This window comes from Lepidochelys kempii, chromosome 7 (assembly GCF_965140285.1).
Source record: "Lepidochelys kempii isolate rLepKem1 chromosome 7, rLepKem1.hap1, whole genome shotgun sequence".
Classification (NCBI taxonomy): Eukaryota; Metazoa; Chordata; order Testudines; family Cheloniidae; genus Lepidochelys; species Lepidochelys kempii.
The window spans coordinates 22,977,259-23,036,800 of NC_136386.1; the positions used below are offsets into that span (position 1 = coordinate 22,977,259).

General features: G+C 44.8%; 1 protein-coding gene across 8 annotated transcripts; it reads left to right on the forward strand.

Moving 5' to 3' along the window:
• The first annotated feature begins 2,715 nt into the window (after positions 1 to 2,715).
• ABTB1 (ankyrin repeat and BTB domain containing 1) lies at positions 2,716 to 45,500 on the forward strand. 8 transcript variants are annotated; one of them, XM_073351364.2, is made up of 12 exons: positions 2,735 to 2,946; positions 8,514 to 8,576; positions 10,364 to 10,419; positions 14,285 to 14,429; positions 16,796 to 16,955; positions 18,070 to 18,115; positions 19,346 to 19,462; positions 26,437 to 26,552; positions 34,987 to 35,085; positions 35,681 to 35,848; positions 39,224 to 39,424; positions 41,309 to 45,500. In XM_073351364.2, exons 1-12 carry the CDS (start codon positions 2,891 to 2,893, stop codon positions 41,513 to 41,515), a joined length of 1,434 nt encoding a protein of 477 aa, XP_073207465.1. In that variant the 5' UTR covers positions 2,735 to 2,890; the 3' UTR covers positions 41,516 to 45,500. The 8 variants fall into 8 exon arrangements, with proteins under 8 accessions (XP_078709710.1, XP_078709708.1, XP_078709706.1 ...); XM_078853583.1 differs by lacking the exons at positions 34,987 to 35,085; positions 35,681 to 35,848; positions 39,224 to 39,424; positions 41,309 to 45,500 and adding exons at positions 8,713 to 9,011; positions 29,717 to 30,320; positions 30,908 to 32,132 and having other exon boundaries at positions 2,922 to 2,946; XM_078853584.1 differs by lacking the exons at positions 34,987 to 35,085; positions 35,681 to 35,848; positions 39,224 to 39,424; positions 41,309 to 45,500 and adding exons at positions 29,717 to 30,320; positions 30,908 to 31,906 and having other exon boundaries at positions 2,716 to 2,946.
• Positions 45,501 to 59,542: the final 14,042 nt, after the last annotated feature.

Below are 59,542 nucleotides of genomic sequence, written 5' to 3' on the forward strand. Positions count from 1 at the left end.
CAGCATTTTACAGGGGAAGTGGTGGATGATCCATCAAAATGGGACAGGACAAAGCACTAGAAAGTATACAGTAGAGAATGATCCTGTACTGGCCAGGGGATGGATAAACTGATCAACCTATCTACAGGTTTATATGGCTCCCACACTGTTGTATCTAATTACCTTGATCTTATCTGTCTCTAATTTTTATGATTCTATAATTGCCTTCTCTATGAGTGTATGTTCATTAAGGAAATTTACTAAAAGACTTTAATTAAAATGTAGGGAGACTGGCCAGCCTATAAATGCTCTGAGGTGGGAAAGCTAAGCTGGAGACTAAGACCTGGTCTAGGCACATATTTTATGCCACTATAGCTTCCAACTAGGGGTGTGATTTTTTTAACCAATATAGTTTACTCATGGGGGAATTCTGTGCAAAAAAATTAAAAATTCTGCACACAATATTTTCAAATTCTGCATATTTTATTTGTCAAAATAACACAATATAGTCACACCAGTTGAAATTATTTTTGGTCATTTATTTCAAAATACCTGTCAGCAAGTATGTCTGTAACAATACAGACAACAAAAAAGATTCAGGAAATGTTTTTTGACAAATAGATTTCTTTCTAGTCATATTAATACAGAACTCTGAGTAATAATGTATTTAAACTACAATACAGAACTGTATTTCCTGTGCCCCTCAGAAGCAGTGCAAATGCTTGGGGGAGTCAGGGATAATGGAGGAGCTGAGGTAGAAGGAAGTAATTTCTGGGAAGGAGCCTGGGTGTGAATTTGGAGGGTTTTTGGGTATGGGTGGGAAAAGTATGGAACATGTTTTTTTGGAGGGCGGGGTGGATCTTTTAGGGAGCTTCCCCCATGCAGACCCCGGCTGACCCCAGCCTCTCCCATTCAGTCAGGCACATCTGTCCCTGTCCCCATCCCCATGTGTCCCAGCGCTCCCATGTGTCCTTTACCCCCTGTCCATGTGTCCCTCCAACCCCACTCAGACACCCAGTTCCCCCATCCCCATGTAGCCCTGCACCCCCCCGTCCCCATGTGTCTCTCTGCCCCCACTCAGCCACCCCCCTGTCCCTATGTGGCCCTGCACTCCATCCCCCATCACCATGTGGCCCTGCACCTCCCTCCCCCTGTGGCCCTGTGCCTCCATGCCCATTCAGCCCCTGCCCCAGTCTCTCTTCCCCCACTAGCCCTTAGGAGCCCCTGTCTGACCCCGCAGCAGACCCACACTCTCTGTCTTCCCATAGCCCCTGTCTCCTGACCTGGCCTGACAGGCACTGTAAAGAAGGTACTACAGGCTCTTTCTCTTCCCTAGCTGGCCCAGAGCTGCTGCTCTGTTCTATCACCACAGCACCCTCTGTTGGGCAAAAGGCAGCATTGCAGCAACTTTCCAGCCAAAGTTATTTTCTGCTGGAGCTGATGGGGGGAGGCTGCTCTGTTCTAGCACCACAGCTCCTGCTGGTGGGCATAAGGTAGAACATCAGCAACCTTCCACCAGAAGCTTTTTTCTGGGGAAAAAAATTAAAAATATGTGCGGCTCATTAATTATGTGCACATGCAGTGGCGCAGAATTCCAACAGGAGTAATAGTTGCACCAGCACAACCTCTAGCATGGACACAGTTACACCAATATAAATGTGCTTATACTGGGGCCTAGTCTACACTTACAAGTTAGGTTGACATAGCAATGCCAGTAAGGGGTGTGAAAAATACGCACACCCCTAGTGCTGAAGCTATGTTGATCTAACCCCCAGTGTAGATATAGCTATGTTGATGGAAGAATGCTTCCGTTGATGTAGTTACAGTAGTTCGGGGAGATAGTGTTCCTACACTTAAGGAAAAACCCACCCCTTCTGTCTTCGTAGGCTGCGTCTACACTACAGGATTATTCTGGCATAGCTCTGGGAAGCTAGCTATGCCAGTGTATTCTCTGTAGTGTAGGCAGACTCCTGGGTTAATTTATTCCCCTTCCCATACTGGAATAAGTAAAACCCACATAAGCACTTTTACACTGACATAACTTTGTCCACACTAGGGGGAGTTGTACTGCTTTAACTATACTGGTACAGTTAAAGAGAGCACAAGCAAAGTCAGATCTCGAGTACTGAAAGATCAACTTCGAATGAAGCAGGATAGCTGTGGTTTATATAGACGGCAGCTATATGCCTTGTAGGAGCACAGCACATGAGAAAACTGTATTGAGCCTTTTGGGAACATCATGTTCCTGACCATTTACACAGAACCCCTATCTAGAATGGTGCCTGGCGTGCCTGTGTGGCATATTCCAGACCACTGAGCAGACAACTGTGTGGAGGTCGAGTAGAGCCCAGATGCTCAGTGTTCTAATCTAGAGCATGTTCTAGACACCACGTCATGGACTAGAGCAGACCCACCCAAGCCCCCATTTTCCAGAACATCTGTGGTTCTTTACAGCGGCAGCGGCCTGAAGCCACGCAGGCTATGGTGTGTTAGATCCAGTACCACATAAAACGTTCCAGAGCAATGCCCTCTCCCATGGGGCACTAGATGGAGCAGAACGCCCCCACCCCATTCTAGAGCTCGCTGCAGCCCCCGCACGGTCTAGAACAAACGGGAGGGGGGCCCCCGCGGCTATGTTCTAGAGCAGCTCCGGTGCCCCCCCCGCCGCCTTCGTTCTGGAACCGCCCGCCTCGGGACGAGGGGTTGGTCCTCGGGCTCCTCGCTCCTCCCGAGCGCCGGGGCGGGACGGGGGCGGGGAGCGGGGCCGGGCTTCGCGGTGTCAGCGCGCCTCCGCCCGCCGCAGTGTTTACATCCGCCGCCGCTCGCCTGCCCCGGCCCGTCCAGTCCCCGGCCCCGGCCCGGCCGCGCAGGCAGAGCCAATGCGGCGCCGCCGCCGCCCCTCGCCCCGGACATGGACACCAGCGACCTGTTCACCAGCTGCAAGAAGGGGGACGTGAGCCGAGTGCGGTGAGGCTGGGCAGGGCCCGGGCGATCGGGGGAAGGGCCCGGGGGCGTAGGCTGGGAAAAGGGGGTGCAGGAAGCGGGGGGCTGGGACTAGGACACAGGCCAGGCCATGGGGGCCCAGGGCGAGGGGCCGGGCCAGGCCGTGGGGGCCCAGGGAGAGGGACCCAGGGCATACGGGCCTGGTTTTGGGGCACAAGGAGAGGGGTATGGGGCATATAGGCCAGGTTGTGGGGGCACAGGGAGAGGGGCCCATGGGATGGAGGCTAGGGCACGGGGTCATAGGGAGAGAGTTATGGGTCAGGGCACAGGGACACAGGGAGAGGAGTATGGGCCAGGGCATGGGGGATACAGGCTAGGCCTTGGGGGCACAGGGAGAGGGGCAGAAGTTGGAGCTGAAGGTGAATGGGGGGAGAGGATACTGGGTGGCCAGGCTGGAGGGGGGGGTGTCATAGAGAAAGAAGTGGGGAGGGGTAGCAGAAAATGGAAGGTAGGGGTTGCAAAGAGCAATAGGGAGCTGGGATCATTGGCGGCAAAGACGGCTGGAAAGGGGCCAGGAGAGAGCAGTCCCTCTTGCCACACCCAGTAAGTTCTCCTGGTCTGTGGGATACCTGTGGGCACCTCCCCCACCTATAGAGTCGAGAGGGGGTGGGTGTGTGGCACACTCTTGTTCTGTGACCTTTCACCATTCTGTAACACCAGAATCCGCTCCCTGTGCCTCTGGGAATAGGCTGGGGTTCAGAGAGGTGGGAGCATTGCACAGGGCGTAGGAGGTGGCTGAGCTGAGGCAGTGGTATATTAGTAGGCATTTCTATAATGCTTTATCCTTTCAAAATGCTTTGTGTGCATTAACTTCAACACATCCTGGGCAGGAGTCAGCATCAACACTTTCCTTTCACAGCTCAGGAACTGAGGCGCAGAAAGGTTGAATACCTTGCCCAGGGTCACCTAGTGATTCAGTTGTACAGCTGGGGTTAGTATCCAAGAATCCTGGCTCCTAGTCCCACACCGTCTCTGAGGTACGATGGGTAGGTAGAGGGACTTGTGAACACTTATCCCAGGTCTGATACTGACTCACTGTATGATCTTGGACAAGACACCTAATCCCTTTGGATATGTCTCCACTAGGGTGACCAGATGTCCCTATTTTATAGGGACAGTCCCGATTTTGGAGGCTTTTTCTTATATAGGCACCTATTACCGCCCACCCACTGTCCCGATTTTTTATATTTGCTATCTGGTCACCCTAGTCTCCACTGCAATAAAAGACCAGTAGCAGGGTTGCAGCTGGCCCGGGTCAGCCGAGTCAGGCTCACAGGGTTTGGGCTGCTGGGCTGTAAATTGCAATGTACATGTTTGGGGTCAGGCTGGAGCCCAGGCTGAGAGACCCCATGAGAGGGTGGGTCTCTCAGCCTGGGCTCCAGCCTGAGACTTAATGTCTATACTGCTATTTTTAGCCCCACAGCTGGAGCCCCCTGAACCTGAGTCAGCTGACCCAGGCTCTCAGAGTATGTCTACACTGCAATTAAAAACCCTGCGGCTGGCCTGTGCTAGCTGGCTTGGGCTGTGGGGCTATTTAATTGTAGTGCAGATGTTCGGGCTCAGACTGGGCTGCAGCCCCTGCAATGGGACCCTCCCACCTTGCAGAGTCCTAGCACCCCATCTGCAGCCCGAGCCTGAACATCTGGATCACAATTAAACAATCCTACAGCCAGAGCCTTGTGATCCCGCACGGGCCAGCCATGTGTTTTTAATTGTAATGTAGACCTGAGACTCCATGCTGCAGGTTTTTCATCTCAGTATAGATGTACACTCTGTGTCTGTCTTACCTATCTGTATGGGCTAATAACTTGCTTAGTTTCCACTGGTTTTGAGGAATTAACTGTTTGAAATATGATGAGAGGTGCTAAAGAAGATTCTAATTAAATAGATCTGTCACAAAATATTAATCCAGAAATATTCACATGCACAACAAGGAAGCATGGATGTGTAAATAGAACAACTCCTTCTTGTGATTATGTTCTCTTTTCTAAGGAGTTCCTTGCATCTGTAACAGTGTTATCCCTGCTAGCTAGAACCAGAGTTGTGCTTCCTTTACAAAATGTGCCCTGGGATAGTTTCCATGTGACAGTAAAGTTTGTTACCACGAGCATGTGTGAATTTCTCTCTACACCTCTCTATTTTAATAGACAGTTTTGCTTTAATTAAATAACTCTAAAATGAACCCGGAATTTTGTAAGAGGATACTAAGAAATGTGTTCTTTCTCTTATTACATAGCAGGCCATTTTTCCTTTATTACTGAATGCTCATTTAATTGGGCTGCTTAAATTTAATAATCTGACTTTGTAATATACCAATACCTTGTTGCTTCCTGACTGGGTCTGTGGTCAGGAGAGTATGGGAACTGGTATTTATGAGAATTCTTAGTTTGTCTAGCCCTGGATATCAGATAGACCTTATGGCCTGAAACAGCTGATGACTTTAGATAGCAGTCAGAACACCAAGAGAGAGATGGATACAAAGGGGAAAGTCACTTTTTAAAATTATAAACATGTTTTTCCCAAGTTGTTGGGTGTACTGCATTTTTCTACCCTAATGTATTTGGCTTTGCTTTAGTTTGATATATTTCTTTAAAGATCAAGCATCTGCTCACATCAACCGGACCTTGTGTGCATCATTCACAAGCAACCAATCTATATGGCAGTTGTTTCTAGTGGCCCTCTTTTTCTCTCCAGCTGGTCCCTTTCTAGAATAATTTCATACCAGTGCAAATTTAATTCACTGCAATGTTGGAAAATGATTATTAGGATATCTCCGTGATGATCAATAACACAGTCCCATTATCTAAAGAAAAGGCTGAATATTTACTTTGCTGATGGTACGAGTAACTCTGTGAAGCATTGGAATGTTAAATTCAAAATTATGGACTTTAGGGTCAGAAGGGACCATCATGATCATTTAGTCTGACCTCCTGCACATTGCAGGCCACAGACCCTCACCCACCCACTCCTGTAATAGACCTAGAACCTCTGGCTGAGTTACTGAAATCCTCAAATCACGATTTAAAGATTTCAAGTTACAGAGAATCCACCATTTACTCTAGTTCAAATCTGCAAGTGACCCATGCCCTATGCTTCAGAGGAAGGCAAGTCACCTCTCCAGAGTCTCTGCCAATCTGACCCGGGGGAAAATTGCTTGAGTCTGTTCTCCTATAGTGAAACAGCATGATCTAGGCAGGGGACCCAGAACTAGTTAGCAGACCAATATTCTTTTCCTGGCTCTGCTGCTGACCAGCTGGGAGACCTTGGGCCAGGCACTATATTACTCTGTGCCTCAGTTTCCCCTTCAGTTTCCCCTTGTCTCGTGTATTTTGATTGTAAGCTCTTTGGGGCAGGCATTGTCTCCCACTTTGTGTATGTATAGTGCAGTGGTTCCCAAACTTGTTCTGCTGCTTGTGCAGGGAAAGCCCCTAGTGGGCCGGGCCAGTTTGTTTACCTGCAGCGTCTGCAGGTTCGGCCGATCGCGGCTCCCAGTGGCCGCGGTTTGCTGCACCGGGCCAATGGGGGCCACTGGAAGTGGCAGCCAGTACGTCCCTCAGCCCGCGCCACTTCCAGCATCTCCCAGTGGCCTGGAGTAGTGAACTGCTGCCAGTGGGAGCCACGACCGGCTGAACCTGCGGACGCGGCGGGTAAACAAACTGGCCCGGCCTGGCAGGGGCTTTCTCCGCACAAGCGGCGGAACAAGTTTGGGAACCAGTGGTATAGTGCTTAACACAATGGAGTGCTGGTCTCAGTTGGGGCCTCTAGGTGCTGCTGTAATATAAATAATGGATAATTTATTAATCTCGTGAGAAGAACCATGTTGTTGTTAAATCAGGCGTTACGCTTGTAAAAGAAAGAACAGGCCTTTTAATCCCCAACAGAAACATTTGGGGTGGAGAAGAGTCTGTGATATCTATAGCAAGCAGTATAAAGTCAGTTAATTTAGTTCTGAAAGTAAATCTGCTCCCTTGTACATGAAACACAGTTACATTTGCAGTAAATGTAAGCACAGTACAGTACCCTGTGCTAACTGTTTTAATCAGTTCACCCTACTGTTCAGCCTTAGACAAGACTAGAAGAGGATACATTAATTTAAGAGCCAGGCTCAGTTGGAGAGCAAAAGAAGCGTTCTGTACTGTTATCAGCTCTTGCGACGCTTTGCCTTCCTTGCTCGCTCTAATGATAAATCAGATACTATATTCCATAGGTCCACACTTTGTTATAGATTGTAACAGCACTGATTATGAGTTGAGTCCATAATTTTGTTTCATGTCTTTCAGTCCAACTTTATTGTTTATCTATGAGAGTACCCATGATGTGGTAGGTACTTTCCAAATGCTCCAGAAGGGTGACCTCTGCTCTGAGGAGCACACAATCTAAGGACAAACAGGCAAATAGACAGAGGTTAGGGGAACAAGAATAGGCTGTTCGTATACAAGTTAGGATAGTTTACTGTGAGCAGCGCAGCAGAAGTGGATCTTTGAGAGACTTAATTGTGGACAGTGGTGGGGTCTTACAGATGAGCTCTTGGAAATTGTACCAGGCTCAGGGACTGCATGAAAGAAGGCCTGGAGGCAATTGTGGGAGAAGTGGACCAGGCTGGTAATGCTGGCAGAGTGGAGAGGGTGAGGAGGTAATGTAAAGCTTTACAACAGTGGCTAAGTAGTGAAGGGCAGAGTTATGTAGAGGTTTGAAGGTGGTTAGAGGAATCAACATTTTGGTGCAGTAGCAGATGGAAGGAATCAAAGAGAGGAGTGATTTGGTCAAAGTGATGGACCAGGAAAATGACCTGAATGTTTTGTATAGACTGAAGGTGGCCGGTGTGTGCTCAGAAGGTCAGAGAGGAAGATGTTGAAGTAGCCGGGGCAGGCTATAATGAGACATTGAATAGGAGATGTGTCTGTGGGGATAGAAAGAAAAGGACAGCTCTTGGAGATGCCGAGGAGCAAGAAGTGGTGGGATTTGGCTATGGCCTGGATGTGTGGGGCAAGAGAGAGAGGAGTCAATTATAATCCTTAGTGATGGGGAGGATGGTATTGTTGTCAACTGTAGTAGAGAAGTCTGGAATTGGGCAGGAAGAAAATAAATTCTGTTTTGGCTATGTTATGTTTTAAGATATTTGTGTGTGTGTGTGGTCAGTTATAAGTAATTGCTCAGCAACAACTGTTGCAGAAGAACTTGGAGGTGGTTTTTTGAATGATCTGGCTTGGCCAGTGATTTGTCACCTTAGGCTCAGAAGGTTGTGGATTTAAGTCCATCACCAGAACTTCAAGTCAGAGCCGGCATTGACACCACAATGCAGTGTCATTGGGACAGACTGCATTGGTACAGCTGCTGTCCCTCAAGTGGGTTGTTGAAATCCTTTCTCACCATCTCTGGTGGTTGCCCAGTTGGAAGTTAAAGAATCCAGGGAACCTTTTGATATTTATTACTGTACAAATCCAAAGCTACATCTTCTAGAGGGTAAAATGTGACATAAGAAGTGTCTAGAAGAAGTTATAACTTATGACTTTTTCTTTCTTCTCTTTCAGATATCTTCTTGAACAGAGAGATGTGGAAATAAATGTTCGGGATAAATGGGACAGTACCCCTTTGTAAGTGTTACAAAGCTCCAGTGTGAGGTATTTGGATGGGGAAGGTGGGAGATTAGATATATGAAATCTCTAGGAATCATGCCTGGTTGGATGCTCTGCTGAATATTTTATTCTCCCTTTTGTGCATTTTGTGCAGCCAGGTGCCCCCTTGTCTAGCCACTGAGGTAGTGGATATAATAATCTGAATGGGACGTGCTATGGAAATGCCAGAAGAATCCCAAGGCAGACAATGGATCACTGCCTCCCCCTCTGGAGTGTGGTGTGGTGACTGATTTAGAGGTGTACAGGAACTCTGCATAACAGTGTGGGACAGGCAGTGAAGAATCCCATGTTCACTATTGAAGTCTGGTGGGAGCTCTGTGCACATAATATGCTGATTCCAAAGTGCCTTGAAACATCTGCAATGTGTTCTGAAGACTGAATATCTTCCAGAAGGCTTGTACAAAAATTAAGCAGTAAAGATTGAGGAGGTGGTGGTGTTTGAGTGCCAAAAGTGTGTGAGGCTCATGATCTCAGTTGGTCCCCAGGCACTCCCCTAATAAACATGAGTCCCTGAAAGTTTACAATCCAAATAGGCAACATATAGACAAAGGAAGGGAGATGGGATGCAATAAGAATGAAGGCGAGTTGAGGCTAAGCATCTGTCTTGTTCCATGACTGTTTAGGACTATTTTTGGATGCTTTTCTGAAAGCAGGATGAAGGTTTACAGGCCTCCTGGCAGAAGTGTGTTTGCAGAGGGATTCCAAGGAGAAGAGCAGAGGCATGGTAGACAGGGCATAGAAGATGATGTAGAGATAAGCATGGGTGAAATAGTGGGAGTGCGAAGTCTAGTGATTATTGGGAATTAGGAGTCAGGACTTAGGAGTTTAATTTCTAGCTCTGTTACTGACTTGCTGTGTGACCTTGGGTAAGTCATTTCCTGTCTCTCTTGCTTTCCTGATGAAAAAGTCCTCTAGAATTCAATAGGGACCAAACCACCAATAGGGTTCTAAAATGACTGTAAGATCTGTAGAATTGAATAAAGACGGAGATCTCTTCAATAGCTTTTTGGATAGTTCAAAACACCTATATAAAGGTTCTCATGTATTTCAGTCTATAGGCCAGTTTTATCTGCCTGTAAAAGAGGGATAATACCTACTACATTGAGGGGTTATAGTCTTAATTGATATTTATAGTGCAGTTTGAGATCTTCAACTGAAAGGTGCAAGAGAAGCATAAAATACTTGGATTGTGGAAAGATGCCAAAAGGAAAATAAATCCATCCTAAAAGGGAATTGGGGACACTGGTTTACTGTACATCTGACATATGGGGTTGAGCCTACAGCATTCTAAGTGTGCAACAATGAATGTGTCTGCTGAAGAAGCAGGAGTGTGCTTGGGGCAGCAGGGCATGGAATTGCTGGGTGCACATGAAATAAACTAATGAATCAAGTTTGGCAACCTAGAGGCATTACGAGGGGCTGAGTCAGGGTTTGGACCCTGTGGTCCCCTGGCAGGCCAAGAGGACCTGAGTGTGCTGTGAACAGAAGGCAGAACCTGCCCATCCTCTTTATATGGAGGGGGCACCTTGGGTCATTCCTGAGCAATCTCCTTAAACTCCAGGAGAGGACCATTGTTTAGCCCCAGAAGGAGCCATAAGCACCCCACCACTGATGGAAGGACAGGTTAGTGCAGTGTGGGGTCTGCTGGGGAAAACAGGAGCCTCTTGAGGCATTGTGATACATTCTCAAAGCAACAAAGGTTTCACTTGTTGTAATTCTGACTTCCTTTTTGTGTTAATTAACAGATACTATGCTTGTCTCTGTGGACACGAGGAGCTTGTATCCTATCTTCTAGCCAGCGGTAAGAGAGAGTGTTGAGATTATGCTGTTCTTTTTGAGTATCTGTCCTATTTCTAGCCTTCCATTTATCATTTGCTGCTGATGTGTGTAGAAGTCTGTATCCCTTTAACTGTTGCCTGCAGAGCCATATCATAATATAATCAAACCTATGATTAAAAAACCTTGACTGTTGTGGGACTGCACAGTCAGGCTGAACTTACTAATGTCCCCTTTACAGGCCACTTACCTCTTGGGCTTCCTACAGGGAAGGTGTTTTTTGTTTTGTGTTTTGTTTTCTTTCCCTGGTGGCAGTAAGTTCACCACATGAAGTTGGTGAGTGAGAGGCTCTAATGAGGGCTGCCTACAGATACAACAGACTTTTGCAGGAGTGTAGTGCTGTTACAATATCAGAACTGCACCTTAGTCAATGAATCACCTGGGTGAGCTTTTTTCTTCTCTTCCTTTGTGGCCTACTACTCATTTTTTTTGAAGTCTTGCTCCATACACAGTATGTAAAGGCAGAAGCTATCTGAAGCCTGCATCCCAAGCAAGGGGGAAAAAATTCATAGGGAAGGGTTGCAGACCAAGCTGAATGAGCAAGCATCTCAAACAGGTGATTTAAGAGAAAGCAGAAAGCCTACAAGGAATGGAAGATGAGAGGGATCAGCAAGGAAAGCTACCTCTTAGAGGTCAGAAAGTGTAGGGATAAAATGAGACCTGCCAAAAGCCAAGCAGAGTTTGACCTTGCAAAGGGAATTAAAACCAATAGTAAAAGGCTCTATAAATAAGCAGAACATGAGAAAAGAAGAAGTGGGACCACTAAATACTGAGGATGGGGTGGAGATTAAAGATTATCTACGTTTGACCCAACACCTAAACAAATAATTTGCCTTAGTTTTTAATGAGGCTAATGAAGAGCTTAAGGGTAGTGGCAGGGTGGCTAATGGCAAAGAAGATATGGAGGTAGAAATTACCGCATCCGAGGTGGAAGTCAAACTCAAACAATTTAATGAGACTAAATCAAGGGGCCCAGATAATCTCCATCCAAGAATATTAAAGGAACTGGCACATGAAGTTGCAAGCCCAGTCGCTAGGATTTTTAATGAATCTGTAAATTCGGGGGTTGTACCCTATGACTGGAGAATTACTAATATAGTTCCTATTTTTAAGAAAGGGGAAAAAAGCGATTCAAGAAACTACAGGCCTGGTAGTTTGAGCTCAATTGTATGCCAAGTCTTAGAACAAATTTTGAAAGAGAAAGTAATTAAGGACATAGAGGTGAATGGTAATTGGGATAAAATACAACATGCTTTTACAAAAGGTAGATTGTGCCAGACCCACCTGATCTCCTTCTCTGAGAAGATAACGGATTTTTTTTAGACAAAGGAAATGCAGTAGATTTAATCTACCTGGATGTCAGTAAGGCAAATGATACAGTTCTACGTGGGAAATTATTAGTTAAATTGGAGATGGTGGAGATTAATATGAGAATTAAAAGGTGGATAAGGAACTAGTTAAAGAGGAGAGTTCATACTGAAAGGTGAACTGTCAGGCTGGAGGGAGGTTACTAGTGGAGTTCCTCAGGGATTTGTCTTGGGACTAATTTTATTTAACATTTTGATGAATGACTTTGGCACAAAAAGTGAGTGTGTGCTTATAAAATGTGCGGATGACACAAAGTTGGGATGTATTGCCAATACAGAGGAGGACTAGGATATCATACAAGAAGATCTGGATGACCACGTAAACTGGAATGATAGAAATGGGGTGAAAATTAATAGTGCAAAGTGCAAGGTCATGCATTTAGGGATTAACAACAAGAATTTTTGCTATAAGCTGGGGACTGATCAGTTGGAAATGTCATAGGAGGAGAAAGACCTGGATGTATTGGTTGATCACAGGATAACTATGAGCCATCCATCTGGTGCAGCCATGAAAAAGGCTAATGCAGTCCTAGGATTCATCAAGTGAGGTATTTCCAGTAGAGACAGGGAAGTGTTAGTTCCATTATACAAGGCACTGGTGAGACCTCATCTGGAATACTGTGTGCAATTCTGGTCTCTCCTGTTTAAGAAAGATGAATTTAAACTGGAACTGGTGCAGAGAAGGATGATCAGAAGAATGGAAAACCTACTTTATGAGAGGAAACTCGGAGAGCTTGGCTCGTTTAACCTAACGAAAAGAAGGCTGAGGGGAGATATGATTACTCTTTATAAACACATCAGAGGGATAAATACTAGGGAGGGAGAGGAGTTACTTAAGTTAAGCGCCAGTGTGGCCACAAGAACAAATGGCTGTAAACTGTCCATCATCAAGTTTAGGCTCGAAATTAAATGAAGGTTTCTAATCATCAGAGGTGTGAAGTTCTGGAACAGCCTTCCAACGGGAGCAGTGGGAGGCAAAAAACCTAACCGGCTTTAAGACTGAGCTTGATAAGTTTATGGAGGGGTGGTATGATGGGACTGGCTATGATGGCATGTGGCCCATCAGTGACTGCCAGTAGCAAAAATCCCCAACTGCTGGAGATGGGACACTAGATGGCAAGGGCTCTGAGTAACTACAGAGAATTCTTTCCCAGGTATCTGCCTGGTGGGTCTTGGCCACATGCTCAGAGTCTAACTGATTGCCATAGTTGGGTTTGGGAAGGAATTTTTCCCCAGGTCAGATTGGCAGAGACCCTGAGGTTTGTTTGTTTCTTTTTTTTGCCTTCCTCTGCAGCATGGGGCACGGGTCACTTGCAGGTTTAAACTAGTGTAAATGGTGAATTCTCTGTAACTTGAAGTCTTTAAATCGTGATTTGAGGATTTCAGCCGGAGGTTAGGGGTCTATTTCAGGAATGGGTGAAGTTCTGTGGCCTGCAATGTGCAGGAAGTCAGAATAAATGATCAAGGTGGTCCCTTCTGACCTTAAAGTCTGTGAGTCTGTGGGCTTGTCTACACTACCGCGCGGGGTCGATCTAAGATGCGCAACTTCAGCTACGTGAATAGTGTAGCTGAAGTCGACGTACTTAGATCTACTTACCACAGTGTCTTCGCTGCGGTAAGTCGACAGCTGACGCTCTCCCATCAACTCCGCTTGCGCTCCTTGTTCTGGTGGAGTACTGGAGTCGACAGGAGAGCACTCAGCAGTCGATTTATCGTTATCGTGTCTATACTCAACGCAATAAATCGACCCCTGCTGGATCGATCGCTGCCTGCCGATCCGGCGGGTAGTATGGACAAGCCCAAAGTCCAACCACAAAAGCTTTTCTTCAAAACACCCTTCAAACTTCCTGCTTTCTGTGCCAGAGTGAGTGACTGTCCATTCAGTTCTAAGGCACCCGTGACATCCCTCATTCTGGCAGACAAACCAGGGCACTTGCAGTTCAAGATCTCAGGGAGATGATTTGTCATTAATGCTGCATTTAATGCACTTAAACAGCTTATTAATTTCTCTTGAAATCTAATAAATTTCCTTCTAATTCTCTTTTTTTAGCAAAACTTTTGCGGTTCACCTTTAAAAAGGGTCCCTTGCTTTCTGTGTAAAGCAGAAAATTGGTCTTTAAGTATCCTGTGGCTAATAGCACCATTCACACAGTGAGTTTCTTCCTCCTTGAATGACGGAGTTATGCCAGGGCTAAGGCCCAGATCCTTCTGTCACAGAAGATACATGAAACATCTCCTGGCTCATTCATGAAGGAGTGGTAGTGGTGGGAGGTCAAATTTGGAGTGTGGATGGGTGGGGAGCCTAATTTTGGCTATTGAATTCCAGTACTGTATGGGATGATGATTCTCGTAAATCATATAGTCAGCCATAGGACAATTTCCTCTATTTAGCGAGGGAGCCATCTTTTAGAGGTGTGTTTGCTGTGTCTGTCGTGCAGTGTTACACCTGTTGCCATTTTGCAGGTGCAAAATGTGAAGCAAACACTTTTGATGGGGAGCGTTGTTTGTACGGGGCTTTGAGTGATGCCATCCGACGTGTGTTGAAGGAATACAAGCAGATCACAGCGAAGTGCATGAAGAGAGATTATTACGATGTCTTCTTGCAGCGGTAAGGTGATTGGACAGCTATTCAGCACATTTCAGAATCCCAGCCTGGATGTCAGCTAGGCCACTTGAATCTGTCATTCTGGCTTAAACCATTTGCAGGTTGATCAGAGCCCTGCCTCATTCTATACATGCTTTTACATATCTTGTCAAATTAGGCAAAGGTTCAAACATACACTAACGGATCATTTACCGCATACATCTGGGTGTTGAATGAAACTTCCATCACCTTACGTACACAACACAGGCAGGGCCAGTGGAATGTTGAGAGAGCATAGTAAAAGCATGACATTTGCAACGTACACTTTTGAACCCTTGACTGCCAAATCAAAACACATTTTCATCAGGTTGCCAAGAAACACATATGTGAATTGGAACGACATGTCAGACAAGTTTAAGTTTCACCCCGAACCTGCTGCGGCAATAAGGCCAATATTTTCACTAGTGAGCAGTGATTATAAGTGCTTTATTTTGGGGGTGCCCAACTTATGGCCTCTTAAAGAAGCCTGATTTTCAGAGAGAAGGCGCTAAGCACTTCCTGAAATTCTGGCTCCTTTAAGGTGTCTCCAGTTGGGCTGCCAAAGTCAGGAGTCATTTTTTGAAAATATTGGCCTAAATTTTCAAACAAACAAATTATAGATTGTTTTAGAATGGCAAATGTGTGGGATTTTCCCCACTCTCTTTTGTATTAAAAAATGATAGAATTGTCCTTGCTCAGTCTTCCAAAAATATAGCTCTTGGGCTGAGAGGAAACATGGGGAAAACTTCAGCTTCAAAGATAAGAGAAGGTTCTAAGCACCTGAAAAAGGCCCATTAGAATGGAAATGCTTAAGGCTTGTCTGTACAAACACTTAGTTCATGACAAGCTGGGGTGTACATTTTTCCCACTGTAGCATGCTGTGCGCTAAGGCTATATCCCCACCGTGGAGCTAGGGGGTGTGGTTCCCAGCTCCCATAGACATACCCATGCTAGCTCTCATCAAGCTCTGGTGTGCTAAAAATAGTAGCATAGCTGGAGAAGCATGGGGAGCAGTTTCACAGGCTAGCTGTGCTGAGTACGTACCCATGGGGTTCAGAAGGGTGAGTACTCGGAGTGCCACTGCTCACCGCTGTCTGTGCTACTGCAGCTGTACACCTTTTTTTAGTGTTGCTGGCTCACAGTAGAGCGAGCCCAAGTATGTCTACGCACGCTGGGAATCACTCCCCCAGCTCATAGTGTAGATGTAGCCTGAGTGTATGTGTGGGCGCTGCTGCTACACCCTTAAAGTCCCCTAGTGCACCTTGTGTGCTCCCATTTCTCTACATACAAAAAGCTTAGGGAATGCATTATAATGAAGTGTTGAATACAGGCTTTGTCAGCATGAGCTTGGGGTGGTCACATTCATGGGGGAATGGGCAATCCACAAGTGAGCCGCGCATCCCAAACAGCTGGTAAGACATTCAGACTGCACTGCCATGTGTTCACTGTATGCCATTTACTTTACAGAACATAAAAAGAATGTACAAGAATCTTAAAATCTTTTAATGAGTCTGTATATATTATGTTACTTTAGTTACCATGAATCCAATTACACGGGGCTCAAAGGAGCCATGAGTCTGTCTAAAACTGATCTAAAATAGATTTTTAATAGACTTTTTTTAAAAAAATCATGATTTTAAAGTCTGTACCTTCCAAATCTGGAAGCAAATGAGACCCACTGGGAGCTTGGAATTTCCCCTTAGTTTCCATTTTTAACCCTGCAGGGAAACCAGAAAAAATAGCTTGCTTGTTTTTGCAAAAAATTACTCTCCCCAGGTAAGTACAATTTTGAAAAGTTGATTTAAACATCTCAGATGTTGCATTGTTGAGCTAATTCACCAGAACCAGGGTGAAACTGGCTACGTTCTACGTTCATTTTTCAAATGGAGCTAAAGTTAAAATTGTAACACATGGCAGTAATGCTGAAAAGTAAATTAATTCATCATTTCTAAAATCTTTCATTTGTACTTAGGTGAGATATCAGTAGGAAAGACAGTACCATGGTTGGAGTCCTGTGTGGCCTTTGCAAGCCTCTTTGCCTCTCTGTGTCTGTGCCTCTCTGGAAATCTCTGTAATGGGGATAATGCCTTCCTCATGGGGATGTTGTATGGATAATGCATTCTAGATTGTGAGGCACTTAGATTCTATGATAATGAGGGCTATATAAGTACTGAAGAAAAACTGCAACACTCTTTATCTTGACAGTGTCTCCTTAAGGAGCAAGATGTTCACAAATTGCCGTTTTCCCCAGTGTGTGAAAGCTTCTTTCTTCTCCTTCACTTTTCTCTGTATTCTCCTTCCTCATTCTGTGCAGCCGATTTTATCTTCCCCTCTTTCTTTTTTTCTTCCAGGCTTCTGGAACAGGGTTACCAAAGCGACATTGTCTTCATTGTCCATGGGAAATCCTTCTGTGCCCACCGCTGCATCCTTAGTGCCCGCAGCGTATACTTTGCAGAAATGTTTGAGACCAAGTGGAAAGGGAAGAACATGATCGCATTAAAGCACCCACTGGTGAGGAGAACCACGCTTCAGGTTTTTCCCCCCCACGTCTTAGATATTTTCTCTCTAAGGAAAGTGAGGCTGAAAAGGCAGTTTCAGGGGTAATGTCCATAGTTGACACCTTCCATAACACAGAACAGTTCCAGAACTCAGAGGAAGATGGAACACTTTATGCACTAAAATGGCTTCTTACTCTGATACATGGAAAGCTGTGGGCTGTATGCTGTCAGATTCCTCTCATTTGACCTCTGGCATTGGTTCAAATTCAGCTCAGGTCAGTAGTAAAAGAGCTGTTACCAGCTGTTTGGTGACCCTTACGTGAAACGAGTTGAGCCTTTGTCTAATTCCCAGTAGACAGGTGGTCCACACCACAGAAATCACCACTGTAATTGGCACTAATTGGCTCCCACTTGTTGCCTCAGCAGAGAGGCTAAGAACTAAATAGGCCATAAGTGGATTTTGCTTGTCCGTTACCAGCACTCTCCAGCATATGTTTCTGTGGTTTGGCTGTCTGTCGGAAACCTCAGATTCTCTCCTGTTGCAAACATCCTTCCTGTTTCTCAAGACAACCCTAGTTTTCATCACCTTCCATCTGTGTTGCTCTTTAGGCTGTAACTTGGGTTCCTCTTTAACTAGGAGGGTTGGAAGTGGTGGGGACCCGTGGATGACCTGTTTTGATAGTGCTTCTACTGCAGTTGCCTTCTTAGATGTGAACTGCAATGTCTCTGTTACCTGCCAACTCCTCAGGCACAGATTCTGTGCCTTTCCCTGGAACAAACCTCATTCTCTGATGTGTAACACGAGGTGGGGGGGTGTAAATCAAAAAGTTAATAGATTTACAGATCTCTGTAAGCTGGATAGAGTGGGAATACTAGTTATGTGAGGGAGCAGGGGAATGGTGTGTGTAATCAAAATGCTATTATTGTACTAGTTCCACAGAGGAGGCATCCTCACTTACCTCCCTTGCATTCTAGAGTCCTTTCCTTGAACATAACCCCCCGACCTTTACCTTAGTGTGTAATGTGCTATCACTATAGTTAGGTCATGTATATCCACATTGACATTTCAAGCTCCTTGGATAAATGTGTGTGCTTTATATAGGTGACCTTTTCATGTCTTATTTTAGATCAACCCAGCGGCCTTTGGCTCCCTCCTGCAGTATCTTTACACAGGTATGTTGCTGCTGCTTGACATGTGCATGCATGTTGGAATGCAGTAGTCAGCACCTCTTTGCCATGGCACTGTTTGGGTGGCAGAGACTTCTCGACAAGCTTGTTTGGGTGGGTGGGTAATCATGGCTTAAACACAATCTCTCTGTCATCTGGCAGATATGAGGAGTATGAGCAATTCCATGTTGTTGTTGAAAGCTGGTTGTAAATGCATATTTGTGGTTCTGCCAGTAACTGGGGAGTCAATAAAAATCAACTTTGGTTGAGTGGACAGATGTGGGAAATGTACCTTCTCTAGGATAATAAAAATATGTGTTTCAGAGTAGCAGCCGTGTTAGTCTGTATCCGTAAAAAGAAAAGGAGTACTTGCCACAAGTACTCCTTTTCTTTTCAAAAATATGTGCGCCATCTAAGCAAATGATCTCCTAAACTGAGCAGTGACCATATTCCCTGTGTACACTGACTTGTGAGCATTTTGAAATGGGCAGCCCTGATTGCTGAATGGTTTGACTACAACTTGTTATGTCATTCCAGCAGAAGTTGTTCTTAAACCTTCAGCCAGTATTAACCAAGTATTTTGTATTCTAGGAGGGAATGCAACTGCAATATTCCCTCAGACCATAGGGTGGTGCCCTAAGTTAAACTTCCAACGTGTACTGTAAGGGAAACGTTACTAAGGCATCTGAGTTTCTTCACCAGAAAACAATAACTGCTTATCTCTTTAGGGTTATCTTTCCCCAGTGCACTCTTTAAAATGCTCTTTAGTAAATTTGGTGCTTCTGAAAGATTGAGATCGAAGTCCTTTCTCACGTCAAAACATGATGGCAGCAGCAATGTAAGCTTCCACCGCCCTGCCCCTCATCTCTGTTCTTCCAGAGAAAATGAAATTTTGTCTGCAAGAGCCAATCAGTCTTTGGCCTCTTTGCTGAGACTGCCAAGTGGGGGTCCAGTTGCAGTGTGGGCAACGGAGAAACTGAGCTGATATTCACCAAATTTGGTTCAGCCACTCAGCAGTCAACAGATAGTAATTTGCACTGCTGTAATGCTACTTGCTTACCTGAGCTAGATTTATACCAGTGATCCAGAAGTGAGACTGCATAGCCCATTAGCAATCCTTCAGTCCATCCAGTCCCTTGTCTATAGATCAGCCATTTTTACGCTTAAGTAAGTAAATGGTGACTGGTGCGAGGTCAAGGAACTGTCAGATAGAATTTTGGTGTTTCTCTTTGGCAGGTCGTCTAGACATTGATGTAGAATATGTGAATGATTGCAAGAGACTAGCCAAGCAGTGTCGGCTTCAGGATCTCATAGAGGATTTGGAGATCAAGTGTAAAAAGGTCTATGAATTTGGTGAGCTCCCCTTTAATGGCTGCTTCTCTTCATTACGTTTGTTTTTCTTTTGGAGTGGGAGGGGAGATCATGACAATGGACGTTCCACCAATGGGACACCTGTGGCACTCAGAAACTAATTGTGGGGGGGGAACCCTGAGTGGTTCTATGCACAGCTGTTAGCTGAATAGGTCTTTCACATGGAGGATCCCTGTGGGGCAACTTCTGTAGTACTCCATGTCTGAACAGTGAACAAGTGTACATTATAGTAGTGGGAATCCTGGCAGCAAGGCTTTATTGAGTGACAGCAACAATAGCAGAGCACTGAGGAGCATGTTTCAAAGTCCCTGTAATCAGAGAGCTAGTGGGTTACAGTGGTGGCTCATGCGTTCTCTGCATGTTAGAAACGCCTGACTTAAAGTGAAACAGTCAGATAATTTAGACTTGGTGTGTTCTGTGTGTGAACAGACAGACACACACAAAGTTAATATAAAAATGTTTTATGTGTGTTTTTAAAAATACAAACAGTTGCATGTTTTTTGAACATTCTTCTGGAGTGTTCGTGATCCAAAGACAACAGCATTGGGCCATTGAATGAGAACCAGCAGGTGGGATGTTAGATGGGGTGGGATCTGAGTTACTACAGAGAATTCTTTCCTGGATATCTGGCTGGTGAATCTTGCCCACATGCTCAGGGTTTAGCTGATGGCCATATTTGGGGTCAGGAAGGAATTTTCCTCCAGGGAAGATTGGAAGAGGCCCTGGGGGTTTTTCGCATTCCTCTGTAGTATGGGGCACAGGTCACTTGGTGGAGGATTCTCTGCACCTTGAAGTCTTTAAACCACGATTTGAGGACTTCAATAGCTCAGACATAGGTGAGAGGTTTTTTGCAGGAGTGGGTGTGTGAGATTCTGTGGCCTGCATTGTGCAGGAGGTCGGACTAGATGATCATAATGGTCCCTTCTGACCTTAATATCTATGAATACTAGTCTTCTAACAGCCTAAATATTGCAAAGTAAAATACATTTAGAAAATGAACTGCTTTCAGATGTAACAGTTGAATGGTTTAACTGGTAAGGAAACATGTAGTTTGAAATCACACAGGGTCTGCATCTCCCCTCATTTACACTCTAGTGTAAATAACTCCTTTGACTTAGTCGAGTTACTTCTGATGTGAAAGCAGAATCTGGCTCATTCTTTTTAACCTGATTGTGGCCTTTCTCTGATCTAAGAGGTAAGGTTGTTGTAGCTGCTCAGGTTTTTACTTTAAATATTAATTGTCGATTCGGATTTTGCAGATTTGCATGATTACATATGTAGCCTGGAGTGACAGTCCTCCCATATCAGAGGGGTAGCCGTGTTAGTCTGGATCTGTAAAAGCGGCAAAGAGTCCTGTGGCACCTTATAGACTAACAGACGTATTGGAGCATAAGGTTTCATGGGTGAATGCCCACTTCGTCGGATGCATGTAGTGGAAATTTCCAGAGGCAGGTATAAATATGCAAGCAAGAATCAGGCTAGGGATAATGAGGTTAGTTCAATCAGGGAAGATGAGGCCCTCTTCTAGCAGTTGAGGTGTGAACACCATGGGAATCCTCCCATAGTGCAATGTTAGCTCTACAGCGGCATCACAGATCTTGCATTTTTTTCCCCTGTTATATGCGCATGTATACAAAAATATTTAAACACATAAAGAAAGAATTGTTCTGCTGCTTTTAATGAGTGGCAGAAGATTCCGCTTTACGTACCAACTGTATGCTGGAAAAGAAAAGGCTGCGGTCAACACCCTTAAGAAAAAATAAGTTAGTAAATCAGACAGTCAGATAACAAAAATGATGTTATGATTTACAGTATCTTGTAATACCAAAATGTTTCAGTGAGTCACTGGATGGCAGCTTTATGGTGTTGTAGTTGATTGGTGTGGTGACCATTCTTCTCCAAAAGCCCACATTATAATCCCTTATTAGGCTGCAAATTAAATAAAGTTAAGGTGGTCTGTTACTGTAATGGTTTGTAAATATTCTGAAACCATCGTGCAGTTTGGCGTGATTGGCAGCTTCTACTCATGAGGTCCAGGACAGAAATAAAAAAATGACTGCAAGTAGGATGGAGGCATTGGGCCCCAGGATTAGAGGAACAAGAGAAGCATTACCTCATAGCAGCAGCAATTGGAGTGGGAGTCGGATATAGCTTCTAATCCCACCCTGGTGTTAGCTTCCTGTATGGCACTGGGCAAATCACTTTAACTTCTGTGTTCCCCTCTGTAGAATGGGGATGATGATGGTTTTATTTCACACGGGTGTTGTGGGGCTTAATCAATGTTTGCAAAGCACTGATATAAGTGATAGGGGTTGTGTGTTTGTGGCAGAGCAGGACTATAGTGAATTGGCAGCATTGTAGCTAGTAACATTAAATGTTTGCCTGTCAAATCATACATGTTATAGGTGAACCAGGGGAACTAGTGTTGAATCCCCAGGAGAAAATTAATATGAAAGAATCAGAGAAGTTAAGGGATTGGAAAGACCTGTTGGGTCACCTGGTTTCCTTTACTTGCCAAAACATTATTGTTCCCTATTGTATATTAGAAGTTCCTGCTCAGAATATTTTCTAGGAGATAGGCATTTGGTTCAGACCTGGGTCTCTGGCCTAATTGCACTGATCAGGGTCCACAAAAACCTGTTACGCTATTTGGAAGAATTCAGACAGGATTTGTCCAGATTACGTTATAATCCTTGCTATGGAACTGGAGGCATTTAAAAAAAAACTGTTCAGGAGCATTTTCTGTTTGCTGCAAAGCATAAGAATTCAGGACAGGATTTGTGAACACCTATTTTCACAGGGCTCTGGACTTCAGCTCCAGGCAAAAACCTGCAGCTCCACTGTTCCGGAGCTGCTCCACGCTCCAGCTCCGGGCTCCGCTCCAAAGCTCCATTTTCAGACCTCAGGCCTTGGATCTAAAGGGCCAGTGGCGGTGGTTGTGCACAGCATTGCACAAGTGCATGTGTAATGCAGATGTCCAGGTATTGCATGATCTTGGAAAGGTTTCTTTCAACCCAGCTAAACCAGTGGTGTATTAGTAAAGACTACAAAGAAGTATTAAGCAAGTCAAGAACAAAGACAGATTATGAAGTAGTCAGTGATGTACTGCGCTGTGCAGCTGTACCGGAAGGGAGTTTAATGACTAAACAGTATATTCCCTCCTGGCACTGCAGGACTGTTCCCTACAGTGTACTTGCCAGTGCTTTGGCCTACCTTTTTTTAAAGACTTGAGTGTCTTCTCTTGGCACCATTCTACTACTCTAAAGGAGCCTCCCAAATACTCAATCTACATCCTTTTGCTTCGTTTCATACCTATTACAACTCCTTAGCTTGCCTTAAATGGTTATTGTCCCTCCTCAGTGCTTATACTTGCCAGACATTTGAAGGAGGTTAGTGTGCTTTCCTGTTCTTATTTAGCTAAGCTGCACGTGGCTATGCTTCATTTAATCTTCCTTCCTAGCTAGATAAGTCACTCCAGCTCCTTTTATTATTTGTATTGCTCTTTTCTGAATTCCCTGCATTTCTTGCATTTCACAAACATCAGATGATGGACCTTTCTGCCTGCGGCTACCAACAATCTATTTTTTTTGTCTCTTTCATCTGGTCTTTCATCCTTTTAGAAGCAAAAAAAAATTGTAACAGTGGAATGTTGTGCCCATGCATTTGAAATATGCAGTGTCTGAATTGGTTTATACACTATCATCCAAAACCCACTGTTTCTGGTGTGAGCATCATAGGAAATTCTTTCAAGTTACTATGGAAGTGCCTAGATATGTTGGAGAACCTAGGGTGTGGATACTTACCATTGAGTCTGCCATATTTCTTGGCTGATAACTCGGAGTAGGCACATAGGATGTGGCATGAGTCTTGTGTGTGTGAGGGAAGGATTTCTTGTTCTCAAGTTTTTGTAGTGTCACCATGGTATCTGAGTTCTTCAGTTACAAGGGAGCTTCAGATAGTTTCTCTGTTTGACCCTTTTAATCTCTCTTGCTGTTCCCAGATGTCTCTTGGGTGGGAAAGGTAGGTTGACTCCCACAAAATATGGTTTTAAAGCAATTACATACACAGCCTCTGCTTTAAACTAGTACAAAGCTCTTTCCAGCCTTATCTACAGTAGGGTAAAAAGTGTGAACATGCTCTAACAAACTTTTTTATTCTAGTCTAGACAAGACCTCTGTGTCCCTCAAAGGTTAATGGGTAGAAAGTGCTTTGAGAGCCTCTGATGAAAGGCACCCATAAAAGTGATCATTATCATCACACAGTCACAGTAACCTGTCTCCCGTAGACAGATAGAAATGTAGTCTAAGTGTATGTCTTCACTCCAGAGTTAACGTGGGTGATAGGTGCCCAGGTCTGAGCACCTGAGTTAGCCTAGGCTGAGTGTAAGCAGCCACACTGTGAAGCCGTTCCAGAGTTAGTATCCTCACTGGTGCGACACTTACCCATATGTGGTATTAGGACTTCGGAGGGCCTATCTCATGGTTCTTTGTGCTGCAATAAGATGAGCCACTCTGACTCTTTGCCAGTGAATTTTGGAAGAACTTGTCTGTCCTTCTAGGCACACGTGTGCGGATAAATTGTGGGAAGGCTTTGGAGGACTGTTGGCACTCTAATGATTTTAGCCTGCATTGTCACAGCAAAGTGGGTAGGTTACCAATGTGTGTGAAAGTGCCTCTTGGGGTTTAGCCTGCAACCCCAGACAAGCCAGCAAGCCCAGTTTGTAAGCACCACTGAACTTGGGTGAGAAGATTTTGTGTGTGGACAGCAGGGGGATTAGCAGAAACACCTGAGTAAGCGCCCATGTTAACTCTCCCGTGAGGACATATTTTAAAGGGACAAAGACAGTGTTCTCAGTTGCTTAGGCGGATCTGTAATTCTGTGGGAATCTGTTCTGACAGCTTTGTCAGTTCGGCTTGGGTCTATCCCATACCTGTCCTGCCCCTATAGCAAGTATGGTTGTTTGCTGAAGACAAGGGCATCAGCATTCAGTCCTATACATAGAAACTGCATAACTCATTCTCCAGGGCACCTCTCTGGATATAGATCATAGAATCAATAATGTCTTTAATTGGTGGATTGGGTTTTTATGCACCCTACTGTTTCCAGTACCATTTGGGATATTCAGCCAGTTCAGGTGACATGGTGGCCTGTCCTGATGTGTGCAATGCTTTCTTGGCGGTGGGGGCGGAGGATTCGTATTGTGGCACATCTCGGTCTCATTTCGCCCACCATCTGATGGAGTCATCTGATGAAGCCCATATAATGATGAGCAAAATGTCAGGAAAAATGAGGTCTCATGGTGATGTGATTCACCTGAGAAGAGAGGGGTTTTAATGTGGTGAATCATGCCTGTCAAAAATCCTTTGTAACACCCAGTACAGTGCAGTTTAACTCTTTAATCACCGATCGTTAACATCTCTTTCTTTATGCTCCCAGTAGAATCCATAAGATTTAATTGCAGCAACTTTCATATTTTCAACTGCACTTTGTTTTACAAGCATTCTCTGCTAAGGGGCTCTCAAAATCTGGCAAAGTCCAATCTAAACTGGACTTGAGACAGCAAATGAAGTTCATAAATGATCATGGAGAGGAAAGACAAAGCTGACAATAATAAGATTACACAGTAATGCATGTACACACCTTGACAGTGCTGCAAACTTTTTAAAAACCTTTCCTTCCCATCTGTGTTCATGCAGCTGTACCCAAAAGAGGTGGCGAAGACCCCTGAGACCTTTAATTTTACCTGTGCTGCTAGGGACCTGCCACACTACTTGCGTTCATCATTCCTACCAGTGGAACAAAAAGTTTATAGATACGGCAGGCAGCTCTTTCTTAAGGGACAAAGCTGTTGGAGAAGAAGGGCCAGAGGAGAGATTTTAAATTAAACCTCTATTAAATCCAGACCAGCTTTAACTGAGTCTCCTGTTGTTGTGGCCTTTGGCTGTAAGGTGCCCATCACAGTGTTGTTTGGGGGTGGAGGGGTGTCCTTTGTGTGATTTGGATCAAGGGAATACCATAGTTTCCGCAAATGGGGAGCACTTACTGTGTTCCCTTGTGGTAGACTAACTAGCTATCCTGACAGGACCAGAAACTGTGAGGTTCCTAGCCAGGAGGAGAACTGAGAAAGAGCTTCCCAGACCTCCTCTCATTAGTCTTTTCTTTGTTTGCTGGTCCCTTGGTGGTGGCTATTAGCATTTAAGACTTACAGTGCAGTAGCACCTAGAGGCCCCAGTCAATATGGGGTCCCCATTGTGCTCAGCTCTATATAAATATACTGTATAGAAAATGACAGTCTCTGCCCCAAAGAACTTAGTCTTAAGGGTTATAAATCCTCTTCCCCATGGAATTAAATCACAGCAGCAATTCTAGTACCTGATCCAGGAGAGTGGTGGTGCAACAGAGGGAAAGCATAAGCCAGACTTCACTCTAAATAAATAACCAACGGGGGCACCAGTGGCCTGGAGTAAACGTGTCTGTAGTTAAATACGCTTCGCCCCCTTGCCTAGCAGGGATATATCTTATGTTATTACTGTGTCACCTAGGGCTGACTCCAGCGGCAGAGAAGCAGCTTCCATAAGGCAGTTCTTGATCCTGTCTGTAGGGAGGGGTAGCAGAGAGGAGGACATAACAGGCACATGGCTGCTCCCTTTCCTCACCAGGGTCTCTGTAACTGATCTGCTGGAAGCGAGGGTTGAGTGGAGACATAAGAGGGGAAACGGTGGAATCTGTGTCTTCTTTCTTCCTCCCAATGGTAGTTACAGCCCTGATCATTGCTAGCAGGTGCATGTGTGTGTCTCTCTGAAGGACATGTTTTTATATTCTAGTGGAGACTAAAAGCCAGACAAAACAAACATTCCTTAGGGATATTTTTTTAACAGGAGGGAAAGTTTTTTAGATTTAGTTTTTTCTAGGCATCTATGCTTTTTGTTTTGTTGTTTTTCTTTTCTCTTTTCCAGTCTCTTCCAAGCCAGGGACCTGTGTGAAAGTGCTGACGATTGAGCCCCCAGGTAACTGTCGGCTGCAGGAGGATCTGGCTCTACTAGCAGACTGCGCCCTGCCGGCTGAACTGCGGGTAGGGAGTGTTTCTATTTCTTCCCACACTCCACTGGGACCTTCGGACTGAGGGAGCTGCTTGGTCACACACACTTAGGCTTACTTTCTCTGTTCGTTTTTGTGGTCACTTGTTTACTGGTATTAATGGCACAAGCTGACTTTCCAAACTCTGAAGCCATGCATAGCACAGGGAAATGCTGTAAATCTCATAACCAGGCTGCCGGTTTTCCTTTTTGCAGCAAGATTATTCCTCCCTCAGAGATTTGTAGAGGTTAGATCCCTGGTCTCATCCAAGTCAATCAAAGTTTCCCCATTGATTTCAACGGGGACAAGATTTAGCCCCTAGTTGAGTATATTACTGGGATGCAAGAAGGGGGAAAAAATTCCTTGGATGACAGCAGTACCTTTGGGTACGTATAGATGGAATGGGATGCCTAACTGGGATTATCGGTCCACAGAGTTTAGCTGATCCTCTGGTTAAGAATCATTCCCCATAGTGTATTGGCAGGGAGTTAGTTTGTTACTTTTCTCAGAAGCATTGAGTCAGGATTATCTGTTAGACTCAGCTATGTGTATTCCACACTATTGATTCCCAGCGATGCAAGTAAACAGGGAAGATATTGGTGGACCCCAGTTCTTCCTGCCTTTGTTCATCTCTGTAATATCGATAGTTGCATCTTATATTTTCCTTCCTTTAATATGTTTGTCCCAGTTTCTTCACATTGAGTAGTAAAACTAATAACATACTCATTTTAAGCAGCTCTGTGCCTGTGGGCTATATAACTGAACAGTGTAACAAAGCTTATTGCTTTCTTGTGCGAAACAGAACTCCCTGATGCATAGCTCAAGGAAATGTCTGAAGCAAGGTAGAAACTCTGTCCATGTATCTTTTTTTTTTTTTTTTATGTGATGGTGCCTTAAGTTTCTTAAGCAAGATGTGCCAAGGTATTTTGTGCTGGCTCTTAGTGATCCAGTTATTCTAATTCCTGAGGGATTTAAAGAGGGAATCCTGTCCATTGATGTTTCCTCTATCAAAGCAGAAAGCTGCTTTTTTTGTATACCTTTGTTGTGGTTTTCTTTATTTATCATTAGTTACTTGGAAAAATCAAAAACCAGAGGGGAATGTAGAATGAATTCCAGTAGTGTGAACCCCAAGCGCTTAAACATCACGAGTGAGGTGCCCAAATACAATGAGAGTGACTTAAAAATCATGCAATTAAAATAAATAAATAAATCAGGTTCTTTGGTTTTGTTTTCTGGTTTCTGAGCCTTTAGGGTGCACGTGGGTCACATTTTTCGAGCTTTTCTCCACAACCCTAAGGGCTAGAAACACACTTCCTTTCTTTAAAAATGAAAACCGAGATTCCTCCATAGTCGTATGGGAACGGGTTCTTTAAGGAAGAAAAACCCCAAATGTCATGAGAATCTGGATAAAATAATGAGTTAGCATTGCTGAAATTTCCTGAATTTTTTTCAGCTGTTTTATGTATTTTAGAAAAAAGTACACCATAATCCAATCTAAACATGTTACATTGATACTGCTGTCCTACTTTGTGTGTGTGTTCATGAATGCTAGAAGGAATGGGGGAAATTTATTAGAACATCTGCATGGCACCCATAACCATGGAATCAGGGTTCTTATTACCCCTAATTGCCTTGTTTTAACTTGATAATTTTTTAAAAGCTCCTCTCTTTCCTGGCCATTTATAAAGATCCTAAAGACAGGATTGTAGCCTTTTAATCTGCCTTTTACTGCTTAATTATCATTTACATCTCTTCTAAATCTTTGTTTACTGGGGTCATCCCATGAAGTAGGCATTTGAGTCCCAGGAGCAGCAATCCTGCAACCTCACCAGTAGATTCTGATACCATACAAATAATATAATACAAAACACTTAATCTACGAGGCCAAAGCACACTGACCAGTCAGTCACAAACGTGAAGTTTCTTGTAATAAACTACAGTACGGTTTCTGGTGCTTTGCTTTGTGCTTTTGTAGATGCTCTATTTTGTTCCTTGTGTCATAGAACCCTGATGACTCAACATGCAGCTGGATATAAAATCTTGAGTCTGCTTCTCCACTGGTAATCCCATTATGGATTGTTAGGACATAATGGGCCTCTGTAGGTTGTCCTAAATTATTTACGGCTGAATTTTTCTACTGTGCTTATTTCTATCTAGAAGCAAATTGCTTCTCCCTGTTGGATGTGCACATTACTGTCCCCGCCAGTTGTTCTTGTCTGAATTTAGACAGCACTCTCTTTGGGGCAGGGACGTAGGCTTCCAATGTTTCTTGAAGTGCCATGCATGTCTCCAATGCTGTATAAGACACAGAGCAGGTTAAAAGCCGTGGGGATAAGATGGGGTGAGACAGATACTCTGAAGCGCTACAGATCCTTTACTTTCAGGAGCTGTAAAAATTCCCTTTGTCCTGCTCCCAACAAAAAGAAAGAGTATACAGGTTACCAACTGTAACTAAAGTCGTAGATGAGGGAGACCAAGCAGGGTTGCTGCAGAGTTTGGGAAGGTGGCTTTGCTGTTTAATAACCGAGAAATTGTGACGGTCATTAGGCTTAGTTGTACTATAATTAGAAACTATTCTGCCAAATGGTCCTGAGTACTGACAGAGAGCCCAGCGAGTTGGGCCAGGTTGCCATGCTCCAAAGTAGTGTGAAATTCAGAGCCTTTGCTAGCTTAGTGGTTCTCTGCAGCCTAGGACCAGGAGTGCCAGAGAATCCCCATTGTGTATGAATTGAGCTTGCCTGATGGTATTGAAAGCAGCATGTATCTCTGTTTGTTTCCTGTTGAGTGAGATTGCAGAGAGGGGGAACCTGATACGTCTCACTTAGCCCTGGTCTACACTAGGACTTTAGGTCGAATTTAGCAACGTTAAATCGATTTAAACCTGCACCCGTCCACACAGTGAAGCCCTTTATTTCGACTTAAAGGGCTCTTAAAATCGATTTCCTTACTCCACCCCTGACAAGTGGATTAGCACTTAAATCGACGTTCCCAGCTCGAATTTGGGGTACTGTGGACACAATTCGACGGTATTGGCCTCCGGGAGCTATCCCAGAGTGCTCCATTCTGACCGCTCTGGACAGCACTCTCAACTCAGATGCACTGGCCAGGTAGACAGGAAAAGAACCGCGAACTTTTGAATCTCATTTCCTGTTTGGCCAGCGTGGCAAGCTGCAGGTGACCATGCAGAGCTCATCAGCACAGGTGACCATGATGGAGTCCCAGAATCGCAAAAGAGCTCCAGCATGGACCGAACGGGAGGTACGGGATCTGATCGCTGTTTGGGGAGAGGAATCCGTGCTATCAGAACTCCGTTCCAGTTTTCGAAATGCCAAAACCTTTGTGAAAATCTCCCAGGGCATGAAGGACAGAGGCCATAACAGGGACCCGAAGCAGTGCCGCGTGAAACTGAAGGAGCTGAGGCAAGCCTACCAGAAAACCAGAGAGGCGAACAGCCGCTCCGGGTCAGAGCCCCAAACATGCCGCTTCTATGATGAGCTGCATGCCATTTTAGGGGGTTCAGCCACCACTACCCCAGCCGTGTTGTTTGACTCCTTCAATGGAGATGGAGACAATACGGAAGCAGGTTTTGGGGACGAATATGATGATGATGAGGAGGAGGTTGTAGATAGCTCACAGCAAGCAAGCGGAGAAACCGGTTTTCCCGACAGCCAGGAACTGTTTCTCACCCTAGACCTGGAGCCAGTACCCCCCGAACCCACCCAAGGCTGCCTCCTGGACCCAGCAGGCGGAGAAGGGACCTCTGGTGAGTGTACCTTTTAAAATGCTATACATGGTTTAAAAGCAAGCATGTGAAAGGATTACTTTGCCCTGGCATTTGCGGTTCTCCTAGATGTAGTCCTAAAGCCTTTGCAAAAGGTTTCTGGGGAGGGCAGCCTTATTTCGTCCTTCATGGTAGGACACTTTATCACTCCAGGCCAGTAACACATACTCGGGAATCACTGTAGAACAAAGCATTGCAGTGTATGTTTGCTGGCATTCAACCAAAATCCGTTCTTTCTCTCTCTGTGTTATCCTCAGGAGAGTGAGATATAATTCATGGTCACCTGGTTGAAATAGGGTGCTTTTCTTCAGGGACACTCAGTATAGCCCATTCCTGCTGGGCTGTTTGCCTGTGGCTGAACAGAAATGTTCCCCGCTGTTAGCCACAGGGAGGGGGGAAGGTTGAGGGGGTAGTCACGCGGTGGGAGGAGGCAAAATGCGACCTTGTAACGAAAGCACATGTGCTATGTATGTAATGTTAACAGCAAGGTTTACCCTGAAAGAGTGTAGCGACTGTTTTATAAAATGTGTCTTTTTAAATACCGCTGTCCCTTTTTTTTTCTCCACCAGCTGGATGTGTTTCAATGATCACAGGATCTTCTCCTTCCCAGAGGCTAGTGAAGCTTAGAAAGAAAAAAAAACGCACTCGCGATGAAATGTTCTCCGAGCTCATGCTGTCCTCCCACACTGACAGAGCACAGATGAATGCGTGGAGGCAAATAATGTCAGAGTGCAGGAAAGCACAAAATGACCGGGAGGAGAGGTGGCGGGCTGAAGAGAGTAAGTGGCGGGCTGAAGACAGGGCTGAAGCTCAAATGTGGCGGCAGCGTGATGAGAGGAGGCAGGATTCAATGCTGAGGCTGCTGCAGGACCAAACCAGAATGCTCCAGTGTATGGTTGAGCTGCAGCAAAGGCAGCTGGAGCACAGACTGCCACTGCTGCCCCTCTGTAACCAACCGCCCTCCTCCCCAAGTTCCATAGCCTCCACACCCAGATGCCCAAGAACGCGGTGGGGGGGCCTCCGGCCAACCAGCCACTCCACAACAGAGGATTGCCCAAAAAAAAGAAGGCTGTCATTCAATAAATTTTAAAGTTGTAAACTTTTGAAGTGCTGTGCTTAAAGTGCTGTGTGGCATTTTCCTTCCCTCCTCCACCACCCCTCCTGGGATACCTTGGTAGTCATCTCCGTATTTGTGTGATGAATGAATAACGAATGCATGAATGTGAAGCAGCAATGACTTTATTGCCTCTGCAAGCGGTGATTAAAGGGAGGAGGGGAGGGTGGTTAGCTTACAGGGAAGTAGAGTGAACCAAGGGGCGGGGGGTTTCATCAAGGAGAAACAAACAGAACTTTCACACTGTAGCCTGGCCAGTCATGAAACTGGTTTTCAAAGTTTCTCTGATGCGTACCGCGCCCTCCTGTGCTCTTCTAACCGCCCTGGTGTCTGGCTGCGCATAACCAGCAGCTAGGCGATTTGCCTCAACCTCCCACCCCGCCATAAACGTCTCCCCCTTACTCTCACAGATATTGTGGAGCACACAGCAAGCAGTAATAACAGTGGGAATATTGGTTTCGCTGAGGTCTAAGCGAGTCAGTAAACTGCGCCAGCGCGCCTTTAAACGTCCAAATGCACATTCTACCACCATTCTGCACTTGCTCAGCCTGTAGTTGAACAGCTCCTGACCACTGTCCAGGCTGCCTGTGTACGGCTTCATGAGCCATGGCATTAAGGGGTAGGCTGGGTCCCCAAGGATACATATAGGCATTTCAACATCCCCAACAGTTATTTTCTGGTCTGGGAAGAAAGTCCCTTCCTGCAGCTTTTGAAACAGACCAGAGTTCCTGAAGATGCGAGCGTCATGCACCTTTCCCGGCCATCCCACGTTGATGTTGGTGAAACGTCCCTTGTGATCCACCAGAGCTTGCAGCACTATCAAAAAGTACCCCTTGCGGTTTATGTACTCGCCGGCTTGGTGCTCTGGTGCCAAGATACGGATATGGGTTCCGTCTATAGCCCCACCACAGTTAGGGAATCCCATTGCAGCAAAGCCATCCACTATGACCTGCACATTTCCCAGGGTCACTACCCTTGATATCAGCAGATCTTTGATTGCGTGAGCTACTTGCATCACAGCAGCCCCCACAGTAGATTTGCCCACTCCAAATTGATTCCCAACTGACCGGTAGCTGTCTGGCGTTGCAAGCTTCCACAGGGCTATCGCCACTCGCTTCTCAACTGTGAGGGCTGCTCTCATCCTGGTATTCATGCACTTCAGGGCAGGGGAAAGCAAGTCACAAAGTTCCATGAAAGTGCCCTTACGCATGCGAAAGTTTCGCAGCCACTGGGAATCGTTCCAGACCTGCAACACTATGCGGTCCCACCAGTCTGTGCTTGTTTCCCGAGCCCAGAATCGGCGTTCCACAGCATGAACCTGCCCCATTAGCACCATGATGCATGCATTGGCAGGGCCCATGCTTTCAGAGAAATCTGTGTCCATGTCCTGATCACTCACGGGACCGCGCTGGCGTCGCCTCCTCGCCCGGTATCGCGTTGCCATGTTCTGGTGCTGCATATACTGCTGGATAATGCGTGTGGTGGTTGATGTGCTCCTAATTGCCAAAATGAGCTCAGCGGCCTCCATGCTTGCCTTGGTATGGCGTCCGCACAGAAAAAAGGCGCGGAACGATTGTCTGCCGTTGCTCTGACGGAGGGAGGGGCGACTGACGACACGGCTTACAGGGTTGGCTTCAGGGAGCTAAAATCAACAAAGGGTGTGCCTGTACATCAAGGAGTATTTCAGGCAGGACTGCACGGAGGGTTCCAATAAGAAATGGTGCACCAAAGTTATCGTTGTTATTGGAACAAGGAGGTTAGCCTGGCCTCTGATTGATACATGGCTAGATTAACCTCGCTGCGCCTTCTCTGTGACTGACTGCAGTGTGATCTAGACAGGGGAGGAGGAAAATGAGTACAAAACAAATCTGGTCTATTTCTTGTTCTGACCCACTCCATCTATCCTTTACATCTTTGGCTGGCAGCAGACAAAAAAGGCGCGAAATGATTGTCTGCCCTTGCTTTCACGGGGGGAGGGAGGGTGGGAACGGGGTCCTGACGATATGTACCCAGAACCACCCGCGACAATGTTTTAGCCCCATCAGGCATTGGGATATCAACCCAGAATTCCAATGGGCAGCGGAGACTGCGGGAACTGTGGGATAGCTACCCACAGTGCAACGCTCCGGAAGTCGACGCTTGCCTCGGTACTGTGGAAGCGCTCCGCCGAGTTAATGCACTTAGAGCATTTTCTGTGGGGACACACACACTCGAATATATAAAACTGATTTCAAAAAAACCGACTTCTATAAATTCGACCTAATTTCGTAGTGTAGACATACCCTAATTCCCCACTATACCCAATGCTCTCTGCTAGTGCGGTTGGGTAGGAGATAATATCTGCCATTCTTCCACTGGATGTGGAACTTCTTGGCTTGTAGCCCTTGCACCTGGGGAAACCTAGAGCCAGTTTTTGATGTGATTTGCTCAGAGGAGAGCCTTGTGGTAGGGATCAGACTTTTCATCCCAGGCTGCTCAGGGTATACACCTAGATAGGAGAAAGCAGAGGAAACTCTTGTTTTCAGGGGATAATTGCTCTGGTTACATGGCTGTGAACATAGATTCACACAATTGAATTCCCTTGTGTCCAGAGAGAGAGAATAACTTATAAGCAACATATCCATAATGCTATTTTTAAAAAAAACCAAGCCCACAACCTTTTATGCCAGTTGGCTTGGCACATTGAATTGGAGGGAGTTGTGTTAATAATCTAGTGAATTAGTTTAACTTTAATTTCTTTGGACTGCAGAGTGACAAGAAATTGAACTGTGCATGGGAAGCTTTGTATTGAATGGTTTCAGAGTAACAGCCGTGTTAGTCTGTATTCGCAAAAAGAAAAGGAGGACTTGTGGCACCTTAGAGACTAACCAATTTATTAGAGCATAAGCTTTCGTGAGCTACAGCTCACTTCATCAGATGCATATCGTGGAAACTGCCACAACAAAACAGCTGTAGCTCACGAAAGCTTATGCTCTAATAAATTGGTTAGTCTCTAAGGTGCCACAAGTACTCCTTTTCTTTTTGTATTGAATGACATTGTAGTTTCAATGCAATTGCTCCAGATCTGTGCATTCCTTTACTTAAGCTATAAAATGACTTTTTACGTATACTATGGTTAAAATAACATGCCTTTCCTTGACCGGTGTCAATGTTAAGATGACCATCCCATGATGTAAACTAAATACCCACCCAGCAATCCACCTCCTCATTTAGAAGTCCAAGAGGAGTTATGAGCATGCCACTGTTGGCTTGAAGGTCATTTGGCTCTGCTGGACAAACTGGGAAGGGGAATTTCAGTTCAGAAGCCTCTCCACTGAGACTACCAGGCATCGAGCTCTCAGATGTATAAATCTAGGATCAGTCAGGAAGAGCATCTCTAGTGATCTCCATTGCTGCTGAGGTGTAAATGGGTAAAGGTGGGTGTCTCAGATAGCCAAGACACACAGGTCTTTATAGATCAATGCCAACACCTCTAATGTTGATACCATGGATGCAAACTGCAGAAATTTCTTATCTTTTAACTTGTCTTTCTAGGTGGGTTTTGGGGAGTTGCCATTTGACAGCACTGACAACTTTAGCAGCTGTCCTGATGTGTGTTTTCGAGTGGCAGATTACAACTTTTTATGCCATAAGGTATGCGCATACATTTAGAAACATCAAGGTCCATGTACACATCCTTCCCACGCACTTAGTACAAGATAGTTAGATATACTGCAGGGGTAAGCTTAAACTTAAAGCACTCTTCTTAATGAAACAGCCCAGCTTGTCTCCCTTCAGGGTAAGGATATTCGTGAATTGCAGTAAGAGGCATCTACACTGTGTCTCATACTGTCAGCAACAAATCTGAACCTGTCATTGGAAATGCTGGATCCTTAATAGTTCAGGATGACTCAGTGTAAGGGTGGAACTGGAAACAGAACTCAGGAATCCTGACTCTGAGCCCTCTAACTAGAACTGTATTGCTACTCTAGATTAACAGTCACTCTAGTTAATATCTCTCTTTTGCTTTGAGAGCAGTAATGTGTAAAAATAAGACATGAAAGAAAAAAAACAAGTTTATCAGAGTCTAGGGATAAAAACACAGAGCGATGGCAGAGGTTATGCTACTGACTCGGTGCTTTGGAACTTGCTTAATGAATTCCTGAAAGTTGATCCCTTGCCTAATGCTGTTTGGCTCAGTGCAGCAGAAAGGGAGATGTTAATGTTGGATTTTTCCTTTCCAATGCAGGCATTTTTCTGTGGCCGCAGTGATTACTTCAAAGCCCTTCTTGAGGATCATTTCAGTGAGAGCGAGGAGCTGCAGACTCAGCCCACCATCCCTGTGGTGACCCTTCATAACATCTCAGAAGACATCTTCATCAGGGTCCTCTACTACATCTACAGCGATGACACTGAGGTGAGACCAGCCTACTCTCTCCTTTCATCGCCTTCAAGTTATGCCCAGATGTCTTTGCAGAAGTGTCATCCTCTAGTATCCTACTGCTGGTTTGTTAAATACCACTCGCCCAGTCTCCTACCTGGCTTGAACCTCAGTAACCCAAATACTGGTATCTCGGTTTTATCCATGTTGTAGGCTAGGCTGGGACTTTGTTTCCTGAATACATCAGTGCAACTGCTCCTAAATGCCATATGTGTATCTTTCATCCTAAATTAATATCCTGTAAATTAGGATGCATGTTACTTAGGCCAGATACATAATGCATGATTTGTCTGGCTGTGTATTCTTCCCCACTGAATGCTACTGTGTAGCACTGACTGCTCTCAAAGGCACACAGTCAGAATTCTGCCACTAGATGGCGGCTGAAAACAGATCTGCAGGTGTGCTTAGGTTAAGAGGCCTGTTCGTTTACTGTTGGCATTACAGCCTATCTTTGCATTTAAAACAAAAATTACTTGCATCGCTGGAATGTCTAGATGTCCCACTCAGAGATCAGGGACCCATTGTGCTAAGCACATAACAAAAAGACATCCCCTGCATCAAAGAACTAACAGTCTAATTAAAAGTGCAGCCAGCACTATACATCTTTTGGCAGCACTGAAGGGGTTAATGATGCTGATGAGCTGGTTAAGCAAAGCTTAAGGCTTTCCTGTATGAGTGAGACTGTACCATTCCTACTCTCGCATTCCTACTGTGGGTTAGCCTTTGGTTTGCTGTGACCACCTGCACATCTGTGACCTTATTCCTGCTGACCAGCTTGGCTACAGGCAGCAACATAGAATCTATGATAGGCAGAGAGATGATTTATCAGACAGGAAGTGACTGGCTAGCTTGCTGAGGCTGTCATTAATACCCTGTAGAACTTCCTCACATTATCTTATTCTGCTCACAACCTCCTATTGTCTATGTTCTGGAGGACAGGTGGAATGGGAGGTGAGGAGCCCTAAGGCACATCAGAATCTTATCACAGCCCTGCAGCCAGACCCAGTTCCCGCTGCCCCTCTTTGAACCTGCAGAATCTCGCTAACTCTCTGTTGTTGCTAAGTAGAAGTGTTTCCAAACCAGAGTTCTGGCTGCAACCTTCCCTTTCGAGTGGCTCTTCGGATGCTACCTGTTTGTGCACTGCACATGCCTGATGGCCCACCTCACTTAAAAACAATTTACTATCATTCCAAAATTATTAGTCATATTTTCCAGTGGCTATTTGAGTCCCAAGCCAAATGAGCTTTTGTGGAAAGAGGCCATCTGTTTGAAAAATTATATTTAATGTTTTCTTGATTATTTTTCCTGGCAGATTTTCAAAGTTCAATAGTTTGTACAGTGTTTTTTTTCTTCTTAGGCTTAAGTCCAGTCTAGTGCCGACATAACCAGAGTCCCCATCCTGCATGACCTCACCTTTTTCAAAGGATTGACATTTCTGTCACGGTTGTGTCCTTCACAGCAGTCCTTATTATCAGTGAAAGGGGAGTGTGTGTGCATGTGGTTTCTGAGTGGGAAAAAATAAGCAGCTGAGTGGAACTTGTGTGTATGTGTGTGTGTGTGTATATATATAAGGAAGTTTGAAAAGGAACATCAAACTGATTGTTTTCTTATTGAACAGTGATCAGTCGAGCGTTTGGTGTTTTCAATTCAAATGCTCATGACCTTATAGGTTCCCAAAGCGTCTTATTAGATGTTACAGTAGAGAGATTTGCAGTTACTGTGGGGGTGAAACTCAATCAGTGTGTGGTCAAATTCTCCTAAGGGAGGGGTAGGTGATATGCAAGCCTCCTGTGCAAAAGTCCTTGAGAAAGGTATAAACATGGCTTTGGACTATGTAAAGTGAGAGGGAGCACAGATCTGGGAAACCTGCGTCTATAACAACACTTGATGAATAACCCCGACAACCTTGCTGTTGCTGCTTTGAACTGCATAGCTTTGTTACAGCACTTTAACAACTATTGTGAGCCTCTGACATGCCTCCTAATACACCTTGCATTCTTATGTACAGTTGTGCACTGTGGCAAACAAGGATTCACCTTTCCAGTCCCATTCCAATGCACCCTTGCTCTGAATGATCTTGTTTACTCTAGTACTAGTGTAGACAGCCATGCAAGCACTGCAGCTGCAATGGTGCAAGTAATCCTTCTAGTGCAACCCCACTTTGAAATGATCATCTGTATCTGTGTGTGGATGTGGGCAGCACTGCACCTGGCCCAGAATGGCTAGTGTGGAGGCACTGCACCATTGCAGCTTGTACCTGTGCAACTTGCAACTGTGAAGTTTTTTAGCATAAACATACAAGATTTCATTCTCCTCAGAATCCTACATGACCTGGTCTCTTCTAGAGCATGTGCATGCCATGTCCCACAAATCCAGATGGGTAACAGTGCTCTTCACAGTTCCTTTCATATTAGCAATAGTAAAACTGCACAGAAGAGAACTCTAGTTCCAGATTAGTGACGTAGATGATTGATTAAAATAAACGTCAAGGATTTGACCAGCCAGGAAAAAAAGAGAGAGAAAAGTCTGAACAAGGTTTAGGACTGACTTTTTTTGTTTAAAAAGACATCAGACCTTGCTATTTAACCATCTGTTGTCATATTACAGAGTAAGCATCATTATAACACTTACTTCATTTCTAGAGATTTCATTAAACTGAGTGAAAACTCTGTGTACGCATATTTGACACAGCCCGGGCATGACAATCAAGTGTTAACATTTAAAAAAAAATTAGACTAATATGCTGGGTTTATTTTTGCAGGTGAATGTATTTTGTCTGAGTATTGAATAAAAAGTAACCCAATATCTTGCTTGACGTGCCTAGTCTGTTAAGTGTGTATAATAGCTTTTGTTTAAAAAGACAAGTATTGTAAAGATTGTTCTGTTTCCCATATTTACATGGCAAGGGTTTGTAAACTTGTTAAAACTTCCTAAATACATTAAATAAAAAAATTGTTTTTGTCAATCTAATATGTCGCTTAGGGGTGTGAGAAATAGTTAAGCCGATGTAAGCCCTGGCGTAGCTATTGCTAGGTCAACAGAAGAATTCTTATGGGTGTGATTAACCACAGTGGCAGAAAAACCCCTTCTGTTACAATAGCAAGTGTCTACACTACAGCACTGCAGTGCCGTGGCTGTGCCGCTGTAGTGTCTGTAGTGTAGACATCGCCTCAGTCTCTCGAATGGTGGCATAGAGCTCTCTCCTCAGGGTTCGCACTCCTGCACTGGTGTTTTTCCCCTAACTGCAAGTAATTATGTCTGAAATAGATTGCCCTGAGATTTCATCTCTCACAGAGGAACATGGTGTAGGCAGGACTTTCTTGATGGTGACTCTCTTCTTTGCATTACCAGCTGTCCCCAGAGAATGCTTATGACGTGCTGTGTGTAGCAGACATGTACCTGTTGCCGGGGCTCAAACGCTTGTGCGGGAGAACCTTGGCTCAGATACTTGATGAGGACAATGTCGTCAACATCTGGAGAATTGCAAAGCTGTTCCAGCTGACGCGACTGGAGGACCAGTGCACGGAGTACATGGCAAAGATCATTGAGAAGGTATGCGAAACCCTTCCCTAAGATGTTTCAGGTGTGACTACTAAATGTGCATCTAAGTGTTGCCATGGTTTAGTGTATGCACTTTTCATTTCTGAAGTTGTTGGGTCATAAGTGAAGTGAATTTTGTAGTCCCACCTTGGTCCTCAATAGGACCTGCCTCACAGTTTGACATGACTGGTGAAGAAGGCTGCAGTTATGGAATAGCATTGAGTGCCGCAGATCACAACTGATGTGCATTGGGGTGCTGTGTGCAGGGGTAGGTGGGAGTGTTCATCTCCATACATGGCTCTTTCTGGTGCAATTAGTGCTTTTGTACTGTAGCCTCAAATTCATTATAACCCCCAAAAAGCAGATTATCGGGGCTTCCATAGGGAAAAATTATTACTGATGATTAGCTAAATAACGAATCTTATTACACTGGAATCCTATTCACAAGGATCAATTTGAACATTCCTTCCCGCTGCTGTTTTGGCCATTCTCTCTTATGGCTGCTTGCAGATCCAGGAGTCAGTGATGTCTGCAGAGAAACAGTGACCATATGGCACAGACAGTCTCAGTTCTTCTACTAAGTATTTTGGTTCCTAGCGGGGTCAGTAGTTTTATATAAATGGCTCTAATTAATGCTCCCACATGAGCTGTAACATTCTTTACCTGCAGCTGAGAGGCTCTGAGAAAGGTGTGAAACTCTTTCCTGCCTCTGAAAACAGTGCAGAAAATCATTTCCAAACAGTTCTTCTCATTCAAAAGTGCCATTGATCAATATAAATGAGGGAACCAACACATCAGCCTATGACCAGAACTGGGTTCTGGAAAGGGGATTTTTATCTAACAGCTGAATGAACTGTACAAGCAGTGATCGGGAACATTTAATTCTTGCCACTGGGACTTTGCTTAGACTAACAATTTTAGGGCATTCCCCCATCGTTTTACTAATGCTAAGAACAGTGGGAGTACTGGTGCAGGGAGGGCTCCAGGGGACCACGAACTGTGTCATCTAGTGGAGCACAGAGCAAGTTGAGATGACCCATTAGTTAGATGCCAGCAGATGTCCACCCCTTGTCTACAGTAGCACTTTCTCTAGGAGAGCTGAATTGGTATGGGCAATGATGGGAAGTTCTTGGCAAAACAGTGTAGTGTAGACCAGGCCTAAAGTTCCACTGCAAGATTGACATCTCTTGTCTGTCTCTGCCGTGACAGGAGCTGTTGGCTTTCCCTGTGGAGGTTTGTTTCCTGGTTTTTTTTGTTTTTTTTTCTCTCTCTCTCTCTCTCTCTCTCTGTCTCTATTGTGAGTTCATGTAAATGGTGCCCAAACACTGCAATGATGGACATTTGGTCAGTGTGTGTTTACAACAATATACTGAGGGGGTTGCAGCCTAGCGACAGGTTTTGTCTGCTCTTTAAACATTTGAGTCTTTTTCCTGCTGGTTAAAGGTGCAGGATTGACAGCCCTGAAGACTGAATCCTTGTGTTTATCCATAGAGCAGATACAGTCTTGTAAATGGCAGGACAAGCTTTTCCTGTGAGCTGCCCCTTGCTGGTGTGTCTCACACTGAACCTGGAAGGACTCCTGTAGAGTGTGAAAGGAGAATTCAGTCTCCAGGGGCTATTCAGTCCTTGGCACTCTGTATCCTCCTTGTTGGAAGTCTCATCAGAAGGGCCAACTACGGGGATGACCTTGTTTTCGTCATTTTCTCAGTGGTAACTAAGCTGAGACCCTCCAATTCATTTCACAAACCCAGGTTCCTGAACTCTCCAGACTTTCACTCATTACCGGCCTGAGCTTGATTTGAACTGGCGACTTAGTGGTGAAAGCTGAACATCACGTTGCCACTTCCCATCAGCCTTGCAGCTTCCCTAATTGATGTCTTGTCTTCATCCTTCCAGCTGGTGGAGTTGGAGGAGTTTGCAGCTGCGGTGAAGGAGAATGCTGAGGCGGTGGAGGAACGGCAGGAGACCGATTCCATCCCCCTGGTGGATGACATCCGCTTCCACATCACCAGCAATGTGCAGACTTACAGTGCCATCGAGGAGGCCAACCAGAAACTAGAGGCACTGGAAAACCTCCTGACCAGTATAGGGCTCGAGTGCTGAAGTCTGTAAATCCTGCTGTTGGATGCAGAGAGCAGCCGGTGTGACCTCCAGTGGGTTGCCTCTGAATGCAAGAACATATGAGTCTTAGTCAAATGACTTTTTTTTCTTTTTTTCTCTCCTCCTACCCACCACCTTCCCCCCCCCACCTCCCCCGGCATGGTTTCCTTTTAATTCATTCATGGCTGGACACTCACGTTTTTGTTTTTTTCCTTCCGTTAATAGGATCCCAAAGTGCAGACCAGTTTGATAGTTACTGTTTGTACGATATAGCACTGAGAGGGAACTGCCAACCACATGACTAATGGAGCTCTATTAATGGACTCCATGACATCTGGCCCCAGGAGCTGCCCCACCCTCTTAGCCAGCAATGCATTTCTGAAATTGGTTCAAACCAGGGTTCTTGTGTAGTGATCAAGGGAACAAAAATGGATTATGCTGAGTGTAAAGGAATCTGTTAGAATTAAACTGGCTGGTCTTTCGCTGTCAGGATTATGGGGAGTTAGCGGAGAGGATGGCATGTTAATGGTGCACAGGAATTTAGCCTTAGAGAGGCACTATCTGACTTCACCTGCTCTTCCTGTTTCTCAGTCACAAACTACTGGGATCCTTCAAGCATTGGCACTTGGATTTACACCCTCCGTGTAGTATGGAAGTTTAGGTTTTAAATCCATATTCTGACAGATTGTGACAGTGTATCCTTGATCAGGGGGACATGGCTAAATTGAATAATTTCTTTTCTGGATACTTTGTTTAATGCATGTCCCAAATATAAACCTGTAGAAATACATTCGAGAGCAGCAGGAGAGAGACCCAGTCTGCTAAAGAGCCAGTGACTTTTCAAAGGCACTGATGCAGAGGTACTGCCCTTGTCTCGCTCGAACAGGGGAGCAGCTCCTGTCCTCTGAGTTGCCACGTATTCTTTTTTTGGCCTGTTGTGTAAGGATGAAGGAGAGACTTATCAAAGTTTAAGGGTGGGTTACAAAGAAAAGGGAGCTTTACAAGGCCTGTCGCAGTTCATCTGTCCTAATCTTTCGTCTTCTGACTTTACTCCGGCTTAAAAACCTTGAGTTCCTTGTTCTTCAAGAAGCTAATTGTTCATCCTTGCAAATGTGTTTGGGGATTCTTCCTCTGCCATAGATATCATTATCTTTAGAAATCTGGTCTCCCTTGGCTTTTAGAGAGGGATGGTGCTGGTCTTTCCCTCTTTTCTCAACATCAGTCAGCAGTTGCACTAAGTACATCTCATCATATGGACTAGTTCTCCGAGCCCTGTTTCCATGCCGTTACAGCCCTTCCCTGTTACAACCCATCCTGTCTCACTAGATGTCCCTCTTTAGTGTTGCCCTGTTTCTAGATACCCTCGGAGGTGGAAGTGTAGCAAGAGTTTTACTTGTCACTCTGTTTTGTGTGACAGCATGGCTGGAAGTTGCAATTTTACAGGATGTTAGGGTCATGAAATGACTTCAGGTTGGATTCAGTGGTCCTGTGTGCTGATACTGGGTGATACTCCAAAGAGACATTATTGCCAGAGTACAGGCAATTACATCCTCTCTTTGTTAACTTGTGAGTGAGGTCAGGCTATTTTCTTGGTGTTGGCTAGAGAGAGGAAGGGGATCTACGGTCACAAAATCTTGCGTGCACCCAGATTTTGTTCTTTCTTCATAAATCTCCTGTCTCTTGTCACAAGGATACACTATGGATGCTAGACTTTCTAGAGTTGTCATCAGAGTCCCAAGGATTCACTGTCAGGTTTTCCCAGAGAGCAAAGCATGGAGACTTAACTGCTCTTACCCTTTAGACAGTCATAGGAAGCACGTGGCTTAATGGTGGGAGACAGAGGAAGTATCATAATGTTGGAAATTTAATGCTGCCAAGGACTTTGAGTGGATTCTTTCTGCCTGGGAGGGAGAAAATTGGGCTGTATTAGTTGCATGAGGAATCCTATCAAAATGTTGGTGCTGCTGTCACTGGTGGATGTTGCTGTTTACAGTAACTGCATGATGTAGGGGTTTCAAACCACACCCTAGTGACTTGTGCTATTGTGTGTTGCCCCTGTGCATTGTTCATGCAGATAGGTGATCTGGGTCCCCAACAGCTCCTCTGACCATGCTTTTGGTAGCGTTTTTTCAACATAACCAAGGGAAGGGATTTAAGTTCCCCTGTATGGCAAGGACTGTGTTATGTGGGCTTTATGTTGTCCTTTCCCATCTGCTAGCCTGGCTTCCGAAGTGGCTTGGACAGCTAATGAAATTGCATATGATTGTCTTGGTTTAGTTATGATTATGAAGTTCCTACATAGTTTGGCTAAGACTCCAAAAGGCTCAGTGTGGGTAGAGTAGTAGGTATTGCCGGCGGGGTTGAGCTGTATCAGCAGAGTTGTGCGTGGAAGCCCAAGAATAGACTAGCAGGTCAGGACTGAGATGCGTTGTCAGAGCCAAGAGTTTTCAGCTATGTACTGGCTCTCCCAGCCTCCAGAGGATTCTTCTTATCCATATTTATGTGGCGTCTCCTGCAGACGAGGCATCTTTGGGGAAGAGAGTGTCTCTGGAGGGTGTTGAGCTATTCGAGCAGGATCTACCTCTATTTTTGTTAGAAATTCCTTTGGGGAAACAGGTGAGTTTTCTGGTTTGCTTTTTGCAGGCAGGTGCCAGCATCTTGGTTCCATAGTGTGCATGCCTGGTCCTGTATCAGAATAATGACATGGAAAGAGGAACTGTATGTTCTGCTCCTTAAATGTGTGTATTTTAGAACACCCTAGGTCTGTGTACTTCCGTATCCATCTACAGAGCACAGATTAGCATTGGCTGAAGGACAGAACGACAGGACAATGAAGTTCTGAGAGCCAAAAGTAACCTGCAGCTGGTGAAGCGTGTCTCAATTTAAGATGTGGGGGGAAGGGCTGGTTAGACTAATGCTAAATCCCTTGTATTTTGTGTCAGGGGAAGGAGTGTGTGTTGTCTCACCCTCTGAGATGTAAGCTCTTTAAAGCCCGCAAAACCTGTTATTCAGAAACAACCTTCTAGCTAAACTGGTACGATTCACCTGTCTTTCTCTTCCCTTTATTACTAAATATGACTTTGTATATAAGCATGAGGCTCAGGTTTTTATCACCTCTTCTCTGCTCCTGCTGTATACATTTCTCAATCACTCTGCTTGCAACACAACCTTCCTTTTCGCAGCAACTGTTGTGACCTCCCCCCCTTCCACCCAGAAGACTACGGGCCACCAATTTAGATGGATTTACACCAGCAGTGAATTTGGCTTTTGCCCTCAGAGCATGGTGTGTGTTGGAAGTAAGATTCAGGAGCAGGACTGTTGAAAAAACACTATCCTTTTTCCATGCAGGTATCTTAACTTTTACAGTAAAAAGGAGAGTGGTACAAAAATGGGTGAAATGGCAGCCACACAGTTTGTAAGTATTTTCCATGCAGCTGTTCTTAAATGTGTCCATTCCTGTCCCTTTAAGCAGGGAACCACTTAGAAGTTGTAATTTGTGGGATTAAAGGTCAATGTGGCCTTTTTATTTTCCTCCCTGGTAATGCAGTTTTGTTAAATGTGCTGGATGAATTCGGTACACCTTGCCTGTCCAGCTGTACATAGTGGCTAAATCTCTGAACTAAACTGGATTGTCCAATTACTGAGTATCTAGGGCTCCTTCATCTCTCTGAAAAACAGATAAGCAGGTGGTTAAGATACAGAACAAGCTCCTTAATTGTAAAATAAATAAACTAGTTTGTAACATGTGTTGAACTCACTTTAGTGTTGCAAATAATTTTATTGCAAGATGAAAAATTAGGATTTCTCTTGTTAGTCTTTTTTTGTGTTCTGTTCTGCTATCCCCATCCTCTTAATTGACGATTAGCACTTTCTTGAAATAAGAAAATTGTAAAGTTTATCAGAGCAGCAATATATTATAATAAAAATATTTAAAAATGTAATGTGTGAGCATGTGTGCAGCAATAAAAAAAAAATGTATATTTCACTATGCCTGTCTCTGCTGCGGCCTGTTTGTTAATGACCCTAATGATGTCTGCGTGACTTTATTTCTGAAAAGACCCAGGTGGTACATTTAGCCTGCACTCCACATCCCCACCCACCCACCCACCAAATAACTATTTTTTTTCTGCTCTTAAGCAGTGGGGGAAAACATGTGTTTCCACCCCCCCTCCCAGTGGGCCAGTCATATAATCCCTGATACAACACAACAGCAAAGAATTGAGAATGTTTTTATTTTTTCTCCACATATGGGCTTTCTTCTTCCCACCCCTGGAATGTCTTGCCTTATTACTATTGCCCTGCCTGGGCCAAATTCATCCCTAGTGTAACTCCATTGAATTATGCCAGAGATTATTTTGACACCAGTGTACTTTGGGGGTTCTCCCTGAGGCACAAGTAATTTCATGGAAGAAACCTCATGATCACAGAAGTATCCCAGCTGCATCCACCTCCATCTCTGAGAAGAGAGCAGACTTTTGTCTCCCCTTCAAACCCCGTATGCAGCCAGATTGCTAGAATGTTGTTTCCGTAGCAAATGGTAGTGACCTGACTGGTAAAGGTGCTGAACACCTACAGCTCCCATTGACTTCAGTGAGAGTTGTTTCAGGGTAACAGCCGTGTTAGTCTGTATTTGCAAAAAGAAAAGGAGTACTTGTGGCACCTTAGAGACTAACCAATTTATTTGAGCATGAGCTTTCGTGAGCTACAGCTCACGAGTTGTGTGTACCCAGCATCTCTGGAAGTAAAAACCCAAGCGCATGCTAGGTAGCTCTATGTAAGAACATACAGTATTCTTGGGGGAAGCCCAGAAACCTTTGAATGACTTGAAACTGACTGAAGGGACCTATTTTTGAAAAGTTCAGACAGTGATCAGTCTTCAGTTTGTGACTTGTACCAGCAGGACAACAGTGTTTAAAGAAGGCTATTCATGGTGAAAGTGGAACTTGCTGAGACCCTAGAGTAAAAGCCATGGATTGGATTATCTTTTACCCGCTCAAGTAGTTTGTGTTGGTGCATTTATGGTCAGTTTCTAAAAATGGCACCTTCTCAGTTAACAGACCTCATTCACTGTGTGTTGACAGATTCCTCTGCTCTGTCTATTGACTGAAATGAAGTTTTCTCTATATCTTGCTCCTGTTTGCACTGCAAAATCCACACATTTCTGGGAGCGGGATTCAATTTTGAGTTAATGTAGTTAACAGTTCAGCGGATGATGTACATGCTGTAGTTGCAGAGTCTTTGCCAGTGATGAAGTTAAAGGCAGAGGGAGCTCTGACTCCCAGATTCCAGAGGGAGTTTCGGGGGCTGGTAGTTAGAGCAGTTCTTGGAAACAAAACAAATCTGACATGGAGTTAAGAGACAGAGCCTGCAGTGGAACCCACTTATCAAAGTAGAACCACAGTTTAAACAAGGACTCTACACTTTTCCAAACTGTTTGTTTGTCTTGGAAGAAAAGCAAGAGTCAAATAGAGACTGAACTCCCCTCCGGGCAAAAGAAGTGGCCCCTCAGGGTTGGGGTTGTGGAATGCTGTTGGAAGTGTGTGCGTGTGTGAGAGAGAAAGATCTTGGCTATACCTACCTGGCCATACTCTACTTCTTTGGCAAATAAAAGGGACTTTGGTTTCCAGGGCTGTCAATCCAGTACCTTTCATGAGCATTAAATGCACACGAAAAATTAAGCTTAGAAATCAAAAAGGTGCCTAGAGAGATGACAGCAGTTAAGAATGGTCAACATTTTTTGGGGGGAAAAAAGCCCTGCAGTATTGCACGTGCTTTTTTTGATGAGGCACTTCTCCCATAACACCCTGAGGTTAGTAAGACTTGAAGGGAGCGTGACAGCAAGCAATTGCTGGAGAATAAAGAAGGGGGCTCGGGGAAGGGACTTCAGTTCCAGCTAATGAGCTAGCCATGTTCCCAAGGATCTGTTTGCCAGGTTCCTGAGATAAGCTCTGAGAGGAGGGAGTATAAGAGACAGCTCCCCTTTTCCCGCAGTGTTAGCTGACGAGGCTCCAGGACTGGAAAAGATCAAGAGGCAAGTCCAGGGAAAGCTCCAGGCTCTTTCCACATTGATCTCAAGGCATGGTTCAAAACAGGGGTTCTTCACTGGAAAGAGAGAGGAGAAAAGCCAAGTGAGGCTGTCTGAATCACTCCTATAAGAGAGTGGGGGAAGGGAGGCCTGGCCATTGTACTCCTCTTGCTAGGCATGCTGGGAAAGGGGAGGAGTCTTGGGCCTTTATAATTCAGGCTCCTCTCCTTCTCAGCTAGTGCTTGGAAGAAGTGCACCCAGGAAGAGTGCTGTCTGCTGGGCTGAGAAGACCCTGGTAGGTAAGACTTCTAGAAAATATTTGAATGAGCTTCTATTTGGACTGAATGTATTCTTATATTGAAGAAACTTGGGATTTGTATCATTGTGTATTTAGGGGAGCTGGTCTGTGTGTTAAGGTGTAATAATTGCCCTGTTGAAGGATGGGATGAAGAGGTTCTCTTATCCCATCGTTTTGGGTGGACAGGAGCATCCTGATGCCATTATGGTTAGTGACATGGAGTTGCCTGACAAGTGACACTGATCCACTGAGAGAGAGAATCTGTACATAGAAATCTGCACTTCAGGCAAATAAAGTAATACTGTAGAATGAAATCCTCTGCTCAGACAGAGAATGGTAGGATCATCTTAGCCCTTACTGGAAAGATCAGCTTTGATCTCCCATAATAAACATCTAAAGAAGTGAGCATTCTAATATAATCCAGGCACAGAACAGCACAAGAACCAATATTGCTATTAATTTAATTTAAAATACTTCCATAACAGTGGAGCTAGCATTCTGCTGCTCTAGAGTTGCTGTGCCCATACCAGGAAGAACTTTACCAAGTAGTTTTAAGACCTAACTTATTAATGGCCTTATTTCCTTTCCCCTCTCCCCAAAAACACTGTTGCTGAGACACTGAGAACACAATACAAAATGGACAGGAGAGTATTTCAGAGGGGCTCTTGCTCTTCAGATCCTGATTACTTGTGGTCACTGAAGATTTTTAGAATGTTTGGTTGTTGTTGTTGTTGTGTTTTTTTTGTTTTTTTTTTTGCAAGAGATGAGTGTGTTGAGCCTGGTGTCCTGGACAAGTTTTAGCTTGGGTAACTCTTGTGTGTCCCTGAATTCCCCACAGAGGGTCAAGTAGGCACAGCATTCCTCACTCCCTGACCTAACTTGCTTTGTAGCGATGGTGAATGCTGCTAACTAAACAGCTGTCATGTTCTACTTCAGAAGGAACAGAATTAGAAAATGATTTCTTCCCTACTCTGCTGCAAAGTGGTGGTCGTGCTCTCAGTAAGAATCTTGAACTGAGAACTTGGTGGGTAAGGCCTTGTCCCCACTGGGGGGGGGAATTGGAAAAAAGTTCCCATTGGTGCAGCACCCCCCTACAGATGAGTGCTGTGCATAGGAGTTGGAACTAGGGGTGTGGCGGGATTCGGAGGGGGCATTGCCGCACCCCCTGTCTTGAAGTGGTTTCCATTATATACAGGATTTACAGTTTGGTTCAATGGCTCTCAGCCTCCCCACTATAAAAATTGTTCCAGCACCCCTGAAGTTGTGAGAGCACTGGTCCAGACTAAGTTCCTGCAGCCAGTGACATTAACACCATGTCGCATACACCTGCTTTGAGCAGGGTTAGAAGACACAGTGGTAAAAACATCAGTGAGTGGTGGAGGTTCGCTCCATTAGGGATCCCAATGTTGTTAATGCAGGCGCAGCTCCTCTAGTGTTAGCAGTGGTGAGAAGCTTCCTGCCAGAAAACCAACCCTGTAATCCAAAGTGAAGGAAGCAGTAACTTCAAATGATAATATATTTGTAATGTGAGCTTGCATATGGCACATAATCTATTCCTAAGTGGAAGTCTTACTCAGAGTGCTGCTTTGCTTTTAGAAAAGCTGTGCAGGTCTCACCATTTTCCAGAGGAAAAGCTAGTTTTTAAATTAAAAACAATAATTGTGGAAAGAAATTTGGAGCAAAATCTTGCTGTCCTCAGTAAACCTAAAGTTCCATTGACTTGATTGGTAACTTTGACTCAGGATACCAGGATTTGGTCCATCGCCTTTGAGTAGCTGAGTCTTGTTTTATTCTCTCTTATTTAGGGAAACTTTCTTAAAACTTGAAAATAGTTAAGGAATAGTATTAGCCATTGTCCTGACAGTTCTCTCTTATTGTAGCATTAGCTGCCTCACTAAATCCTCTCCCCGGTCCCTCCATACTTTCTTCTCTGTAGACATTTTCTTGGGAGTTGGAATAAATGCTTCCTCAGCTAGACTATTCACCTCCTTCTGGGCTAAACAGATTTCTTTGCCAAGTTTCCTGTAATTAGACATTCGTGCATATCAGGAGATTCATACAAACTCTTAATTGATCTCTTAGGAATTTTTTCATCTGGATTTCTGGAAATAGTCCAGGCGTTGAGGAGCATCCACAGCCTGACTTAGTCCCATGGAGAGAGAAAGCTAATCCAATGCCTAAATTAAACTCTACCTCTCAAGGAGTCATGAAGGGCATGGAGCTGATCTCTAATAATTTATAGACACTGTATGTGACCTGGCTATTGGGAGAGTTACCGTCTGGCTGTATTGGATTACTGGAATGCTTACTGCAGGCGTATGTTGGTTTCATTTAATAGTAGTGTTGTTAAGAAACAAGCAGGAAGGCACCACAATAGCTCCAGATAAACAACCTCACACTAAACAGAGGAGGGGTCATTAAAAGATAATGCCTCTAGGCAAAGTTACAAGATTTGTGTTGCCAAGGCTGGAAGTAAGAAGATCAAAAGGATACTAAACTGTTAAAATCACTCACTGGAGAGAGGGTGAGGCGATTGTTGGAGAGCTGTTTGTGGAGAACAGACTGAGATAGTCAGACTCTGCTGGTGGGTCTGAAGCAGCAAAGCCTGCCTGGCCAGACACCACAGGGTGATGGGGCTTTAGGTTTGTGTAACTTGTTTATGTAGCCTGTTAAAATCTTTTTTTTTCTCTTATGGTGTGCTTTGTTTCAACTGTTAAGATTAAACAGTACTTTGGCTTGAGAAAGCTGGCTGATCACTGATACACCACTGCATCCAAAGGAAAGATGTGCAGACAGGGCTGGATTAACCTTTTGCGGGCCCGGCACCAAACATATTTGTGGGCCCCCTTGGGGGCAATGGAGCATAGGGGGGGTCAGTCCCCAGAGCAAAGGGATGGCCAGGGGCATGGCATGGGAGGGCTGACCCTGCTCCACCCAGCCCAGTGCTAGGGCACTATTTACAAACCGGCAGTTGCCAGACACACAGTGGCCCGCCTGGCCCTGTGCTGCCAGCATGTCCCTTCCCCTCGGGGGGTGGGCCCACGCCACGGCACACCACACAGCCCCCTGCATTCAACACCCCCGACTTCCAGTGGCCAGAGCCCCCCCCTCCCCCGGACCCATTATGCCCGGGCTCCCCCAACTCTGTCACAAATGCACAACATCCAGCGCCCCCCCCCAACACCCTAGTGCCCCAACACACAGAGTTCTTCCCTGCCCCCTCACAGCCCAGCAGCACCCTTTCAGAGACCCACTCCCCCATGCCCTGCCTCCTGGCCACACTCACCGGCTCTCTGGGAGGCGACTGTGTCTGCCGGGCTGAGCCAGCGGTGCAGCCAGGGCTGGTCCCGGGATGGGGAATTGCTCCAGCCCCTTGGGAGTGGCATGATCAGCCAGGCCAGGGCCTGCCCCAGCCAGGCTCCCTCAAGACCCGATTGCCTGGAGAGGCCCAGCCAGAGCCAGAGGTGCACTGGGGTCCGGCCAGGAGGCAGGCAGAAGCTGGTGAGGTGGGCGACAGGGCAGAGAGGAGCCGTCAGCTGGCCGACGGGCTGGCCAAGAGGAGCAAGTGGTGGGTGGGGGTGGGGAGCCAGCAGGCTGGTGGGATCTCAGGGCACAGTGCAAGCGGAGCAGGCCTGGGCCCTTCTGACCTGGCCTGGCTCCATGGAGCCACTGGCGCCATTGTAAACCCGATGAAGTGAGCTGTAGCTCACGCAAGCTTATGCTCAAATAAAATGGTTAGTCTCTAAGGTGCCACAAGTCCTCCTTTTCTTTTTCTGGCACTGTGTGCGGACCCAAACCCAGTTGGGCATGCTAGGTAAGCATGGTTTCACCACAGGGTGCTGTAGCTCACCACCCAGCCTAGCAGGCGGAGAATTGTGGTATCCTACCCTGGGGGAAATAATGGCAAAAGGCCTAATGCCTGAGGGACAGCACTCGGAGACCCAGAAGGGGGCCAAAGGTGCTGCTAGCCCTGTAACCATGACAGTTGTGTGTCTGGGTCTCTCTCACCTTATCCAACCTGATCCTTCCTCTCTTGGTGACAATCTGTTAGAAGAGTCTGCCACTGCAGGCATTCCTAGTAATGGCTAGGATAGGTAATATTTGGTACTCTTCATTCACAGACCTCAATGCTCTTTACAAAGGGCAAACAAGCATTATCCACATTTTACTGGAGGAGAAACTGAGGCAAAATTTAAAGATGAATAGGGTTTATAATCCAGCTTTCCTATTCGTGTTCTGTCCCCCCTGACCCCACTCCCTTTCTGGAGATGACCGTGCAGGTGCCCATGTTGCCTTCCCCACGTGTGACAGAAAAATGAATGCATGTATCTCTATTTCATCCTTTATGAACTATCCGTCTCTGTAGGTGGTTTTAGTGTGAATTACAGCCCTACTTTACTCTCCACTGCCATCTAATGTCCTATTAATAATGTGTATATATATATATTAGGGCTGTCAAATGATTAAAAAAATTAATCGTGCTGTTAAACAATAATAAATACCATTTATTTAAATTTTTGGATGTTTTCTACATTTTCAAATATATTGAGTTCAATTACAACACAGAATACAAAGTGTACAGTGCTCACTTTATATTTTTATTACAAACATTTGCACTGTAAAAAAGAAACATCAGTTCACCTCCTTGAAGTACTGTGGTGCAGTCTCTTTATCATGAAAGTTGAACTTATGAATGTAGAATTATGTAAAAAAGAAGAATTGCACTTAACAATAAAACAATGTAAAACTTAAAAGCCTACAAGTCCACTCAGTTCTACTTCTTGTTCAGCCAATCACTCAGACAAACAAGCATTCAGTGTTGGGGGAAGACGGGGAGGGGGGAAGTAAGCAATGACTTGTGCAGGAGGAGGGTCTGAGAGGACAGGAGATGACAATGGGGAGGAGCCAGCAATAACTTGTGCAGGAGGAGGGGGAGAGAGGTGTCTTGTTGCTGTTTTTGGAAGGGTGGTTTCTGGTACTGGGCTCACCAGGCTCGCCTCCTTTTACTGAGGTAGGTGGGCTCCTTTCAGCTGAGTGAGCCCTTGTTTGCAAGGGAGGGTGGATTTTACCTCAGGGACTCATACTGCCGGGGAGGAGAGGCTGGTGTAAGGAGGCTGAGCTCCCCAGCCCCATGTTCTCTGTGGGGTACGCCTGGATCAAGCGGTTTGCTAGGGGCAATGGGGCACAGCGCAGGGGGGTTGGTCCCGGGAGTGAGGGGCTGGCCGGGAACAATAGGCCCGGGCTGGCTAGGGTGGTGATACATCCCATTTTGGCCAGGACAGTCCCCTTTTTCAGCTCTGTCCCGGCCGTCCCTACTTTTTTGCCGAAACTGGGCATTTGTCCTGGCTGCAAGGCAGAGCAGAGGGTGGCGGCTGCTGCCCGCCCACAGGGAAGCGGAGAAATTTGCTGCTGGCAGGCAGTGCTGGTTTCAGAGCTGATCCCTGGGTGGCATAGAGCTGCGGGGTTGGGGAGGGCAGGCACAGAGGTGGTGGCAGTTCAGACCTTTCACCAGTCTGCCTATCTTAGGTACTTATATGGCCTCCATTACTCTAGTATCTGAATGTTTCACCCCTCTGAGGTATCCCTATTTTATAGATGGGGAACTGAAGCGCAGAGAGGCTGGTTTTCCCAAGCAGGGCATTGAACCCAGGTCTCGCAGGGCCAGCCCACAACATTTTGGCTCCTGAGGCGGGGAGCTCAAATGATGTCCCCATGCCCCCTCGCTTGGGCCAAAACTTTGAAAGGTCTCAGTTCTGCCTTCTTCCTGTTCTCCTCTCATGGTACTGCTCTGCTACCTACCCCAATAATGGAGAACTAACAACTTAAAATGCCTTGTTCAACAATTTTAAGTAACACTTAACTTTCAAGCGCCTGAACAGCAAATGTAACTTTTCGTATCTGCAAAGTGAACACTGGCATTTTTATCTGTTTGAATAATCAAAGTGGTGCTTTCCGTGCCTTCTTGGTTGCAAAGATTTGAACTGCTTCCTGAAGGCCCACAGTCTGGGCCAGCTCATGCTCTATTGAGATGGTTGCAAGGCCAACCAGCCTCTCCTGTGTCATTGTGGAGCGTAAATGTGTTTTTATTAACTTCAACTTGGAGAAGCTGCTTTCTCCACTGGCAACTGTTACAGGAAGTGTTAGAAGTATGCGCAGAGCAACAAAAGCATTTGGAGAGAGGGTGGTCATCTTATTTGTGCACATATATTCCAGGACAGCCTGTGGAGTTGATCCTGTTGAAATGTATCTTGAAAGGGCTTTCAGTTCATCACCTAAATCACTCGCATCAATATCACGCATGTCATCCTGTGTCAACACTGTCTCTAGTGCCCTGCATTGCTGGTGTAGGTCTTCTTCAGGTATAGTGAGGAGTTTTGGAATATCGTACAATATCCCAAATATCCTGCTGTGTTCCTTTAGCTACATGAAACGTTCTTCAACTGACTGCATTGCACAATCTAGCACCTGGTTAAAGAATTCAACTTTGAATTGTTGTTTGGGGTCTCTTATGGGATTATCCCGTGCCTCATAATCAAAATGTCATCTTCTTCAGTGACTGTTGTATTCTTGAATGGGTGGGAAAATAGCTTCAGTGTGAAGTTCCTTTGCCAACTTCTGTGCACTCTTCAGAACGTTTGAAATCCCTCATCTGACCGATAAGACTGTAGGTATGACTTTGCTTTGTCTAGTTGTTCCATTGCTCCAGATATATCAAGGTCAACACCTTGGAGTCTCTTGCTTACAACATTTATTTCAAACAGTATGTCATGCCACAACACTAAGCCACACAGAAATTTGAAGTTATGTATGTTTCTGGTGATTCCATTTCCCTCTGCCATTGTTCTCTCACAAACAGTTCCTGTTATAGCATTATCCTCCATAATGGCAACTATGGCATCATCTATCTTCCCAATTTGATGTTTGATAGGCTTTATCGCCTCCACTCGACTTTCCCATCGTGTGGCACTCAGTGCTTTTAATGTCAGAGAGGATGTTCCCAGATGTTGCTTCAAAATTTGCCATCGATGAGTTGATGCAGAGAAAAATACATAGATGCTTTGAATTACATTTAAAAAATTCAGCCGGCTCACTAGAAGCTGATGCTGCATCACTGACCACCAAGTTCAATGAATGAGAACTGCACGGGACAAAAGAAGCTCAAGGGTTTAACTCTCGGATCCGTGTCTGCACTCCTCTGTTCTTTCCTCTCATGTTGGCACCATTATCGTAGCCCTGACCTCTCATGTCAGCTATCTCAATTCCCATGTCTTCCAGCTTTTTAAGAAGCACATTTGTCATACCACCTCCTGTGGTATCATCAATGTCAATAAATTCTAGAAAATGCTCTCTGACAGTCACCATTGCAGGGACATTTTCACTAGGTTCTGTTGGTTGGTACAAAACGCACCATTAAAGTCATTTATTCTGGTATGGCTAATGTCACGTGTGCAGTCCAGAATAAGGAGTAATATATCTTGCTGACTTCGGATCTGCCACAATCTTCTGTTTGACTTTTGTTGCCAGTAACTGTATGATCTCATTTTGAATTGTTTTTCCAAGGTAGTGGTGTGTGTACATTTCTTGGATGGTGACTCTTCTTAGATGCTCCTGGAGTACAGCATCAAACTCGGCCATCAGCTCCACAATTTTAAGGAAGTTTCCATTGTTTGGCACATACAGCTGATCTGAAGTGCCACGCAGTGCTAGGTTTTGGGTAGCAAGCATTCTCACAATGGCAATGAGCCTTTTCAGAACATTTTGCCAGTAAAGATACTCTGATGCAATCTTCTGTTGATGCTGATCATCTATGGTGGCCTTTAACCTTAGTCTCATCTCAAGCTCTTTCCACCTATGGAATGCTCTCTGGTGGTTTGCTGCCTTCTCATGGCATGCCAGATTTCTAGCCAGGTTTTTCTAGTCCTTTGTTCCTGTAGAACCCAATGTGGCTGGAACATTAGACTGGAAGAGTTTGCAACAAAAACAGTATGCAGCATTCTGGGTTTTTGAGTACATAAGCCATGGCCTCTCCACTTTGTCACCATTGGGGATTTCACACCAGTAATGTGTTGGCTGGAAACTTCTATTTTCATTGTCTTTGGGGAACATGAAGTTATTCGCTTGCTGTGGCCCATGCAGTACAAGGAAGTCCCTCAGGCTACTGCTCAAGTGGGTCCACAGTCCTGGATCATCCTAGACTTAAGGAACTAAACTCAGCAGCAGCTGTTTCTTGCACCTCCACCACACTCTTCTCTGATCTACACTTTTCTTCAGGAATGTGCATGGTTCCATCCATTTGAGAGGAGATATGGGTGCTGCAGTAGCTGCCAGGTCACCTGCACTCTGACTAACTGGAAGATCAGGCATCTCCTCACCACTCACATCCTCACTGGGGCCGGAAGGCTCACCGTGAACATTTGTGTCTATATAACTCAGGAGATCTCCTTCCTGCTTAGATAGAAAAGCTTCCTTTGCTTTCTGTCTTTTTCTGAATGCTGCCCCAGAGGGGCGTTTTCTTCTTGCACTCGTAACTGCTGTTCTGTGCCAGCTATAGTGGCTCTCAACACTCAATTAAAGGGGACAAATAAGCAGGCTGGTAGCAGAGCCTGAGTGAAGGAAGATATCAGCGTCTTAAGGGCCTAACTGGCTCCTACTACTTCAGTTGACTGCCTGGTCTCTCCTCAAGTGGATTCAGGGAAGCAGCAGAAAACAGGAAGCTCCCTGAGAAGCTGGTGTTAATCAGTCCAGGCTCCTGGGGGTGCATGAGAGTTACATAAGAGGCTCCTCCTCTTTCTCTCCCTGCAGCTCCTACTGCTTTCTGTTATTCCTTCTCCCCTTTTCTCCTGCCTGCCTGTTATGTCTCTTGTGCCCTCCTTCCTCCAGCACAGCACTCCACCATCTCTGTGCATCTAGAGCAGAGAGAATACATATGCACCAGCAGCAGACACAATTTTTTACACTCTGGGGAGGGCGCCTAGTGGCGGCCTCCCCCACCACAGTCTGGCACCTGAGGCGGCCGCCTCAGTTCGCCTCATGATAAGGCCGGCCCTGAGGTCTCCTAAGTACTAGGCTAATGCTTTAATCAATGGATCATCCTTCCTCTTGTCCGTTACTTTGTGAAAGTAGAATGAATTATATTGAAATTATAATTCATTAAAGAAATGCATCTGGTGGGTTTGTTGAAATATAGTTGTCAGGAAGAGAAACATTAAGGAGTATGAGACAATGGGTCCTCCAACTAATTAACTTAGAGCTCCTACTGAGCTAGGAGATTGGTAAATGTTAGTATGCAAATAAGATATGTATGTATATTTGTCAGTTTCTGCTTCCTTTTGTCTCTTACATTAAATTGGCTTTGGCTTATCTTATAAATAAGTTAGCTTGAGCTTTTGCAGGGGGCTCACATATCTGGGCGCATTAGCAAAGCGCTTTGCTAATAAACAGAGTGATCTGACAAATTCTGTGAGCCTGAAACTGACTTTGACAACTTCATAAGTCTCTTGCCACCCCTCTCCCCATGTTGCATGCTTGACAACCTGTCAAGCAAACTCTCGCTTATGGACCAAAGATGCCATTTGCTCTCATTTTAGGTGTGGTTAGTAATGAAACTGGATGATAGAATTTACAAAGAGGATCTTCAAAGAGCAACTGAGCTAAGCACTGAGTCCCCACAGCAGCGTGGTGGTCCTAGCTAACATTTCCCCTGTGCTTTTCAGCATCAAAGAGATTTGCTTGCTTCGTTATTACAGCACCACAGTTGTACGTGGTGCTTTATGACAGGAGAGACCAGGCCCTGCCCTAAGGGGCTTACGTTGTAAATAAATGGGGGAAGGGGTGCAACCCTATCAAAGCTATCTCTTTTTTCTCTCTCTCTCTCTCTCTCTCTCTCTTTTTTTTTTTTTTAACCTTTCCTTCCTATTTTCCTTTCCTATGTGAGGATAAATAACAAAGAAACACCCTTGGAATTCCAGGTAAATTTTAAAAATGCCAGTACCCTTTGGGTGCTTAGAATGGAAAAACATAAGCAAAAGAAACACAGTAATATTTAGGGCTGTTGATTAATCACAGTTAACTCATGTGATTAACTCAAAAAAAGTTATTGCGATTAAAATAATTAATCTCGATTAATCACACTGTTAAACAATAGAATATCAACTGAAATTTATTAAATATTTTAGATGTTTTTCTACATTTTCAAATGTATTGATTTCTATTACAACAGAATACAAAGTATACAGTGCTCACTTTATATTTTTATTACAAATATTTGCACTGCAAAAATGATAAACAAAAGAAATAGTATTTTTCAATTCACATCATATAGATACTGTAGTGCAATCTCTTTATTGTGAAAGTGAAACTTACAAATGTAGATTCTTTTTATTACATAACTGCACTCAAAAACAAAACAATGTAAAACTTTAGCGCCTACAAGTCCACTCAGTCCTACTTCTTGTTCAGCCAATCACTAACACAACAAATTTGTTTACATTTACAGGAGATACTGCTGCTTGCTTCTTATTTACAACGTCACCAGAAAGTGAGAACAGGCGTTTGCATTGCACTTTTGTAGCCAGCGTTGCAAGGTTTTTATGTACCAGATATGCTAAACATATGTATGCCCCTTCATGCTTCAGCCACCATTCCAGAGGACATGCTTCCATGCTGATGATACTCATTTAAAAAAACAAACCGCATTAATTAAATTTGTGACTGAACTTCTTGGGGGAGAATTCTGTTTTATCCATATTCTGCCATATATTTCATGTTATAGCAGTTTCAGATAGTGACCCAGCACATGTTTGTTTTAAGAACACTTTCACAGCAGATTTGACAAAACGTAAAGGAAGTACCAATGTGAGATTTCTAAAAATAGCTACAGCACTCGACGCAAGGTTTAAGAATCTGAAGTGCCGTCCAAAATCTGAGAGGGATGAGGTGTGGAGCATGCTTTCAGAAGTCTTAAAAGAGCAACACTCAGATGCGGAAACTACAGAACCTGAACATCAACAAAGAAAATCAACCTTCTGCTGGTGGCATCTGACTCAGATGATGAAAATGGACATGCGTCGGTCCTCTCTGCTTTCGATCGTTATCGAGCAGAACCCATCATCAGCATGGACGCCTGTCCTCTGGAATGGCGGTTGAAGAATGAAAGGACATATGAATCTTTAGCGCATCTGGCACATAAATATCTTGTGACACCGGTTACAACAGTGCCATGCGAATGCCTGTTCTCACTTTCAGGTGACATTGTAAACAAGAAGTGGGCAGCATTATCTCCTGAAAATAGTAACCAAACTTGTTTGAGCAATTGGCTGAACAAGAAGTAGGACTGAGTGGACTTGTAGGCTCTAAAGTTTTACATTGTTTTGTTTTTGAGTGCAATTATGTAATAAAAAAATCTACATTTATAAGTTTCACTTTCATGATAAAGAGATTGCACTACAGTCCTTGTATGACGTGAATTGAAAAATACTATTTCTTTTGTTTATCATTTTTACAGTGCAAATATTTGTAATAAAAATAATATAAAGTGAGCACTGTACACTTTGTATTCTGTGTTGTAACTGAAATCAATATATTTGAAAATATAGAAAACATCCAAAAATATTTAAATAAATGGTATTCTATTATTAATTGCAAATACTTTTTTTTAATCGCTTGACAGCCCTAATTTTCATCGGGGTATGCTGTGTTCTCTGGGCTC

Excerpts from the sequence above, each read along its gene's own strand:
- ABTB1 (XM_078853584.1), top strand. The coding sequence starts at position 2,891 with ATGGACACCAGCGACCTGTTCACCAGCTGCAAGAAGGGGGACGTGAGC. Across the intron at positions 10,420-14,284 it reads ATCCTATCTTCTAGCCAGCG|GTGCAAAATGTGAAGCAAAC; the intron begins GTAAGAGAGAGT and ends GCCATTTTGCAG. Across the intron at positions 18,116-19,345 it reads CCTGCAGTATCTTTACACAG|GTCGTCTAGACATTGATGTA; the intron begins GTATGTTGCTGC and ends TCTCTTTGGCAG.